The sequence below is a fragment of the Ceratotherium simum genome, chromosome 3, assembly GCF_057802395.1.
Source record: "Ceratotherium simum simum isolate JZ-2026a chromosome 3, ASM5780239v1, whole genome shotgun sequence".
In the NCBI taxonomy this organism is placed as follows: Eukaryota; Metazoa; Chordata; class Mammalia; order Perissodactyla; family Rhinocerotidae; genus Ceratotherium; species Ceratotherium simum.
Genome location: NC_141902.1, coordinates 82,644,998 through 82,717,086, shown reverse-complemented (window position 1 = coordinate 82,717,086; position 72,089 = coordinate 82,644,998). Strand labels below are relative to the sequence as shown.

General features: G+C 42.9%; 1 long non-coding RNA gene across 1 annotated transcript; it reads right to left on the bottom strand.

Annotated features, from left to right (window-relative positions):
- Positions 1-23,513: 23,513 nt before the first annotated feature.
- On the bottom strand, positions 23,514-48,676 carry LOC147917669 (uncharacterized). The gene is made up of 3 exons (XR_015551745.1): positions 48,486-48,676; positions 27,946-28,228; positions 23,514-26,167 (listed from the first exon to the last, which is right to left on the bottom strand). It is a non-coding gene; the product is annotated as an uncharacterized LOC147917669 (long non-coding RNA).
- Positions 48,677-72,089: the final 23,413 nt, after the last annotated feature.

Below are 72,089 nucleotides of genomic sequence, written 5' to 3'. Positions count from 1 at the left end.
AATTTTCATGTCACATTTGGGTTTCAAAGTAATACTGGCCTCATAAAACAAGATAACATATGTTCTCTGTTTTGTTTTGTTTTTTAAATATTCTGGAGAAGTTTATATAGGATTGGTGTTATTTCTTCCCTAAATATCTGGAAGAATTTACCAGTGAAATCACCAGTGCCTGGAGATTTCCCTGTGAGAATTTTTTAAATTTCAAATTCAATTTACTTAAACAATATAGAATTATTTAGATTTTAGAAATTTTCTTCTTGCTTCCATTTTGGTAAGTTGTGTTTTTCTGGGAAATTTCTTATTTCATCTATATTTTAAGATTTATTGAAATAAAGTTGTTCACAATATCCTCTCATTATTTTTTTTAAATGTCTGTAGGATCTGTAGTAATTTCTTTTGCATTCCTGATATTGGTAATTTGTGCCTTCTCTCTCTTAATCATTCTTGCTAAAGGTTTAATTTTTCAAAGAACTGACTTTGAGCTTTGTAATTTTTTCTATTGTACATTTGTTTTATACTTGACTAATTTCTGATATCACGATTATTATTATGTCCTCTCTTCTTTCTTTGGGTTTAACTTGATATTCTTTCAAATTTCCTTCTATGAGTACAATCAAGAGAATCAATAGATTATTAATTTTTACCTTATCTTCTTTTTCGACATATGAACTTATCCTTCTAAGCATACTTTTAACTGTCTCCCACACATTTTCAGGTATCATATTTTCATTTTAATCTAATTAAAATAATTTAAAATTTCCATTATGATTTAATCTTTGTTCATGGATTATTTAGACATACGTTGTTTAATTCCCAAACATTCGGTGGTTTTCTAGTAAACTTTATTATTGATTTCTAGCTTTATTTCACTGTGTAATTTTAATACATGGAATTTTGTTAAGATTTGATTTATCACCCAGTGTATGGTCAGTTTTGCTAAATATTCCATGTACTCCTAAATATAATGTAAATTCTGAAGTTGGTTGTACAGTTGATAAATGTTGCTCTAGTTTTACCTATCTTTAATGATTTGTTTTTATTTGCTTGTTCCATCAGTTATGGAAAACGTGTTAAAATCAGCCAATATGGTTGTGAATTTATCTATTTTTTCTTTTAAATCTGCAATTTTTGTTTTATATATTTTGATCCTATATTATTGGGTGCATACAAATTGAGAAGTATTAAATCTTTCTGGTGGTTTGATCTTTTATCATTTTAAAATGCCCCTGTTTATCTCCAGGAATGCCTCTTGCCTCAAAATCTCTTTTGTCTCATGTAATTATGCCATGTTCCCTTTTATTATTGTTTGAACTTTCAGTTCTTTTGTGTCCTTATATGCAAGGTATTTCTTTGTTTTATTTATTCAGTTTGAGAGGTTTTGTTTTTTAATTCATTTAGTCAATTTACATTTCATATCATTGCTGATATATTTCAGGTTTTATGTATCTGTTACTTGTCACACCTGTTCTGCATTCCTTTATATACCTTTCTTGCAATTTTTTGAATTGATAAAGCATTTTAAAATTATTTTCCAGGTCCTTCTCTCTTACTTTGGTAGTTATATCTTTTATTTTCCTTTAATTGTTACACAGTAATTACAACAAACATCCTTGGTTTACTAGAGTCTAAAATAAATCAGTATTTGGATCACTTCCTAGGTAACACTAGAACTTGACCAATTTTAATTCCATTACTTCACTCCTATCTTTTGTGTGCTGTTTCATCTATTTATTCCTTATGTATTTTAAATCATTATTGTTCCGTGTAATCATTTAGATTTACCTACATATTTACATTTTCCACTTCTCTTTATTTCTTCTTACATTTGCTTGTTTCCATCTGAGGTAACTCTCTTTCTTAGGAATTGCTTTAGTTCTTTCAGTGTGTGCCTGAAGGCAACAAATTGTTTCAGTTTTGGTTTTTCTGAAAATGTCTTTATTTTTCCTTCACTTTTAAAGAATGTTTTTCCTGGATAGAATTCTAGGCTGACAGTTATATTCAGAAAATCTATTTTTATCTGAGACTGAAAATTTATCCAAAACTTGCTTTGACCAAGTAATTCCACATTTAGGAAATCAACAGAAATAAGTTAAAATGAAAATAAAGCAGAATGTGAAAAGAAATGAATAACAACATTATTCATAAAAGTGAAAAGTTGGAAACAAACATAAAATCTGAAATTAAGGTTACGGTTAAGTAAATTATGGCAAATCCATACAAGGCAATATTGTGAAAACACTAAGAATGAAGAATTTTTAGTAAGGAAAAACATTTATATTCTTTTTGTATATGGAGAAAACAGGATGCAAATTTTGATTTTTGTGTGATTTTCGCTAAAAAAAAAAACTGTATGCATAGAAAAAGCATAAGAGGAAATACATAACTCAGTTAACTCTTTTTTTTATCTCTAGGTATAAGGATGGATTATGGGTGGTTATTTTTCTGTAATTGAAATAAATAATATCCATATGTGACTATAGTAGACTCACTCTTTTTTCCTTTTCCATTGAAAATTACAAATAGAACAAATGATAAAAATTATAGTTAAGAGATATTTAATTTAAGGGGTTAAAGTTGTCACAATTGTCTTCCACACACAGAATTTGCCATGAAAGGAAAACATGGAAATATACCAAAGAGACCCATTTACACTGTCATGAATTGTTCCAAGTCTCAAATCACTGAAAAAATCTACCCCACACAAGTTTCCATAAACACCTGATCCCTAAGCATAAATCTTTGTGTTGAAAATTGCATCCCACACACATTTCATTTAGAGTTAAAAAATAGTATCCGCCTTCCTTCATATACAGTACTAGTCACTTCCTAAACCACATTAGGGGTGGTAATAATGCTTCCCCAACAGGAATTAATTTTATGCTAATCATATATGTCAGTGACTCTCACAGCTGCTTCACAGAAGCAAGGGTTTTGCAAATTAGTTGCTTTCTTATTTGGGGAAGGTGTGGGATGAGCCAGAAGCAAAGGCATCATTGGAACTCGCATAATGTTTTTAGACTTGTTAATTAGCCTAGGAGTCTCATTTTATCATTTCATCAGAAGACGGTTTGGGGCATAAGCAGTCCCAGGGTCATCAATTCTGACTTGCCTGATTAACACTGGGCTTGTCACATAATTGGAAAGGTCAGAAAAACAGTGTCTCGTCTTTCTCCCAAAGCAAAAATTATTGTCAGAAAAATTTCTGAGAGATATTCCAGCCCTTGTGGGAAGGAGCTTAGGAATTAGGCAGATCTGAATTTAAATCCTCGGTGCCTACTTTCTTGCTGTGTGGCCTTGGAAAAAGAGCTTATCTTTGTGAATCTAGGTTTCCTTCTCTGTGAAAATCGAAATAAAAATGCCTCTCCCATAGGGAAGGACAAGATAACATACACGAAACAGAATGTCCAACACACAGCAGGGGTACAATAAATTTTCATTTACTCAAATCTTCCTTCAGTTCTTACTGGAAAACATTGCCTATTTGGAAGGACCAAGGTTCAAATGTTTAAACTGACTGGACATTTTTCACCCCGCAGGGAATGCTGGTTAGGCTGCTTTTAGTTTAAATGTGGCATGTGATACAGACACAGGGGTCAGGTGTGGTGAGAATGATAGAGGGAGTCAGGTAGACTCAACAGATATTCAGGATTCAGGCAAAGCACAAAAGCCTGAGAAGAGGTCCAATGAAGAGATGGTTAAACTTGGTTTTATTTATTCAAGTAACTAACATTTATTGAGCACTCTTTACATTATGGGCACAGAGTTTGATGCAGAGGATACACTGGGGGACAAGATAAGCCCCCCTTTTTTCTTCAGAGAGTTTACACTCTACTGGGGGCAACAGGTTTGGAGACAGGATGGTAAGGGCTGTGGTGTAAGATGAGCTGGTGGCAGTGGTGACATAGGGAAGTTCCTGAAGCTCCCCACTCCAGGATAGCCCTGAGCCATTCTACCTTCTTTCCACCAGCAGTGATTCTGCTCACAGGGTGTGGAGCCACCTGGCAATGGGGGAAAGGCTGGCTTGGCTCGGGAGCAGCAGAATGGCATTGAACAGGGCAGACATACTACATATTTTATTCTGTCTTAATCCCAGTCTTTGGGGGACATTGCTCCCTTTCCCCAAGACACAGGCAATCATCACACAAGTACACAACGACAATGAATCACCCCACACTTACTAATCACTGAAGAGTCATTGAGGTAAGCAGCTTCTTTTGGGGAAGACCCCTTCCCTAGAGAAGGCTAGCTTGTCCATATGTCGGACATCCTTTCCCTGAGTGCATCTTCTCTTGCCTCCACCATCCTCCCCCTGGAACTCTAATATGGCCATGCCCACATGGTCACGTACCTTCTTATTGCTTCTTTTTCTAAATTCTTGAGATGAGAGCTTAGATTATTGGTTTGAAATTTCTCCTCTTTTCTGATACTTGCACTTAGTGCTATAAATTTTCCTTTCCTTTATCTGTGTCCCACAAATTTTAGTATGCTGTGTTTTAATTTTCCTTCTATTCAAAGAATTTTCGATTTTGCTTGAGACTTCCTCTTTGCCCCATAGGTTATTTAGAAGTGTGTTGTTGGGCCGGCCCCGTGGCTTAGCGGTTAAGTGCACGCGCTGCGCTGCTGGCGGCCCAGGTTCGGATCCCGGGCGTGCACCGACGCACCGATTCTCTGGCCATGCTGAGGCCGCGTCCCACATACAGCAACTAGAAGGATGTGCAGCTATGACATACAACTATCTACTGGGGCTTTGGGGGGAAAATAAATAAATAAATAAAATCTTTAAAAAAAAAAGAAGTGTGTTGTTTAGTATCCAATTGTTTGACATTTTCCTATTATATTTCTATCATTGATATCTACTTTGATTCCATTGCAATCAGAGAATACACTTTGTATGATTTCAATTCCTCTAAATTTGTTGAAGTTTGTTCTATGGCCCAGGATACAGTCAAACTTGGAACATGTTCTGTGGGCTTTTGAAAATTTGTCAGGTTCTTTATCAGCTTTTGTTTACATATTTTGTAGCTCTGTTTTTTGGTACATAACACATTTAAGATTGCTGTGTCTTCTTAGTGGATTAACCCTTTTATCATTCTACAATGTTCTTCTCTGTCTCTGGTAATTTTCTTTTCTCTGAGGTCTACTTTATCTGACATTAATATAGCCAGTTCTTTGCTTCGATTATTGTTTGCATGACATATCTTTTTCCATCCTTTTACTTTCAATCTGCCTATGTCATCATATTTGAAGTGAATTTCTTATCAACAGCATAAAGTTAGGTCCGGTTTTCTAATCCGTTTTGCCAATGTCTGCCTTTCAGTTGATATATTTACACCATTTGTATATAATGTAATTACTTAATTCTGCCAGTTTATTTTTTTGTTTTGTTTGTTCTCTCTGATTTTCGTATTTTCTCAATTGTTGTGAGTTACTTAAACTCACATTTTTTAAGAATTCAATTTTGATATATCTGTAGTGGTTTTGAGTGTATCTCTTTTTACAGCTTTTTTAATGGTTGCTCTAGATATTCCATTTTATATATATATATACTATATATTACAGTATATATCATAACCATATGTATCATACACTGTATTACTATATCGTATTTATCATATATATACTGTAATATAAAATGTAATATATAATGTAATCACAGTCATTCCACCAGTTTCAGAGAAGTACAGAAAACTTACATCCATTTATTTCTTTTTAACCTCTTCCATTTATTACATAATAGTATTAAACATCTTTCTACACAAATTTAGAACCATTTCAAACAGTGTATAATTTTTGTTTCAGTCATCAAACATAATTTAGAAAGCTCAAGAGAAGAAAGAAAGCTTATGGTATTTACCATATTTTTGTTTACTGTGTTTTTATTCATTCTCGATGTTCCAAGTTCTTTTTTTTATCATTCCCACTCTGTCCAGAAAACTTTTCAGTCATTCCTTTAGAGTAGATCTTCTGGTGATGAATTGTCTTAGTTTTCTTCTTCTGAGAACATCTTAATTTTCCCATCATTCCTGAAGGATGTTTCAACCAGCTGTAGGATTATGAGTTGACAATTCTTTTCTTTCACACCTGTATTGTGCCACTTCTTTCTGGCCTCCATGGTTTCTGGTGAGTAATCCACTGTCATGCTAATCGTTTTTCCACTATAGATAATGTGTTGTTTTTCTTTGGCTGCTTTCAAGATTTTTCTTTGCCTTCAGCCTTCATATGTTTAATTACAAAGCGTCAGTGTGGATTTCTTTGGACTTATCCTGTTCTTGTTCTTTTTTCAGTTTCTTGGATCTGTAGGTTTATGTCTTTTGGCAAATTTGGAGAGTTTTCAGCCAATATTTTTTTAGAGTACCTTTTCAGTCTCACTTTCTCTTCTCCTTCCTGGAATTCCATAACACAATGTTTGATCTTTTGTTATAAACCCACAGATCCCAGAGGCTCTGTTCATTTTTTTAAAGTTTATTTTATCTCTGTTGCTCAGATTGGATAATTTCTATTGTTTTATCTCCCAGTTCACTGATTCTTCTGTTCCTCCATTCTACTGTTGAATCCATCCACTGAGATTTTTATTTCAATTATTGTATTTTTCAGCCTTATAATTTCCATTTTGTTCTTCTTTATATCTTCTATTTCACTGCTGAGACTATTTCTTTGCTTAGGCTTTCCTTTTTTTTTTTTTTTCATTTGCTTCAAGTATGTTCATTATTGCTCACTGAAATCATCATCCCCTAAAAACTTTGTCAAATAATTCTAACATCTGTGTTGTCTCAGCATTGGCATCTAGTGATTGCCTTTTTTTAAATTCAATTTGAGATATTTCTGGTTCTTGGTATGACAAGTGATTTTCTACTGAAATCTGGGCATTTTGTATTATGTTCTGAGACTCTGGATTTTATTTAAACCTTCCACTTTAGCTGACTTTCTCTGACACCACTCTGGCAAGAGAAGGATTAGTGTTACCTTGTTACTGCCAGGTGAGAGAAGAAGTCCAGGTTTTCCACTTGGCCTCCACGGCACACAAGGTGGGGAGGGCCCATCACTACTGCCAGGGAGGCAGGAGGAAGTTTAAGCTCCCCACATGGTCTCCACTGACCCTGTGCTGGGGTGGGAGAGCATTACCAGAGAGGATGAAAGTCCTGGCTCTCTACTTGGCCTTTTCTGACACCCCGTGAAGGGGCTGTTAGGATACCTTGTTACAGCCTTGTGAGAGTGAAAGTCTTAGCTCCCCATCCAGCCTTTGCTGGTGTAGTTAAGGGTGGAGCTGTAGATTTTTTCTATGGTGTTTGGGTGGAGTAGAATGATTATTGTCTAAAAGCTTTCTGTCTTTCTAAGCTGCCCATTTCCTGGTCCTTTGGCTAAAGAGAGCAGGCTTTTCTCAAGGGTGTTTTTGTCTGTGCCATTGACATTTCCAGGTTACTGGGTTCTTCAGCTCCAGGAATGGGCTATATAAGGCAAAAAGGAAACCCAGGGAACTCACCACTGTGTCCTTCCTCAGGTCTCAAAGTCCTTAGCTGGTCTGCCTTTTTCTCCACCTTTCAGAATCTTGCATGTTTGTTTTATATATAATGTCCAAAGTGTTTAGCACACTTAGGGAAGGAACAGAAAAAGCACATTTACTCTGTCTTCCCCTGTATCATGTTCTTTTGACTGAAAATTCATTGAAAGGGAGACCCAAGGGGCTTTTGACATCTATATGAACTCACTTTGTTTTACACATGAAGAAATGATCTACAGAGGTTAAAGGTTTATCCCAGTGTCACTGCTGTTCAGTTCTGGACACACAACTAGAAGCCAGGTGACCTGATATACAGTCAGGCTTCTGTATTAATTACACTTTTAATTAATCATACCCTGAGAGGTCCCTTTACTACCAGACGTGTCTATGAGATGACAAAAACCTCTGTACCGGCCTCAGCAATTCCTGTGGAAGCAAGACCAAGGTGGCTTGACCCCCCTGGGACAAGGTCCAAGCAGCCAAGCCAAGCAGCTTCCTACTGGCCGCTCAGCCTTGAGTGTTCCCTGGGAAGGTCTTGGTCTGGAAGAACTTTGGAGAAAAAAAGAATGAATCAACTGTTTCTTTCTCTAGGACAAGAGAAAATTAGCTTCAACTTGCCCTGTGTCTTCTCCTCAATGCTAAGGCTGGCAACTAATAGTTGCTTTAGTTGTCATGGGTGGTAAAAGCAAAAAGTTAGAGAGACCTTTCTGGCCCTATGCAGAGATTAGAGATTTTTCTCATTCAATTTTTTTTCCTCTGCTGTAGTCAGAGTTTTTAATATTTTAGTGAAATCCTCTTGGCTATTTTTAGGCTAACCACAAGCAGAAGGTGTGGGAAATGTTGCAGTGGTGTATTTCTCAATAGTCTTTCCTAAAATTACCGTGACATTTGGTTGAAATGTGCATTTAAAATCCTTTCTGCATTAATCCATACAAAATGGCAATACCAAAACTTCTGAAGATGCAAAGCTGCTATCCTCAAAGTAGAGGTTTCGGAGGGCCAAAGTAGGGATGCAACGATCAGTTGTCCCTTCTATACAGATTCAGAGAATCACAGAATTGAGAGCATTTCAGGGAGTCTTTTAACTGCTGTTCCAGGGATGAAGGGGGGGCGGAAGCACTTATCTTTATTATGTGTGCAATGACTCTTCACACTTATGTGAAGGTGAGTGAGGTTACAGTGAAGTGTTAATTATGATGAGGTGTTAATTTCATCTTGCCCTTCTTGTCCCTCCAGTGGTCCAGCAGATAACCAGCCCGTGCTCACAGCTCCCAGGGAGGAACTGGGCAGGGCAAAGGCAAAGCCCTCCTATGTAGCCTCCTGGCATTTGTTCCCCAAGGGAGCCTGGGGAGAGATTCTGAAATAGGAGTATCTTGACCAGAAACATAAAAGCCTAAACAGAGAATTTTCTAGAAACTGGTGGTGGTGGAGTATGCAGAGAGCTCCTTTTGTTCTCTAAACAGCACAGGGAAGAGAAAGAGTGACTGATGATTCATCTGGGCACACAGGGCCCAGGCACATTGAAGTTCTAGCGTTTCAAGGATGGCTTGGAATGGCGGAGGCTCTGGGCCAGAAGGCGCTCTGCAGACCTAGGTGGCGCACAGCTCCGTGTTATGCCCGGATTCCAGAGTCCTGGTGCAACTTGGGAAGGGAAAGCCCTGTAAGGGGTGCTTGGATGAGGGATTAGCATAGAAATTGTTAACTTAGAAAATGCAGTAATATTTGTTGCTCCTTCTCTGGGTTTGTGGCCTGTGGTTCACTGGGGACTACTGGGGACCTCGAGGGGTATTCCCATTGATCCTGACAGCAGCTTGTGATGAAGTCACATGACCAGGAGGCAGAAGATTAAACTCTGCAGTCACGTGGGACTCCAAACTCACACATGTCACTTCACCACAGTAGATGGCTCTTATTTTCTGCTCAGATGAATCTTTAATAAAACACTTCTTGAAGGCTCCATGAAAGCAGAAATATGTTCAAGGGATGTGAGCAAAAAAACTCATTAGGTTTCTACCTTTCCTCCTTCAAGAAACTGCTGCTTCTCTCAAGGCCCTTGGTCCTTTGTATTGGAAGAGAAGGAGGCTGATGTCTCTTTAACAGTCTGCTCATCGCCTCTACTCATTTCAACTCGTATGCATTTGCATGTGAAAATTACCTTCCTCAGCTCCCAAATTGATGTTTGCATGTGCAAGGAGAGAGGCCCCTCTCTTTGAAGCTCAAGAAGACATTGCTATAAAAAATAATTATTATTTCCACCCTGATGCTCACTCTGTGGGCTGCCGTGCCTCACACAGCAGAGTGTACCGACAAGAAACCACACACACCAGCAAGCATTCGTGTTAGTTTGAGCCTGGGCCCTAAGAGAGAAGCAGGTCTTGCTTACCTCTGATTTAGTCTGACAAAACCTGTATCCTGCCACTTAGTTTCTCATGTTTTCCTGTTTCATGTCACTTTCTCTTATCAGCTATAATTTGATTTCATAGTTTACAGAATATTTTTCAGGCACTGGGATTCCTCTCTTTCTCTGTAGATTGAAATAAGAATACAGGCACAAGGTGCAGGAATAACTTTGCCAAAGTTAACCACAGAGTGGTCTGCTGAGTTACACAGGTGCAGAAGGCCCCTTCCTCTGGGACCCAGAACATCTGTTCAGGAGAAGCTCCTCTGGACTTCACAGGCTCCTCAGAGGTCTCACCCCTCTGCCTCCCCCACAGCAGGACCCCTGGCCCCATCCCTTGGCTGAAAAGCATTGCGAAACTTTGTTTCCTCCTGGTGACTAGTCAGCTACCAGCAACTTCCACTCCAAGGGCTGCCTCTCAGAACCTGGCTCCCTTGACCTGTAAATAGCTCTGGATTTCACCCAGGCAGACAGAAAAGCAGGGCTACTTCCCTCACACCTCCTGCCTCTGACTAAGATGATGACGCTGATGAATCATGTTAACCAGGCCCTTACTTTAAAGTTTACAAAAATGGCTTTCAATTTCATCTGCACTCATTCTCATATTTAATTCTGACAAGCTCACTGGGTAGATATGCCTATCCAAATTTGAAATATGGGAAACTAAAGATCAAAGAGTAATTTTCTCAAGATTCACAGCCAGTAAGGCGTGATGACACACTCTTGGCCAACTCCCCCCGAGTGACGTGACCCAGGGAAGCAAAGTGTGTACATGCATTCACTCCGTACACCACCTCTCCCCAAGGCAGCCCCGCGGGCACCGAAGGCCCCACTCCATCTGCCCTTCTGCCAGAGCGTGCGAAAATGACAGGGTACCAAAGAAAGGAGAATGAGCACCTCTAGACATGCAGACAGCACAAGGCTAAACAGAGGGTAGTCCATTTATCACATCCCATGTGAATTCATCATTTTTCTTTAACTCCTCCTTTGCTTCACAAAGGAGAGGCTGGGACCCATGGTCCCTTGGACAAGGCTCGCACCCAGACCATGCAGCCAACAGCCCCTCAGCCACCAAGCAGAATTTGGAAAGAATCAGGCTCCACAAGGCAGCAGCACTCTCTCCAACTGACACGCAGCAGAGCGACTGCACCTGTCAGGCTGAAGCCCCGTGAGCTGTGTGGGATTCCAGAAATCAGGAACCACACAGAATGTGAGTAATGCTGTAGACTCCCCTACAAGGCAATTTTATGGTGGGAGTTTTGTTTGACTCTAAAATGCCCCTGAGAAGTGTGTTGATCAGAAACAATTATCCCCGATGAAGACATGAGAAAACTAAGACTCGGAGAGTTTACATAAATGAGGAGGTAGTTATCATTCATTCCCTATTCCCTACGAGATGGACATTATGTATATCCATTTTCATGGATAATCTTCTAAACCCCACAATGACCCCATGATGTCCACCTAAAAGAGGAAAAACATGGAGGCCTGGAAATGTTACATGCCCAAGGTCATTAAGCCAGGTGGTGGAAGGACTGGGTCCCACACTCAGATCTTTTGGTATCAAGTTCAGAGCTGTGTCTACCATTCACCAAACGCTGAAACCTCACCCCCTTCAGCCTTCTGGGGACCACTGGATAGGCACTGACACAGACATACCCTTTATAGGCTTGTCAGACCCCCAAATAGACAAGGTGACACAAAATGTTAAGTAGGGTGTTTCAGAGGAGGAAAATATAAGTCTGGATGTTATTTCCAGTAAATGTGTTTAGGGCTGGGATAGCAAGGATTTTCAAGATTGGATAATGTATGGAAATATGCAGATATGAGAGAATCTGCAGAGGTGGGAATGTCAGACTTCCCACTGAGCTAAATGTTTTCTTGAATTTTTCTGTTCAATTTATGCTAAGCTCTGTTTTACAGACAAGGCCTTCTGAAGTTGATTTCAATCTCTTTCTCATAATCTTTAGGTAGAGCATGCAGTAGCAAACGTTTATAAACTGCAGAGTGCAGATGATAGCTGTAATATGACCATTTCATTAGGCATAATAGGAAATAAAGTGAAATGGGTGATTGGGGCAGATACAGCACAGAGTAAGTACCAAGCATTACTCACGTTCTTCAAATGATCAAAATTACACAGGTCTCCTGTCTAGGGGTAAAATAATCCAGGAAAGAAAAGCTGCTGAATGTGAAGTTGGTGGGAGTGGTTTACAGGAGGGAAATGGGGATTCATTACACTCCACATCTTAAAGATACAAACCCACTTGACCAAGGGAGGTCTGTGCATCAGCTCCAGTGCACCTGCAAGGGAGGACCCCAGAACCCCTCTAGGACTGTACACCACGCTCTCAACTCAGCCAGCGGAATATGAGGCTGGTTCAGATCTCTGTTCTGGACAATGGAGCCTGCACCCAGAGTGGAATGCAGCTCATCCTACAGACACCAGTGAGAACATCCATGGAGCATCAGACTTCTTTTCTCTTCAGCCTGAGAGGGAGAATCACTGAGTAACATAAATGAGAAGTCTTGGAAGATGCACCATCTGCTTTGCACGTGGCAGGTGTGAAGGTGTGGATTTCCCTGACCCACACAATGCCTCTCGTTTCTCACACAGAAGTCACAGCCTCAGCCCGAGACTGCCTGTGAGCACTGCCCTCATGCATTCACTCCAAAGGCAGCACCACTGCCCTCTGGTCAAGCAAGGGCTCTGCATGGAGACAAATGCTGTATAGCATCTCCCTTCTCACAAGGGCAGCCTCTGAATTCCCAGCAGTCCTAAAGGGCAGGCCAGAAGATCTCAAAGGTCCCTGTGGTTCAAGACTAACGCCACACAAATGGCAGATCTTCCCTGCTCCGTAGCCTAAGCTCTAGGCCTGTCCCCAGAAGTCTCACCCCTTGTAAGCTTTACCTGGAGCCTAAACTACAGGATATTTCAGGCTTCCTGGATGGAGATCAACAGAGCATGCCAAAGAGGATGCCATTTCTCTAAACCAAAGCTGTGAAGACAGACCTGGGATAAACGGCTTCATCTTCTGCTGGGGAAATACGCTCAAGGGGAGGAAACCAATCACCAGCCAAGTTCAGGGCCTTCAGAAGCCATCTACCACCTTGGGTACCCAAGCACATTCAATCAAGTACCAACCCCAAGAGATGTTCCCCATCCAAAAGCCTCCATCGTTCAATACATTTGAGATGCCCTCCTGGCTCCAACCTCCTCCTGGAGATTCACAGTGCATACAAGCATATTAAAGGCTCTGAGAAGTCACAGAATAAATACATCCACTGCTTTGGATGTCTTTCGATGTGAGCATCCCTTCACCTGTGGAGGACAAAGAGAGAATTTCTTGAGAATGACATACATTCCTGTGGCTATGGAAAGGTCAAGTAAAAGAGGGCTATGCCCTCCATCCTAGGACTTTGTGTTAGAGACATGGGACTTTCCTTGTGCCTAAGGTCAAGTTCAAATATTTTTGTCTTTAAAAAAATTAATTGATCCAAGAAGTAGAAGGGGCTGTGGGGTTTGGAGGAGAGAGGGCTGAAGCAGCCAGCCCTGGGGAAAAGAGATTTTCCAAACAGGAAAAGGCCCATGATTTAGAGTTTCTGTACCGAGGAGGGGCAGGACCCCAGTGAGGGAACGGCAGACATACAGGGATGGGCCTTGTGCTTCTGCAGCTAAACCTCCGGCTAGAGTCAAATGGCCAAGTCTGGCTGGAAACAGAAAGCTGCCCACCACCACCACACCACCACGGGGGCCATGCCTGCTTGGAAACCGAGAACACCAATGAGACTTACTGTGTACGGGCCCCAGAGAGCCTTCCGCAAGGGTTCTGATACGTGTGAGTTTCCTGAAACCTATGCTTGGCAGGTGAGAAAGAGGAGAATGCCTCTAAAATAAGTGTGCTTAAATTTCTCACCTCATAGGTGCATGGGGGTTCAGGGTCACATTTAATTAGATTTGGGGAAATAGAGTAATAAAATTTTCCTTACACTTGAGTCTCACGGTGATTACAAATTCAAGCTGCACTCCACAAGTAACACCTACCAACGCCCTGTGGAACTTGTCTTCTGTAGAATACTCATGAGGAAATGCTCATGTGGGTAGACTTTGTACTTTTCCTAAGTTCTTTACCTCCTTTCCTTCCCATTATAAATAAGGTGTTGTCTTAGTAACCAAATAAATATGACCTCAAATAGAGCTGAATATCAGCATCCTGGCAAACATCTGGATGAAAAGTGAAAGCTTTATTTGGGTCCCTTCATTTGGCCTCACACAGCTGGAATTTTCTCTCATTAATTTCTTCACTGCTTTGACCTGAAGTAAAAATTTTATAATCCACTCATCTCAGTTTTATGATGGTAAATTACCACACGAATTGAGTTTTAGAAAATAATCTTAAGATTGTTAAATGTCCTGGGAAAACGTTTACGATATATTGATAAGCAAAATGCAATTCACCAAACTGAATGTTCCACATATGCAGTTGAGTCTCATTACCCATGGTAGTTATGTTCTGTAAACTTGCCACAAACGTTGAATTAGCAAATATCGAACCATTGTTCCAAAGGAAAATAAAAGGTTAGGTTCCTGCAAGTCTCTGGTCACATATTTTCGTCAACCAATCAATACATAACCTTGTTTTATGTGTGTTTGTGTTTAAAGACACCTTGTGTAACATACATAGTTGACTCATTAACATTGAACTCATGACCAACGGCTCTATACTTCTTGCCTGAATGAAGTTTATCTAATACATGTATTTTCTCTGTAAGGCACATCACAGCCTTCTTGCACTGAGGGACACTAGACAGCACCTCAGCGCTACAAGCGGGTGCTGTTTTAAACAGCAAAATCACCAACAAGAAGTACAAAAATGTGAAAAATGGGACTAAATAGACCTCAAAAGGAACCTATTTACAGTATGAGAGCTGAAACAAGAAGGCTGAGCATCACGTTGTTCCACTTTAGCTGGGAACGTGTGCATCGGGCAACTCAAATTTTTGCCACACTGTGCATGTCCATGAATGGATGTGACAATGCCACAAATATTAATTTCGGGTCACAAATATTAGTAAGCAGGTGATGTCACAAATACAGAATCTGCAAATAATGAGGGTCAATAGTCTTACTTTTATAATCATGAAAAAATATTATTGAACTTAAAAAAATCTTAGCTAAGCCAACATGAGATGAGAAGGGTAACGACTGTTATAGATCTAGCATGTACTGAGCATTCCATGTGATCTGGGTGGCAGAATCAAAACTTCTCTCCTGAATTAGGCACTGTTGCTCCATTTCACTGATTGTAGATAACGAACATCGTTGGGATTTTTCTTCTGATTCTACTCCTCTCTATAGAGCCTGTAAATGTTACAAAAAAAATAATATGCTCCATTTTTATTGTAAGTTACACTGTAAATTCCTGAGTATAAGGGGACCCCCCCATTTTCCTAATATGATTTTAATATAACATTCTTAATTAATGCAAATAAACTTGCAATATTTTGCATTGCATAGTCAAATAATTTAGTGGTACGTAAATAATGTAAATCTCACATGTAACAGAATAAGATATTATTTTTAAAAGATTGCTTTTTTTTTGCTCTCTAAATACGCATAACATAGCTCAAATGTTTCAATATCCATTTCTCCAGCATTCCTGGAACCTGTTTTTGAGTCATCACCATTTTCCAGAGATGTCAACATCTATCTAAGTTGTTCAAGATATGAACATTTCTAAATCTATAAACGATACAATCGCTCTAATTTTTATCCCAAGCTACAAGTACCCGGTGGCAGAACCTCAGGACAGTGTTTTCCCCCAGTTCTTCTGTAGTGATCTGACAAAATATTTCTTTTTAAAGGATCTTTCAAAAGTTAGCTTGCGATTAATGACACTTGGAAAAGTGAGGTCTTTTCCCTAAGGATAATTACTATTCCTGTATTAATATTCTTTCCCTCTCCCTGCTTCTCTCTCACTAATTCTTTCTGGTGACCTCTACTGGCATCCCAAACTAGAATTGATTGAGATGAGTTAAAACTACTGTGGCGGGCCGGCCCCGTGGCTTGGCGGTTAAGTGCACGCGCTCCACTACTGGTGGCCTGGGTTCGGATCCCGGACGAGCACCAATGCATCACTTCTCCAGCCATGCTGAGGCCGCGTCCCACATACAGCAACTAGAAGGATGTGCAGCTATGACATACATCTAGCTACTGGTGCTTTGGGGGAAAAATAAATAAATAAAATTATATTAAAAAAAAAAACAAAAAAAACCCTCTGTGTCTTCCCTACACAATACCTATTGTTCAAAACACAGTAGTTAAGAGCATGCCCCATCATAGAAGAGAATTTGTAAGGATTTGAATAGAGGGCAATTCCCTTCTTCCTGAAGGACGATTTTGGGGAGAGTGGAGGGAACTTCTCCTCACATTCTGGCATATATTGTAATTTACTTCCAAGAAACTTTGACAAAGCCTCTCTATGGGCCACAGTCCCATTCTAGAAAATCTGACCTCCTATTTCCTAAAGCTTGATGAGCTATGCCTTTACCTGTATTTGGTCCTAAGAAAAAGCCAGCAGGGACTTCGTAACCAGAACAATGTGACTGCCTTTTGCCACGTGTCAGGGGCTATGGCCACCTTGTCAGCTGGCAAGGTACATGCTGATTTACAAGCTATGCTGACTGTATTCAAAGCATTTGGAAACATTCAGAGTCTGGGGCCTATTTAGAACCAAATCTGGTGCATCCAGGAGAGGTAAATAATTTGGGTAACAGGATTTGATGAAAAACAATTTGCAATGAAATCTAAGGAAGGGAGGCTGATTTTCCATAACTGGCTTTGAAGGCAGTTCTTAAAAATGATGGCCGTGTCTACATGCTGAAGTTCTCTCTCTGGCTTTCTGCTCTTGGAAAGACACTCAACTGACTGAATCCTCCCCACAACACCAGAACCCATTCTGCTCCCAACAGGAGGCCTCTCCTCACACCCACTGGGCCAGGAGACCTCTCCCCCCACCAACATCTGAAACTCTGGGGTCTGCTGTGGGCTGTAGTCCACACTCGCCGCCTCCAATTGCTCCTAGAGGGCAGGCCTTGCTTGCTTGTGCCTCTCCTACAGTGACTTACTCAGTGCCTGTGCTTCACTGAGACGAAGCCAAGAGTTCTCGAGCTTTTTCAGTAAAAGCACACACGATGGATGATGCTCCCATGCACCAAACACTCCAACATGCGGAACTGCAAGCCTCGTGGACTAGCTGGATGCCATTCTGTTCTCAATCCAGTTTTCTCGCTTTCAGGGAAGCACAGCCCTGAGAATAAATCACTCCATACATGATCTTTAATCTCCTCAAATGTTCAAACAGTAAATCCCGCGTGTTTACCATGGGTTCACCCACTCTGTTACGGATAACACCTTACTTCTGACATGTGCTCAGTAGATAGAGACACACCAGTGTCTGAGATTACTCTACTTCTCTTTAGTGATCTTTTCTGATCACTTTACTCTATCACTTCATATTCTTCAGCCAAGATTTTAAAAATAAACATTTTGTTCAAAGAAAAAAAGACTATAAATGGAGTCACCAGAAAAGCAACTCAGAATACATTTTTTCAATTCATAACATAAAGCACTAATTTCCTTAATCTGCAAAGAATTCTAAATCAATAAGGAAAAGAGTAAAAACACAATATAAAATGGGCAAAAGATGCAAATAGCTCACAAACAAGGAACTACAGTGGATATTGATATCTCGTTGATAATAAGACAAATGTAATTAAAAACTAAAACATATCCGTTTTCACTATAAGCTTGGCAAAAACAAAATAATTTAAGATGTATGGTAGAAAGGATGTGGCGAGATAGGCATTCTCATGTATCACTGGTGGGAGTTCACATTGGTTCAACCCCAACGATGGAAGTTAAACAACTTCCAGCATTAAAAATGTGTACATCCTATAATTCAATAATTCCATTGACAGCTATTACTGTACAAAGACATTTATTGTTGCATTGTTTCTAATAACAAAAGATTAGAAACCAATAAGGGGCAAATTACATAAATTACGGCACTGGCACGTGATGGAAAACTACCCAGACATTAACAAGAATGCGATATCTCTGTGTGCAAGGATATGGCAAGACCACTAAGATGAACTTGTTTTCACTAAATGAAAACAACAAGACAGAACAGTGTGGATCATACACTATCATGTACTGAGGCAAAAAAAGACTATATCTGCACATTTTTGTAATTGCGGAAAATATTTTCTAGAGAATACCCTATTCCCTTCCCTCCCTCCAAAAACTCTGGAACAGCGATTGCTCCCGGGAGGAGGAATTGATTTGCTGGGATCCATGGGAAGGAGACTTATTTTTCACTGTGTATTCTCTCAAACTATTTGAACTATGGGCATACATTACTAGTTGAAAACAATGAAATTAAAATAATCTAAGATATATATCGAACAGGGCACAGACAGAGAAAATGTTCACAAAATATATATCTGATAAAGGACTCACATCCAAAATATATAAAGACCTCTTAAAACTCAATAATAGGAAAGTAAAACAAAAACAATTTTTAAATGGCCAGAAAAATACTATGTAAACAGACATTCCAAAGAGGAGATAAGTTTGGCAAATAAGCATAAAAAGATGTTGGACATAATCAGGGAAATGCAAATTAAAACCACAATGAGATACCATCACACACTTATTAGGATGGTTATTTGTTCTTTTTTTTCAATGACAATACCTAGAGCTGGTGACTATATAGGGCAACTGGAAATCTCCTGGACAATACCCGATGCTGACAGGGATGCAAAATGGCAGAGCTACTTTAGAAAACATGTTTTCCTATAAAAGTAAACATACACCCACCATATGACCTAGCCATCTCACTTCTAGGTATTTACTCTAGAGAAATGGAAACAGACATCCACACAAAGACCTGTGTGCTGATGTCCATAGAAGCTTGATTTGGAATTGCCAAAATTAGAAATGACCCAAATGTCCCTCAACTGGTAAACGGATAAACAAACTGTGGTATATCCGTGCAATAAAATGCTATTCAAAAAGGAACAAAAAAGAACTAATGATACTGAAACAACACGGATGAGTCTCAAGAACATTATGCTAAGTAAAAGTAGCCAGTTATAAAAGGCTACATCCATATGACACCATTTATACAGCATTCTGGGAAAGGCAAAACTATAGGGACAGAATACACGTTGGTGATAACCAGAGGATGGGGAGGGAAGAAAGGAATTGAGTTCAAAGGGGCAGGAGGGGCCTTTTAGGGAGATGTGGTGATTGTTACACAACTGTATACATTTGTCAGAATGTGTGGAACTGAACACCATGAAAGTGAATTTTACAGTATGTAAGTTACTCCTCAATAAACGTGATATCTCAAGTTTACTGTGGGCAGCATGGCTGGCTAGCTAAACTCTGTTTTCTGAAGAGAGTAGAAAGGGTAATGAAAAACTCAGGCAACTCTGTCACTGACTCCTGGCAACATCTCTGGCCATCTCTCTCCAAAGATGCTAAAGTCTCTACGAATTCAGATGCGGCCCTGGTCCAACTATGTTGCCTATGGGGAAAAGCATTTAATATCATTATCCACCCTAAACGCTGAGTGACAATGTTATCTTTCCCCACTGGGAAGAGAGACTTCAAGTATGAACGTGATCTTAATTAGATGCTCCTTTCTCCAACTCAGTTATGAAGACAATTGCACCAAGGTCAGAAGGACATGGCAGAATTTTATTAAAGTCAGTCACTGGGAAAATAGCATTAGCGTAGATGCAGAACCTAAAAAGGATATGACAGGTACGCTTTTTATAACCTTGTCCATTGCGTTGACAATTATACTCTCAATGGGCATTTCTATTTTGACTTTCCAGTACATTCATAACATATTACAAAAACAATCATTTTAAACAATTCATTTAAATGCTGTTCAATTTTAAAATATGAGCTTGAAAAAATACACAAACCTATTCAGAAGCCCTGCTAAGTTGCTTTGTCTTCAATAATCCTGAATTACTAGCACCTCTTGGCTATTGTTTCCATTACTCGGACAGCTGAAATAACATGCTCATGGCTTGTGTCAGTCTTGCATGTTTGGGGCTAGTAAAAGAATGGGCAGATGATGCACGATATTTTCTAAATTAACTCGAGCTCTGCGTTTGTCTATAGCCCTCGAAGGTTCAGTCGTAGGCACGGCACCTGAGGATGTGGAAGGCACAAGCAGAAGGTTCCACTCAACTGGGTGCCATTGTCATGAGAAGTCAGGTGTGGCCCCTTGTAATGTAAAGGAATAAAATAATTTAACCTTTTAAGACAGCTTCAATGAATGCATTCTACCCTGAAAGAGAGAAACTCGTACATAAAGCACAAAAAAGAACCCCATTGATAAGCGTGTTATATCTGCCTCATGACTATGAAAACAGAGAGCAAATGTAACACTGATTATTAACATGCTCAAGTTTAAAGCTGTGAAAAAAAAATAGAAGAAGTAGAAGTAGCTGGTGGTGGTGTTAAAAACCACACTATTTCAGAAATGCTTCCTGAGAACCCAGCAATCTTCCTGGGAAGGACACAGGGAGAGGCTGTGCCTGCCTGACTAGAAACAGTAACACTGCCAAGGGGCCTCATGGTGTATTCCCTCCTAAACCTCAGCAAACAGAGCTCAGTCTCCCGGATGATCCAGGTAACTGTGACAAGAGATTTTCACATATTGGTGTATATGGGGTAGTTATTCTAGTTTAAAACTAATTTGGCTTGAATTAAAAAGCCTGGCCTATGAAACACACATTGTACATCTGCTTTAACCCTTAAAGTAAAGAATGCATTAAACACTATTTCAAGTAAAAGAATGCACTCTTTGAAGACAAGATGCATACTTCCCCTCCTACAGTGCAGTAACACCCGTGTAGTACTCCTGAAGATAAGTTCCCTTTCCCAGACATCAGGGTCATGCTGACCTGCTAATTTGCAACTGAATACCTCCTGGAAACTTTGATGAATATGTATCCTGGCCATGTTTAATGTGTGTTCTTTGTTCTGAAAAGGTATGAGACTGTACTGAAAACCACGCTTCTCCGGAACACTTTCTTCCTCTGTGGAGACTGCCTTCCTGGATTATAGTCCTCAGCCTGGCTCAAGTAAAGGTCACCTAACTCTCTTATCTAGGGAACGGTTATTGGTTATTTTGCAATGACAACTGGAACTCTTTTCCTTTACTCTACTTATAAAGAAAAAGCAGATTCCAATAAAACAAGTTACTCTGAGCTCGTGGGATTGGTGGATTGAACCTGGAGGACTGACTTCTCAAAATGCCACTAAAATGGCAAAAAAGGAATTTTTAAGGTCCGACGACAGGACAAAGAGAAGGAGAGGGAGCAACAGTGGAGAAGAGAGCACTGTTGCCCTCTCTTGGAAGCTGGAAGTTTGGATGGAGGGGGGCATCTGGCCCAGAAGAGCCCTGGGACCTTGGACAGAAGTACGGCCCCCAAGTTGGGGAGGGGGCAGGCAGAAGCACAGCAGTTCTCCTCTCTGACCCTGAAATCAAGGAGCTGTGGACCCCAGGACCTCATCCAACTCCACCCAGTGACTGCCACTCTCCAAATCCTACAGAGCCTGAGAGATCATTCTGGAAAAATGGAAGCAAAGAAACTCTGGGCTCAGGAAAATGGTCACAGCAGTGTAAGACAGAGGACTGGAAACAGGGATCAGGGAAAAGTCTGCCCCCGAATGTTGGGGAGACCTCCTTTCCACCCCTGAGAGTTGCAGTGCCCCACCTACTCCATTGTGCATGTACAGCCAGGTCAGGGAAAAGACTGACATGTAGGATTCCCCCCTCCAAAAGCTTTTCTCAGCATTTAACTTTTTTTTCTGATTTGGTTAATATTCATGAGAAATATCATTATGTGTCAGGAGCAGAGTGCACGTTGGGCACAGCTGTTCAGAGTATGCAATGTTGCTTGGCAGTATATACACAGCTACAAAGTGTATCGGAGTTGCGAAGCGTGATCATGAAATGAGTACTCCTGATTCCACCACCCAACTTCAGAAAATACCATGACCAATATAGGTGACGTCCCATGTGTCCCCCATCCCCATCGCTCTGCCTCTGCCCCAGTGGGAGCCACTATTCCTAAGTTCATTTTACCCTTCTCTTGCTTTTATTAAAAAATAATTTTAGGGCCAGCCCTGTGGCTTAGTGGTTAAGTGCACGTGCTCCGCTGCTGGCGGCCTGGGTTCGGAACCCGGGCGCGCACCGACGCACCGCTTCTCCGGCCATGCTGAGGCCACGTCCCACATACAGAAACTAGAAGGATGTGCAGCTATGACATACAACTATCTACTGGGGCTTTGGGGGAAAAATAAATAAATAAAATTTTTAAAAAATGCTTAAAAAAAATAATAATTTTACCAGACGTGTATTCTTAAACAATATATTGTTTAGCTTTGCTCAATTTTTAGTTTGATAAAAGTGATATCATCTCATATTACTGACTCTGCAGCTCTAAGAAATTCATTTTTCACTCATCATTGCATGTTGGTGGGCAGCATTAGGCCATTCATTTTCACAACTGTATAATATTCCACTGCATGAATATACTCTATTTTTATTTATATACTTTCCTATAGTTTAGTTAGACATTTAGTTTGTTCTCATTTTGGCTACTACAAAAGCTGCTAGAGACATTCTTTTTTTTTTTTTTAATTTTTTGTTTATTGCAGTAACATTGGTTTACAACATTGTATAAATTTCAGGTGTACCTCATTATACTTCTATTTCTGCATAGATTACATCATGTTCACCACCCAAATACTAATTACAACCCATCACCACACACTTGTGCAGAATTACCCCTTTTGCCCTCCTCCCTCCCCCCTTCCTCTCTGGTAACCACCTTGTACATGCTTTTTTAGCACCCAAAGACAAGAGTTTCTCCAAGGCATGTAGATAATTGATGGGTCATAGCATTAACTTACGTTCAAGTTTATGATAATGTTTTTCAAAGTATTTATATCACTTTACGCTCATACCGACAATGTACATGTTCCTGTTCTTTAAATTTCAAATACTTGATCTTATCAAATTTTTTAATTTTTGTAAATCAATGGGCATAAAAAAAATCCCATGGTAGCTTTAATTTTCATTTTCTTTACTCCCCATAAGATTGAACTTAACCTCATAGATTTATTGACTATGTGTGAAATACCTTTTTATATAAAAATACCTTTTTATATCTCTGGTCATTTTTCTATTGGGCTGATTGTCTTTCTGGATTTATAGTAGTCCTTTCTATATGCTGAATACTAATCCTTTTCCAGGGGTGTGTGTTACAATGACGTCTATGAGTTCTGAATTCATCTTTTATTCTTTTTTTTTATAGTGTCTTCTAAAGAACACCTAAATTACTGAAGAAATAATCTGTATTCAAGGATAGAAAGTCTCAATATTATAAAAATATCAGTTCTATCCAAAGCAGTCTACAGATTTAGTTCACTTGCAGTCAAAATCCCAGCTGTTTGTTTTTTTTTTTGTGGGGAAGACTGGCTCTGAGCTAACATCCATTGCCAATCCTCCTCTTTTTGCTGAGGAAGATTAGCTTTGAGCTAACATCTGTGCCCATCTTCCACTATTTTTGTATATGGGAGGCTGCCACAGCACGGCTTGATGAGCCGTGCGTCAGTCCATGCCCGGGATTCGAACCTGCGAACCCTGGGCCGCCCAAGTGGAGTGTGCAAACTTAACCACTACACCACTGGGACTGCCCCAGCCCCTGCTGGTTTTTTGAGGAACTTGACAAGGTGGGTTACCTTTTAATTCATTTTCCTATTTAAGTCAATGATTATTTTGTGCAAAAAATGAACATGGGATGGAATCAGCAGCCTTTTCCACCCCTGCAATGGTGCCGAGGATGTGGGCTGGGAGTCACCTGGACAAAAGTTTGAGTCCTGGCTCTGGGCTCACCAACTCTGCACTTGAGCAAATTACTTCCCTGAGTGTCCACTTTCTCGTTTGTATTGGGGATTGAATATCTAATGGGTATGCAACTGGAGATAAAAATACCTAATTATAACTTTGCTAAACAAGATAACATTTAAAGCCCCTGTAGAGTCTGTGTCTGGCACACAGTAGCCACTCAATAAATGCAGGCTGCCTTCCTCCCTTTTCCCTCACTGTCATCCCCAGAAGCACAGGGCCATAGAGACTTCCTGAGCCCAGTGGCCCAGCCTCTGTTAGAAAGAGAGGCCCCGCCCTTGGCTAGATGGCCCACAGGTCTCCTGCGGGAGTGGGCTGCATACACCTGGGCACCTGAACATGGGGGATGTTAATAGGCAGACAGGGCCAACAGTCCCATGCCATCTCACTCGAATCCACAGTCTCGGAGACCTATTTAATAATATAGTAACACAATGAGTAATAATAAATATATAATAATAAAGCTACCCATTGTAAAAGCACATGGCAAAGTTAAAGTAGCCCCTGGTTATCATTAGTACCACCTTCTGTTGTTATTGTTACATGCCAGTTGCTTTACAGAGAATATTTCATTTAATCCTCATAACCACCCTAGGAGCTTAGTCTGCATCATCTCTCCCATTTGACATCCAAAGGAGCAGAGGCTTAGAGAGGCCCAGGGGCTTCCTGTGCAGGGTGAGCCTCCCGAGCCTGCACCCTCCTCTGAGGTTCCACCGCCACTGTTGTCCCTTGCTGGGCCACTCCTGTCATTACGCCTGTCTCGTTGCCAGTACCTTTTCTCCCATGTCATGGACAGTCCTGCCCATGGGACATTGCCCACTGGTTTCTCCACCCTGACCAGACTCCCATGGGCCTCTGCCCTGTGGGGTCCCATGGACATGAACCTGTGCTTCCTATTCAGACCTGAACCTTTCCCTTCAGGGTGAACACATTCCAGGTTCTGGCCTTGGATCCCCCTTCAGAACACCCCATGGGAACAGATTCCCTTTCCCACTCCTGGCCAGGGTGCCCTAAGACCGTACTGCCCACCAGCCCAGTCTTACCACCCACAGCCCTCATCCGGGCTCGCACGGCCCATCCTCAGCCTAGCTCAAGCAGACCAGAGCTTTGGCTTCTCATCTGCAGGTGCAATCGCGGCCAACGGGGGCCCTTCCTAAGCTGTATGGTATTGTGGTTCAGCTCTGGGCACTGCATCCCACAAACTAGAGAAAATAGCAGTAATGATTAATCGAGATAGGAGTATATAAAGCATTCAGCACAACATTTTACAATAAACCTTCAATATACAGTAGCTGAATGCCACTGGTGCTTCTAGACACCTGAATCTCTACTCATTCTGTGCCTTAATCCACGATGACTTGTGAGGGGGTTTTAATCGCTGTGGTTTACGTGAAAGCAGAGTGTACTAGATGAAGAGTCTTGGCTGTTGGCCTCATCTCTGTCGTGCACTGTCACCTTCAGCCAGTCATTCCTGTTCCCTGGACCTCATTTTTTATATCTGTGAAATAAGCGATCAATGATTGCCAAGGGCCCCTCCAGATCAAGTATATCTCCTTCCTTTAGCTTTCAAATTATTCATCCAGTTCAATCAATGAAGAAACGTTGATTAAATGATGTTCCAGGGGCTGCCAAAGGTAGGAATGCTTTTCATCTTTGTGTTAGAGCATGATTTTAATCTATTTTTTATTACATGAGCTGGAAAATACCGACCACTAAGACACAGAGAGCAGTCCAAAGGCCTTGACTGTCTCTTTATTCCCTTTGAACTTGATGAAACGCAATACCCGCCTCTCCCTGAGCCCAGCGGTGGAGCTGCCAGGAGGCTGATGAAATGGAAGCTTCAGGGCTTCTCATGTGCACAAACCCCTTCCGACGCCCTCGGAGGGGCTCTGGCAGAATTTGTACATGGCTGTATGGTTTTGTCAAATTTTCAAAAGTAAGACATTTTAACTTCAATCAGTTAAGGCTGGGGCTCTTTCTACTGATGTCCCCTTTACCAGGCTTCCCATCATGTCAGGTGGCAGAGGAGTGGTCATGAGTACTTTTGGGGTCCAGCTATGGGGAAGTTGAGTTGAAGATACATTTAGCTTGGCTTCAGTGGGATATGTGCCTCTGATTCACAGTCACTTGCTTGTAGACCTGAGTTAGTGAGGACTGTCCTGGGGGAGGACTGGCTTCCACGGATACTTCTGCCATCCATCAGGTGGACTCACTCAATGTCACGATGCCAAGGTGCGGGGCCAGAGGTCCTAATATGGCCCTGTGCTACTGTGTTCAATACGAGAAGCATGTGTTTAGTGGAGTAGAAAAAAATACACAGATCCAGAAGCTAGTCTGTGGAATATTCTTCCAAATCTCACAGCTCGTATATTTATACAAAAGGAACTTGATAGAGAAATTCCAAAATTTGACAATAATCTTAAACATTTACATGACATCTCCAGTGACTTTTATCTGTGTTCCTAAGAGTAGCAGATTGGAAAGCTAAAAGTAACTTTTCAAACTATTAATAATACCAAAAAAAATGTAATTAACCATGCCAGAGTAAAGATTAAATTATCTTGCTATTCTATTTAAAAAAATCACAAAATTACCATTAAAGAGGATATAGCCAAAAGATCTAGGGAAAAAAATATTACTGGGTATGCCAGGCAGATAATTAACAAAAAATTATGTTATTTTGTGTCATTTGCAGTATTTGACAACTTTAAAATTTTGTAGCTTGTGATTTATTTTCTATTCTACATATTCTTTTTCATGCCTAATTTTATTAATTCATAATTTTCTAGTTTTATTCTCAAAGAGGACCCCCCAAATGCATAAGATTCAGGCTCCACAGGACTGGAATCTGCCCCCTGCTTTACCCGAGATGAGACTCTTCAGTTTTCTGAACAGCCTTGGGTCCCGAGTGGACGTCACTCACGGGGCAGTGGAGGGACCACAGAGGGACGCCCACGCATAGTCAATCCTAGGAGACATGCAAGCCGCATGGGGTGGGGTGGGTCTGCTCTGACCACTTCTATCGCTTTCAGGAGGGCAGATATGGTGAACCCAGGAGACGCCTGGTCACGCCTCCCGTGCTTCATTTGGGGCGAGGAATGGACACAACACCACATACGCACACACACGCACACACCCCCCCCCCCAAGCCAGCAGGGTCCATCAGAAAGGCCTTGGGCAGGAGATCTGCAGACGGTCCTCCCCTCCTCTCCAGCTTTGTAGCCCACAGGCATCCAGAGGCTTCTGGTCTCGGTCCTTAAGCTCAGCCCAGGAGAGTCTGGGGCTCCCACTTGCTTCCAGTGAGAAAGGAGTCTAATGGAATAGATAGAATATATCCCCCCTGGAATTAGGAGGACAAAATGAGATAGGAAACACGAGAGCAGAGCATCTGTCCGGCAGTCAGTAAGTGCCGTAAAGTCCAAACAAAAGATATCATCAAAGTTTAGGCCCTGCAGGTGAGTTCTGTGGACGAGCAGAGTTTTTATCTTTCCGTCTGGGCAAGCTCCATTTCTGCGAGGAGTCATCACTCTCTATCCTTGACCCTGGGCCACTTGAGCGTTCACGGTACCGGCCAGGCTCTGAAAGCATCTGGAATTGGAACTGGGCCGCTTGAGTCGTCAAGGACTTGATGTCACCCTGTCCTTACGGCTGGGCTTCCCCCACCCTGAGGAGGCTCTCAGATCTTTTGCTTTGGTTTCCTGGACCCTCTGCCCTAAGGTGGCCCCACAGGCTGCCCTGCAGGCCCTGTGGAAGCTAAACTGGAGGCTCCAGTGGTAGGCTGAGCTGGAGGCTTGCAGCCAGCATACCTCCAAACAGTATCCCTCAACCCTGCTCCCATTCACGCCTAGGAGAAAGCACAACGGAGTTGATCAGGGATTTCTGAGGAGGGCCTTCAGCTCAGTAAGCAGCTCCCTGCAGGACAACTGTGCCTGATGGGAGGATAAACAACTCAGTTAGAAAAGCCTGCCCATCCATTCTAGCTTACCAGGAAAACAACTGTCAAGGGCTCACTTCTGATAAAATATCGATTTCTGTACATTACTTACCATTCAGTGGTACCTTGTCTCTCCCAATGCCCCAAACCATCAGTCTTCCTTACAGAAGAGATTCTAGACAAAGGGACAGTGAAAATTAGAACTGCCCTGGGCATCTCTGATTCACTGGTGCTGTTATCACTTGCAACGTGCAGTGTGTGCTCCGGTCCTCACAGGGCCTGTGTCTACAGGTTCCTCCCGTCCTTCCCGGGCCTGTGGAACTCGGCCTGCCTCTATTTTCCACTAAATCCTTCCACGCGCAGGTCTTTAGCCTCACCCCAGCGAATGCTGAACACTGTAAAAAAAAAACGCAACGTCAAAAACGCCAGCCTGTATCGTCACTGATAGGCAAGCCCACCTCTGGCACCACGAACAAAGATTAATAGTAAATCTCAGTTCCTGGTTCCTCTCATCTTTCCTGATTCTTGGAAAAGTTAGTGAGGGGAAAAAAAGCAGAGATGGACAGGAAGTTGCTTTGGGTCTTCTGCTGAAAACATATTAGTTGAATACATGTAAATTTTTTAAAGCCTTTCTTTTCTTACATATATTGAGCACCTCGTATGTGCCAGGCTGTGTGCTAAGCATTCTGCACACAATATCTTCTTCAAACCTTGTGCTCATCCTGAAATAAGAAGTGAGCTAGTAAGAGGCAGAACAGGCCAGGGACTCAGCTTTCTCAGATTCCAATTCAGCGCTGTTTTGGTGGCTAAGTTTAAGAATTGTGGGGACCTTTCCCACAAGAGCTCCCTAGGGGTTTCAGGCCTCAGAAACAGGCCCTGAAAAGGTCCAGGTGGGGGCAGAGCCAGTGGTCAGATGTGGGGAGAGGCAAGACATTTAGTAGTTTCCCGCTCCTCTCTGCAGGGATGATAAGAAAAGAAAATTGGAATAGAAAAAAAAATAGTCCCAGGTTAAGAAAAGAGAAGAAAACACAAAGTACATTAATATTAATCGGAAGATATATAAATGTATCTCTAAATCTGGGGTGCTTAGCTCAAGCTTGTCCCTGAAAAAATCTGGCCAAGTTGAAGTTCTATCTCTTGAGAAAAAAGTCTTTCATTGTTTAAAACTACAACACACACACACACACACAAAGTACAGAGGATAACATAGTAACCGTGCATGTACTCTCCATCCAAAAATGAACAAGTATTGGTCCTCTAAAAATAACAAATTTACTAAATTCTCCTAGGTAATTGGAGAAAGGGGCCTTTTAAGAAATGTTTTCGATGGTGCCACCTGGCGGATTCATCCTAAAAGCGCTATCTGCTCTCACAAATAAATTTACTTGAGAGGACAGATTCTAGTACATAAGGAGACATTTGGTCCCCTAATTTTTCCCCGTGACTTTCCATTATTTTCTCTCTGGACATCCTCAGCCTCCTTTCCATTTCACTACAATACACTGATCCTTGACGTTCCCCATTTCATTTCATAGCCTTTCAGCTGCATTAGAGCTATTTTATGGCAAGATTTACAGCAACGTCAGGAATAAGAAAACTGCTGTAAAATAATCATGGAAAACATTATAAACTGGCAATAAAATTGGCCATAATGCACAGCTGGTATTTATGTGGGCCACCTGTTCCCTTTTTATCCACTCCTAATCAACTGCTTCTACCCCTTTCACCATGCTTTGCAAGACCTTTCACTTGCCTCTTTCTCCTCCAAAGGTCTTCAGAACTGACAGTAATTTCCAGAATGTGCTGAGCCCTCACATCAAGCTAACCTTGCTTCCCATGTAGCCATAACTATGCCTAGAGGCCCATCATGGCTGTTCCTTGTTCCTGAGTCTTCCAGCTCTGCCAAAACCCAGATGTCAGAAGAAAAGTTTACCAAAACTCTCATGCCAGCTACAAGACACGCTTGAATCCAAACACCCATATTCATATCAAAAAATTAAATGAAATATTCAAGGAGCTATGTACTGTGCACCAACTATGGAAAAGGTACTGGAGCCATAACTTGTAGCAGCAGTTTCCATTTAATGAGCACCTACTCAGTACAAGCTGAAAATTTTACATGTATTACCTCTAATTCTTGCCACAACTCTGGAAGTTTGGTTGAATCAATCACTTCTTACCTCTGTGACTTCAGTAAATAATTCTATCAGCCTCAGTTTAGAAGTTGGCCTATCAATAGTGCAAGAATGTAGTGAGAATTCAAAGGAACAGTAGTAATAGCTAAGATCCATAATATCCTTATTATGTGCTAAGTATCCTTATGCAAACTCTCTGCATATTAACTCATTTTATATAGTCACAACCTACCTATTAAGGGAGTACTATTAATATACTCAGTTCATAAAAGAATGCTGAGACCCAAGAGGTTAGGTAACTTGCCAAAGGCCACAAGCTAGTAAGGGGCAAAGCCAGGATGTGGGCCCAAAAAGTCATATTCAACAGCACAAGGTTCTTTTGACAACTAATTGTGACTATTGCTTTAATGATTAATTTTTTAAAAATTGATGAGTGAAGTCAGCCTAAATGTTAGAGTCAAGACTACCAAAAATTCTCTTCTCCATAGAGCTAATGGGAAAGTTGACAAAAATTGCCAGTATCAACGTTTTTCAGAACTCCAGAAATTAACCACTCTTGCAGCAACTGGGAAAGCATGTATTTAAAAAACAGCTGAATCTCCCTAACAACAGTGAGCTTTGTGGTTTTTAACTTACCTTAGTGCCAACCCTCACTCTCCAGCTCTGCAGTAGCCCCAAAAAATAACAACCTGCATTCCCAGTGCAGCCTTGGAGCCACCAGAGGGAGCAAAATGGAACAGGAGCTCTTTCAAAACCTCATTCCCAAAGAATTGACGTTATCTGCCCTGTCTAGTCAGACCCGCCTGGTAGGCCCCTGGAACACACTTGCAAGGCTGTCTGTATGGGACCTGATTTGGGGATTCACTGGTTTCAGACATTTAAGGGAATCTGCCCAGTCATTAGCTGACCACTAAGCAAACCAAGCAGAGACTTCAGTGGCCATAAGCGATAAAGAATACAGACTTTATTGAACTAGTTCAGAAAAGTTACTAAATAAAAACAACTATAAAAAGCAGCAACAACAATACACTCTGTGGAGGGGAGAGAATCTGATTTCCATTTATATTGTTTTAAATGGCCAGTTTTCAACTGAAATTACAATGTATGCCAAGAAAGAAGAAAGTATGGCTCTTTTAAGGGAAATAAAGTGATCAATAGAAACTGTCCCAAGGAAGTACAGACATGGACTTACTAGCAAAAGGCTTTAAATCAGCCATTTTAAATATGCTCCAAAAGCTAAAGGAAATCATGTCTAAAGACATAAAGGAAAGTATGAAAACAATATCTCACCAAATAAAGAATATTCATAAAGGAATAGAAATTATATATGCAAAAAATAGAAATTCTGGAGTTGAAAAATACATTAACTGAAATGAAAAATACACTATAGGGGAACAGTATCAAATTTAAACAAGTAGAAGAAAGTATTGCATATTTGAAAATAGGTCAATTGATATTATCCAGTCTGAAGAACAGAAAGAAAGTAAAATAAAGAAAATGAGCACAGCCTCAGAGGCCTATGGGACATCAAGCAAACCAACATATGCAACATATGTAACAGAAGGAGAGGAGAGAGAGAAAAGGACAGAAAGAATACTTGAAGAAATATGGCTGAAAATTTCCCAAACTGGATGGAAAACATTAATCTACACATGCAGGAAGCCCAACAAAGTCCAAGTAGGATAAATAAACTCAAAGAGATATACAGCCAGACACATCCTAATCAAACTGTTGAAAGACAAAGACAAAAAATGAATCTTAAAGGCACAAAAGAGAGGCGAATCATCAGGTACAGGGGTCCTCAATAGGAATAACAGCTGGTTTCTCATCAGAAACCATGAATGCCAGAAGACATTGGATGACAGATTCGAAGTGCTGATAGAAAACCAAAAAAATGTCAACAAAGAATTCTATATCCAGCAAAATTGTCCTTCAAAAATGAAGAGGAAATTAGGACATTCCCACGTGGACAAAAACTGAAAGAATTTATCACTAGACCTGCCCTAAAAGGAGTCCTTCAGAATGAAATGAAAGGACATTAGAAAAAAACTCAAATCCAGATGAAGAAATAAAGAGCACTAGGAAAGATAACTACATAGGTAAATATAAAATACAGTACAAATGTATTTTTGTTTATAACTCTTTGTTTCTCTTATCTGATTTAAAAGAAAACTGTATAGTCATAATTATAAATCTACATTGATTGACATACAATGTATAAAGATGTAATTTCTATGGTAATAAAAGCACAAAGGATGAGGGAGGGAGTGTAGCTATATAGGAGCAAAGTCTTTGTATACTATTGTAACTAAATTGGTATTAATACAAACTAGATTCTAATAAGTTAAGATATTAATTATAATCCCCAGGGCAATCACAAAGAAAATAAATTAAAAATATATAGTACAAGAAACATTAAAGAAATTAAAATAAAACACTAGAAAATATCTATATAACACGTCAGTAAAGGAAACAAAAGACAGGATAAATATAACAGAAATAGCAAAATGGAAGATATAAATCCTACATATCAGTTATAGATGTGAAATAGACTCTCTAATTAAAAGGCAGAGCATGGTGGAATGGATTCTAAAAAATACATGCTCTAACACAATAACCTAAACTTCTACTTTAAGATATAAGAAAATGAAGAGCAAACTAAACCCAAGGCAAGCAGAGGAAAGAAATAATAAGTATTGGGGCAGAAAAAAAAAGAGAATGGAAAAACAGTAAAGAAAATCAACAATGCCAAAACTTCGTTTTTGGAAAAGATCCACAAAATTGGCAATATTCTAGTTAGACTGACCAAGATAAAATAAAGAAAGATTCAAATTACTAAAATCAAGAAAGAGAGGATGTTACTACCAACTTCTAGAAATAAAAAGGATTACAGGGAATGCCAAGAACAATTGTATGCCAACAAATTGGACAACCTAGATGAAATGGACAAAAAAAACTTCCCGTGAAGAAAAGCTCAGGCCCAGATGACTTCATTGGTGAATTCTACCAAATATTTTACAAAGAATTAATACCATTCTTTCATGAACTTCCAAAAAGGAGAAGAAAAAGGAATATTTCCCGACTCATTCTATGAGTCCAGTATTACCTTGATGCCAAAAGCTAACAAAGACATTCACAAGAAAAGAAAACTACAGACCAATATCTCTTATGAATATGGTTGCAACAATTTTCAACAAAATGCTAGCAAACCAAATCCAGCAACATATAAAACATATTATATACACTATGAACAAGTGGAGTTTAACCTAGGAATGCAAGGGTGGTTGAATGTATGAAAATCAATCAATGTGATATACCACATTAATAGAACAAAGAACAAATACATGATAATCTCAATAAATGCAGGGAAAAAATTGACAAAAGACAATACCCTTTCATGGGAAAAATATTCAATAAACTAGGAACAGATGAGAACTTCCTCAATCTGATAAAGTGCATATATGAAAAAGCCATACTAATAATATTTTACTTAATGGCAAAAGACTAAGAGTCTTTCCTCTAAGATCAGGAACAAGACAAGGATGTCTGCTCTTACCACTTCTATCCAACATTGTACTAAAGATTCTAGCTAGAGAAATTTAGGAGAGAAAAAGAAATAAAAGGAATCCAGATTAGAATGGAAGATGAAAAACTAACTCTATTAACAGATGACATGATCTTGAATATAGAAAATCCTAAGGAATCCACAAAAAAAAACGATTAGAGTTAATAAACACATTCAGCAAAGTTGCAAGATACAAGATAAAAATACAAATCAATTGTATTTTTATAACTAGCAATGAACAATCCTAAATGAAATTAAGAAAACAATTCTATATCAACAAGAACAAAATACTTAGAAATAAATTGAACAGAAGAAGTGCAACACTTGGACTGAAAGTGCAAGACTTTGTATACTGAAAACTACAAAACATTGTTGAAAGAAATTAAAGAGAAGACCTAAACAATGGAAAGACAGCCCATATTCATTGATTGTAAGACTAGATATTGTTAGGATGGCAATACTCCCCAAGTTGATCTACAGATTAAATGCAATCCCTATCAAAATTCCAACTTCCTTTTTTGCATCAATTGACAAGATTATCCTAATATCCATATGGAAATGAAAGGGACCCAGGATAGGCAAAACAATCTTGAAAAAGAAAACAAAGTTGGAGGACTCACACTCCCCAATTTCAAAACCTACTGCAAAGCTACAGTAATCAAGATAGTGTAGTACAGGCATAAGGATAGACGTGTAGATCAATGGACAGAACTGAAAGTCTATAAATAAACCCATACATCTATGGTCAACGGTTTTTTGACAAGGATGTCAAGATAATTCAATGGGGAAGGAATAGTGCTTGGGCAAGTGGATATCCATTTTCAAAAGAATGAAGTTGCACACTGTGTACAAGAACTAACTCAAAATCAAGGATCAAAAGTCTAAATGTAACAGCTAAAACTATAAAAATCTTACAAGAAAACAGGAGTAAATGTTCATGACCTTGGATCAGGCAATAGAAAAATTGGACTTTATCAAAATGTAAAACTTTTTGAGTCAAAGGAGATTTTTTTACTATTGAGAAAGTGAAAAGACAACCCTCAAAATGGGAGAAGATATTTGCAAATTATATATCTGATAAAAATCTAGTATCCAGGATATATATATCTATTTTAAAAACTCTTATAACTCATCAATAACAAGACAAATAGTCCAATTTAAAATGGGCAAAGGATTTGAATCGACATTTCTCCAAAGAAGATATGCAAATAATTAATCAGCACATGAAAAGATGCTCAATATCATTGATAATTAGGGTAATACAAATCAAAACCACAAGGAGATACCAATTCACACTTACTAAGATGTCTATTATAAGTTTTTAAATAACAAACGACAATAGCTAGTGTTGGCCAGGCTATAGAGAAATTTGAACCCTCACACATTTCTGTGGGAATATAAAATGGGTAGCCACTTTGGAAAACACTCTGGTGTTCCTCAAAATATTAAACATAGAGCTACCATATGACCCAGCAATTTCACTCCTGGGTATGTACCAAAGAGAATGAAAACAACTTGTGTCATGAAACATAACACAAAAATATAACTTGTGTTATAAAAGCATAACACAAAAACTTGCATATGAATGTTTATAGCAGCATTATTCATAATACTCAAGAGGTGGAAACAACCTGATAGCCATCAACTGATAAGTGGATAAACAAAATGTGGTATATCCATATAGTGGAATATTATTCAAGCATAAAAAGGAATAATGTTCTATATATGCTACAACATGAGTAAACCTTGAAAACATTATGCTTGTGGAAGATGTCAGACACAAACGGTCACATAGTGTATGATTCCATTTATACGGAATGTCCAGAATAGGAAAATGCATAGAGACAGAAAGTAGATTAGTGTTTGCCACGGGCTGGAGGGAGGAGCAAGTGGGGAGTGCCTGCTAATGGGTACCAGGTTTCTTTTTGGGATAATGAAAATGTTCTGGAATTAGTAGTCATGGTTGCACAAACTAGTGAATATACTAAATACCACTGAATTGTACTTTAAATGGTGAATTTTATCTCAACTTTTAAAATCGATTCCTAAAATCAAATAAATCTTTTACATTGATGTAGTCGTCTACAACTTCCAAAGTTCTGTTTCATACCATTTCTGATCTGATCTTCAAATTCTTGTCCTACTTGCAAGGTGGGTATTATGACCGCCGTGGTCATTTGGGTCCAGATTCTTTCCTTTTTACCTCTGCCAAGCCCTAGGGCATTGCCCTTGTCTGAAGGATCAAAACTCAGTCATGATCAAGGCCTAGAGTAGTATAGAACAATTCTGCTCACATTCCACTGGACAGACGTTTATCAAATGGCACATCCACTTTGGAAGGAAGCTCAGAAATAGAGTCTAGCCATGTGCCTAGTGTCAGAGAGAGTAGATTTTGGTCAACAAGAAACTCTCTTTGCCACAGACTTCCATATTGAATTTTCTAGGCAAAACACCTCAGAGGACCAGCCTCTGAGTCACTAGCCATTCTGTAGGAACACATCTGGAGATGACCACCCATCCTAAGAAATCAACTCCTTGGTCTACCTTCAAAAACCTCCATAATCGAGCTCCAATTCACTCAGACTGCTCTGTATTCCCTAAACCTCACCACATTACACTGCTCTGGTTCAGCTGGTTCCGTGAGCACATGCTGATCATTCCAGACCCCCAGGTTGTTCAGGATGTTTGCCTCTCTCCCTTCATTCCATCTAAAACCTACCCTCCCTCCAGTCGGTTTCAAGTGTAGCCTGTTCTGTAAAGCCATCTTTGACAAGTAGCCTACACATGGCTGTGTGTTTTCCCTGAGCTCTTATCACACGTGGAGCTTTCTCTTGCATTGTGTTGGTCACTAGGTATCCAGAAGAATGGACTGCAGCACCCTACGCAAAGAGTACCCTGGTCAACTGAATTTACAGTGTATCTACTGAAGCATAGTAAGATGAAAAGGCTGCTCTCAATTATTTCATTTTCTAGTAGGGGAGATAATACAACTATCCATAGAAGACACTCGGATAAATTGCCCCAGGAGTTCACTTGTGGAAGAGCTTTCTCCGGAAGAAGTAATGGGAAGGTTGACTAGAGAAGGAAACGTTGGGTTCAGGCCAAGAAGGTATGTGACAGGTATGTGATAGTGTCCTTTTCACCTATCTTAGTCCCCCTCTCATGCATCCTTCCCATTAGCTACCAAAGTGATCTCTCTAAAATCTGACCAGGCTACTCTGCTGCTGAAAACCCTTCGTGGCTCCATATGGCCCACAGCAGCATTTCCCATAACGTGTCACAACACCAACCATTCCACGAACAATGAGCTCTTGGCCAGCGCTGCATTAAACAACCCTTGGAGGCTCAGAGGGCACATCAACATAGTAAAGGCTCTGAGCCTTCTACAGTAAAAAAGCCTGCTGTCTTCTTAATTCCCACTTTTCTCAAGTGTATTTGACCCCAGGATACTTTCTTTCATCAGATATATTTTGTCCACCCCAAGGTGTTGATGTGGTCCACACCAGGAATGGCTGATCTGCCACATAATGCCCAAGGTGCTTTGCATGGTACCCAACCCCTCCTAGAAGCTGGTTCTGTGTAGTTACACAGCATCATCTCCCACTCACCTGCATCTTGCCCTGAGCTTCAGCCACACTGAAGGCACCACACAGCTTCCTGCTCCCATGGTTGTGCACTTGCCTTCCTCTCAACAAGCCCCTCTTTTCTCCTAGATGAACCTCAGCTTGAAACAATGCTACCCAGACAAAACACCCCACTCTCTGGTCACTCCCAACACTGGGTATGGTGGAAAACTAAGTTCTAATCAACAAGATGAAAACGGAGGTGTTCTGTGCAATTTCCAGGAAGCCTTCTCACGAGAAAAGCACATGCCCTCCTTTCTCTCCTTCCATCATCTTGCTGTCTGGTACTGGAATGTGATGGCTGGAGCCCTAGGAGCCATCTTGGGCCATGAGGTTGAGGCCAGCAAAGCTGGAAGCAGCCTGGGAGGCTGATGACTTCACGCACCTGCCATACCCGCCCAGGAACACATACTTCTGCACCGTTGCAGGAGAGGGAAGCATTTGCATTGTGTTTAAGCCCTTTTGATTTAGGGGTTTTGTTCACTTAGGTGCCAGCAAACCTAATTTGAACTGATACGTAAGTTTTGCCTCCTCCTGTAGAATTCTTTAGCACATATAAAGCCCTATAATATCTACCGTCTTGTTTGATCCCCACAACAACCTTGAGAGATATGCACGTAAAATCCTGTGTTTAAACACAGACGAAAAGACTGTAAGGCCCCCAGCTGGCAGGAGGCCAGAGGTATTGGTGAGGACTAGGACTTCTGGCCCAGAGCCCAAGCTTGATCTCTGCATCCAAGAGCCCCAAAGAGTTGGTGAGGCTCCTCCTTGACCTGACTGCTCCCCAGCCCCTGAGTCAACTCACTGAGGAAAGCCCCCACCGCCGCCAGCGTCTACATTCTCCAGCAGCATCTTAGATTTCCTTGGCAGAGAACTCTGTACAATATTAGATGAAGCAACCTCCACCCCAACACACACACAGACACGTGCGTGCTCACACACCCAGGCCTTCCCTTAGTCACAATTTAAAGCCGTGCTTTCTGCTTTCATTCAATGTTAGAATAAGAAAATGACAAGTGAGGTCTTGCATCATTTGCTTTTTACAAATCCACAGCAGCCAGTTCCAAACCAGCCACGGAGGTCCTGGAGACTGCTGGCTTCTGCTGCCTGGGCTGGTAACACGTCATTCCTGCAGCAGTGCTTCAGGGTGTGTGAGGGATGAGGCTGCCAGCTGGTGTGGGTCAAGGTCAGCCCAATGGCTGCACAGCCTGGACAGAGCGAGAAACCCCTACCATCCTCCGTGCTGCGTCTTCAGGCCACCACACCAAGCATGGAAATTTCTTGAGCATTTCTGCTGCTGAGCTTCATGGAGCAATGAGGAGTTTGCAGATTGTTAAGGGAGACTAAATTCCCGGCAAATCCTTAAAATATATTTTATTTTATTTTACCCAAAGCAGATGAATACAACACAAGGTAGTCTGACAAGCAGCAAAAGGCAAACCAAGGAGGTCTGAGCTCTGGCGTGGTAGGCCGTGAGCAGCGCCGCGGGGCGTGGAGAACCCTGGTCTGAATGCAAGGGAGCCTCCTGGATGCAACTTGAAAGGCTGGGATGAGTTAGCAGCACAGGCAGCGGCCAGGAATTAATCCTTCTAATGGACTCCATATTGTTCCCCTCCTCATTAGCGTTCTTTACCCAGTTTGTGGCCTCTGCATTTTAAGAGAGATGTCAAGACCTGGAGATGGTCCAGGGAAAAGCAATAAAAATGATTAAAGGGCAGGGAAATGGGTCTTAGAAAAGGTGAGTGGAAAATCAGAGACTGGAGGAGACACGGCCACAAGTGGCTCTAACCACGGCCTTTGTCTGAACAAAAGGTCAGAAGCATCCGAAGCCCAGAAAACTCCCTCCACACCCTGGCTGCATCCAGTGGAACCACATGTCTAGGTATTTGGAAACAGCTTCTTGTAAAGCTTTATTTTTTCATTTTCATTCAGCTGGTGTCACGTTAACCCAGCCTGAGTCTAAATCAAGCACAGACACTTGCCTCCTGAAAGTTATCTCCACCATGTGTTGGCCCCTGGTTTGGGGTTTCATCAATTGAAATGAGCACAGGGATTTGTTGAGCCTAAAGTTTTAAATAAAAGGAGGATGAGAGGGTCATCAGAATCCCCAGACTGGGGAGACAACAGGTTTCAGAGGGGACACAAGAGAAAAGTGAGGAGAGAAACATTTTGCTTGTCAACTATGGTCAATGATCTGTCTTAGGTGGGCACGGCCACCATGGATGAGTAAGCTGTGGTGCCTGCCTGCAAGGTGTCCCAAGGGAGCTCGCCAATGTGCTGTGAGTGGTGTCCAGATGGGGCAGAGGCCAGGAGCTATGGGCTCACAGATGAGGAGCACCTAACTCCCTCTGGGCAAAGATTCCCTCTCGTTTAATCCGAGTATTTGCCTCCTGACCCTGAGTTCTTTGAAGTCTTTTTTGCCCAAGGTTGCATAGTCAGTGAGGAGGGAGTGAAATGCCAGCTCCAGGGCCAGGTGTCATAGCTACACAGCCAGGATGAATGTGAGAAAGCAGTCCTAAAAATATCCCATGTTATCCATTTTAAGAATCATCTCCTACTAGCTACCTAAAGAGAAACTAACAGTAATCAGCCAACAAGTATTTACTGAGGACCACCTGTATGTGAGATTTTGTAGAGGCTCATGGAGAAACCAAAGCATCTGACCCCAAGTGATTAGGATCCGCTTGAGAGGTGTCAGACATGGATGGTCATGGATGCTCAAGGTTCCGAGACATACAGATTCCACGTCGCCCATCTCCTCACCTCCACCCTGATTTCCTGGGGGCCCAGAGAGGCAAAATGACCTGGCCCATAGCAGACTATCAAGGGTAGAGCCTGAGTCCAGCTTAGTCTTTTGACTCTAAGGCCAGGGGTCTCTGAGCAGCCAGTGTACCAGGCTACAAATGATAGAAACCCAGTAAGGATGCCAGTCATGAGGGTCTGTGACTTCAGATAGGGGAGGGCCACTTCTCCCTGGGGAAGGTAGGGAGGCTCTGGGGAGAGTTAAAACCAGAGGCAGAGAAGAAAATTTATTGCACTGATCTGGGGAATGCCATATGCAAGGAGGCAGGACAATCTCATCCATGAAAATCTTTCCCTCCTGTCCCATACGTATTAATCAATATAAGCCTTTTAGTAATAAGCCATGATGAAAACCACTATGAAACTGATAAAACACCTACAAACACATGCACACGTAGCTGCAATCTCTCAGGCGTGCTGTCACTACTAAGAGATGATAAGAACCCAATTGTGAAATGTCCAGTGTTAAATGATGATATTAACGCACTAACACAACATTGTGAATGATGCAATATTCACTTTGGAAGCGGAGTCAGGAAGTTTGGAAGCAGGAGAAAAGGAGGGGAAACCTACTCCATAAAATAATTACCATCCATTCTTAGAACATCCTGTGAGTGCCTCTGTGACAGACCCTGGTGTTTGTCTGCATTGCTCCTTGCTAACAGATACCTGGATTTGTATTGAAGCCATGCACTCTACTAAGGTCGTGAGTCAGTGACCCAGCCTAAGATGGCAGTACCATTCCTCTTTGTAAGACAACCAAGCTCTCAACCTCCACTGTAATTAGGGGTGCCTATGTGACCTAGTTCTTACCAACGAGACTTATGGGAAAATCCTCTAATTGAGAGGGCAGCTTCAGGGGTACCACATAAGACTTGCCCACTGGATGGATTTCCCTCACCACTGTCTTGCAGGGTCAGCCCTGAGTGGGGTATAGTACAGAAGTAGTCCATTTTCATCTGGTACCCACATAGCAAAGCAACCCATCTGAGAACTGAGCTTAGCATTCTGCCTCTCCTGGTGGCTGGTCCTGAGAAATCTCTACGTAGCCATAGGTGTGAGCTGATGGAGATGCAGAGGTGTGACAATGGCAGTAGATGTGGGAAACTGGGCCACCTGCTGGTGCAGCTTCCTTGTGCTCTCTGGACTTGCTTGTGCCCCATCCCAGATGTAGCTCTTCCACCTTATGACTCAGTGAGTCAGACAGAACCCAGCTCATGTGGGACGTTCTGGCCACATAGTGACTTGATGTCCAGTAGTAGCTGCTCCATCTCTACTAGGGCCAATTGCACATCAGGAAATGTTTCAAATGATTGATAATTCGTGATGCAGATGCCATGGCCTTGCTCTACAATCCTAGGTGTCTACATTATGGTTCTCCCACTGGGGCTGCGAAAACTCTACATGGTAGCTCTTCCCCCCACAGTTACCACAGGGGCTGTTCAGTGGCTTGAACCACAGCCTCAACATGCTCTTGCCTGCTCTGGGCTCCACTCAAAGCTAACATCCTTCCGAGTCACCCAGTAACCATTTAGAGCAGTATTTCCAAGTGCAAGATATGCTGCACCCAGAACCCAAAGAGGCCTACCAGGCATTGTGCTCCTTTCTTGCTGGTGGGAAGTGTGAGATGCAATGATCGGTTCTTTACTTTGGAGGAGCTATCACAGTAGGCCTAGGACCACTGGACCCCTACAAACTTTACTGATTCCATAGGCTCTTGAATTTGTGTGGGTTTGCTCTTACTCTGTGGAGTTCTTGTGTCTCATCAAGGCCTCCAGTGCACCTTCTTGCTCATCAGGTCCAATTAACATGGTCATTGACATTGCGGACCAAGGTGACACTCTGTGGTAGGTGCAAATGGTTAAGGTCCTTTCTTAACATATTATGACAGAGAGTGGGGGAGTTAACATAGCTCTAAGGCAGGACTGTTGTTCTGGGCCGCTTCTGATCCTCCTTCCTGATAGGAATGGAAAAGAATCCATTCACCAGATCAATAGCTTTATACCATGTACTTGAGAGCATATTCATCTGCTTTAGCAAAGAAACCATATCTGGCACAGCAGCTGCAACCAGGGCTATCATTTTATTGAGTCTGTGGGAATCCACAGAATCATAAGGGCCAGAGTGGTGAATTACATGGGTATGTGGTAGCAGACCGCCACCCCTGCAGAGCTCTAATTTCTGCCACTCCCCCTGAAATGTGGGTGTTGTCTTTGATTTACTATGTTGACAGGCTTCCCCTTGTCCCCCACGTAATAGCTCTTACTCCACAGCCCAGGAACCAGTGTGGGGGTTCCTCTCACTATCAAGTATGTCCATTTCAATTATACATTCAGAGACTGGGGCAATAACCACCTGGTGTGTCTGGGGGTGCAGTGGACCCACTGTGAGCCAGATATGGTCCAGAGTGTATTTATTATGGGGGTACCATGTACCCCCACTTGAGCATGAATTCAAGACGACACCTCAGGATCCCAGGATCAGTTAGATGCTGTGTCTAACAGTCCCTGGAATGTCTGGGTATTTCCCTTTTGTCAGTGTCTAGTTCCTAAGTGGCTGTAGATCCCTTTGGGGAGCTCTGGGAATCATCACCTTCTGCACCTGCTGTGCTGTTACAGGATCCTTGGTGCTGGGGACACCGCCTTTCCTACAGTTACTAAGGTTCCCATCAGATAACTGTCTCGAGTCTGGAAAATAAGTAAGGCACCCTGAGTTTTTATTGGGGCAGGTGCCCTCAGTCTCCTGGTTTATCATTTCTTTTTGTTGTATAGATTGAGCAAGGCCCTTGCACGCTGTCCCTCTGGCCTGCCTTATGGGACTGCATATCCTATTAATCACCTTCTCAGCTCTATGAGTGTTCAGCCATCCTTGACTGCTACTCTGATCTTGCTGGTCATTAGAATACTTGAGGTCACCTTGTTCTGATGGTCAGGCACCACCACCTGGCCCACTGCTGTCAGGAAGCCCACTTCTGGAACAGCCTCTACCATCAGCCAGACCTATAGACAGCAGCTACTATTGAGCTTCTCAACAATGCTGCTGCCCTCTCCCCAGGACACTCCTTAGTGCTTTGGTAGGTGGAGTGTCCTCCAGGCCCTCCTTTGGAACATGGTCAGAGGGTGGGCCTTCTGGTCTGTATTCTATACACATAGTATATCCACTCTAGTATGCCTACTTCTCTGAGCCTACGGATCCCTTCTGTCATCACCTGACATGACTGTTCTAGGATTTCTACTTCACTTAGTGTATACCTGTGCTTTCTCCCAGCTTCTAAGAACCATGCTAGCTGAGTATTATACATCTTCATCTCCCAGATTTCTAGCAAGAATGCTAATCCTGTATCATGTGAGAGTGCTCCCCTATCAGTAAACTATTCCTTACCCAATTTTATGTCCCACCACTATCCCCCTCAACCCAGCAGCTGAGGATCCCGTCCCATGCGTACTCTCTGGAGTCCTGATGATACAAGTTGACCAGGTCCTGCAGCTCCCTCGTGGTCTAGTCCCTCTCCTCCCTTCACAAGCCCAGACTGTAGCTGGCCGGCTCAGGTTGTGGCTGAACCCTAGTTATTGGTCTGGAGGGCAGGACAGAAGGTGGAGGTAGATCCTGATTGGGGGAGGGAGCATTTTGTCTTACAAGGCAGAGGCCTCTGCATTGCCTTTAAGTAAAGGAGGAGTGCTAGACTTTAACAGGGAAGAGTTGGCCCATTGTGCAGGCCCAGAGGGTTCAGGGGAATCTGGAAATATAGGATTTTTGAGTACATCATCCCAGACATCCCCATCCCAAGTGTCAGGGTCCCACCCCTAATCTGATGAGGACCCTGAGATTTGCATAGCAGACCCATCAGGGTTGAGAATTCCATCTTCTAGATGGCTTCCCTACTCTTATAAGTGAGTCCCAGGTCAAATCCTCAGCTTTTTCTGCCCTCCAGCTGGAGGAAATCAGTCTCTATAAAAACCGTCAAGGAGGCCCTCTTGTTTTCACACTTAGCCTTACATTGGTGATTAATCACCCTGGCCTTTCATTGTCTTTCTCCAATGCATTGATAGCCACATCAATAGCCTTATAATTTCTAACTCTTAAAGTTTTCCAAACTTCTAAATGCCTTAGATATTATAACCTCCATGCCCACCTTCCTCTGGCGTCCCAGTCCAGCCCTCCACCTATGAAATTTCCACCAATACCACACTGTCCATGCCAGGGGCATTCAGTACTCCACCTACCATGGGGATGGGGGTTTCACTGCCAGCTGGCTAGTAGTGACCCAGCTCCAAAATTTTGAATCTGCTTCCTCAGATCACTGCTGGCACAGATTTTGATGGCTCTGAAGCTGAGTTGTCCCCAATTGAGGCAAGGTTGCCAGGCCTTTAGGCCCCTCCATTGACTAGTCCTTGGGTGCAAATTGCCGCCGAGGAAGGGGTGTGGCCTTGGATGGACAGCTCCCATCTGACACAGAGAGGACAACTCCTGGAAAGGGCCATGGCTGTGAGCAGTCAGCAGGCAGCACCCCGGCAGTCAGCGGACTGAGGGCCTTGGTCTTGAAGGGAGATTCGGGCACCATACCTCGGCATCTACTACAGCATCCTAGTCTAAAAGAATTGGACAAGCTTACAAAAACCCATCCCACAGATGAGCATAAGTAAAGAGAGATACCAGAGCTACAGGGAGGTGAGGAAAGAGAAATAAAATAAAATCACATTTAGCACACAAAATTTACCCCGGAGGTACAACACATCTATTCAACATAAGCCACAGACTTGATTCTAAGCTTCCCAGTGACCAGCGATAAGAGAAAATGTGATCATCTCTAAGATTCACAGAATCCACAGGATAAAAACCTCCTACACCTTCAAGAGCATGACTGCTTTTCTCGATGCTCCTCCGGGTCCTGACAGTGTGGGCCTCCTGAAGTGGACAGGCACACCCACATCACCCCTCTGGTCAGCGTAACAGCAAGTGCTTCACAGCAGCTTCTCAGAGCCCACCTAGAAGCTCGCCTCAGGCTCAGTAGCCAAGAGCAGCAGGGTGAGAAGTTGCAAGTCTGTACCTTTCTTTGAACAGCCCAACTGTACGTGAAACTCTGCCCAGGCAATTTCGTCTCTACTTCCACCTTCACAGAGAGAAATGTATGAAAACATTCTCGGAACACCTGTCTATCCGTTGGTAAATTTTTTAAAGAGTAGGTACAATAATTGCAATAACCTATTGCATTTTTAAAACATTTGTTCAGCAAACAGTCTTTAAAAAATCAAATCATTTTCATTTGGTTGAAAGGCTGGTAATAAATTAAGCCTTTCATGCCCATAGAAAATGTTTTTTTGTTTTATTTCCAAATCTCCCCCTGTCGACATTCAGAGAGAAGTATTTATGGGGAAAGCAAAACAGACGATCTGGCTGTGCTGCTGGAGGAGGGCCACATCTGTCTCCAAGTGCCGCACTGCTTACCCGGGATAAATCTTCCTCTCCCGTGAACGCTGGAGCGCCGGCCTTCTGGGCCTCCTCCCCCGATGGCCTGTGTTTCCAGCTTCCTCTCCCACACAGAGACACTCACCACAGTCCCAGCCATCCCCTGGCCCCCAGCATCTTGGGACCCCTGCCCCACTTTTCCCTGGAGGTTCACCCCCACCCCCCCGCTCTTCCCTTAGGTCATCAATACGCCTACAGTTCTTTCCAACTTGGGGAGGTCAAGCGTTATTCTCCCAATACTTTGCTGCATTCCAAGTCCCTTTTTTCCCTTTTGAAGGACTCTGACCCATCTCATGAGTCAAAGCATAAATGGTGAAATTTGAAACGTTTTCTGCTCATTCCAGCCTTAATGGTCCACAAAAAGAGCACTCCAGAGAGAAGCCAGGCCTTGTCGTTCCCGCCCTGCTCTCTCTGCAAGGCAAGACCAGGGTCTTCTTGCTCCATTTACCTGGACAGAAAAGCACTCCCCACCTAAAGTCCTGTAGTGGCCAGCTACAAGTTATGAATTCAAATGGAGCAGAACACGCTGCTGAATGAGGCAGCCCAGGATCAGCGCAGGCTTTCCGGGGGAGCGAGGGGCCATGTGGGAAGGACGTGGGGCTGGGATTTCTACAAAACCCAGTGCAAAGTCTCCCTCACCTTTATCTTTCTGGGCGTCTCTGCTAACCTCTTAACAAGGGTAGTAAAGCCTACCCTCCAAATCTGTTGTGAGGATGGAAGGTCAGCCTGTCTTCGTGGTTTGGGTTCCTACTTGAGCAGAGCCTGAGACAAAAAAAATCCAAGTGCCAGTAGTTTATTTGGAGATAAATCCATGTTAGTTTTCTAGGGCTGCCATAACAAATTCCCACAGACTGGGTTGTTTATACATAGAAATGTATCAGCTCACAGTTCTGGAGTCCAGAAGTCCAAAATCGAGGTGTCGGCAAGGTTGGCTCCTTCTGAGGGCCGTGAGGGAAGGATCTGGTCCAGGCCTCTCTCCTTGGCTTGTACATGGCCATCTTCTCCCTGTCTTCACATTTCTTCCTTCTGTGCATATCCCTGTCCTAATCTCCTCTCACAAGGACATCAGTCGTACCAGATTAGGGCCCACCCTCATGACCTCATTTTAATTTATGAAGGGGAGCAGAATGTGCCAACTTAAAATACGCCTCTGTGGCATGAGGATTATTTTGAGTTGATTATTTTTAGAAACTGCAGACACAAGAAAAGCTCTGAAAATAGAGAAGTTAACCTTTTGTAAGGGAAATTCATATTAGTAAAGGAAACTTACATTAGAAAGGGGGCCTGTACCAGGAAGAGAGCTATTACCAAAGGTCACTTTTTACCTGAGAGACTTCTCTGCGAGGCAGGGCATCCTGTGTTCACCCAACATTTCCTCTTCTCACCTTCCAGTGAATTGCGTTCCCCTCTTTGAAGCCCCAGACCCCTGTCCTTCCCTTAGCTCACGATGGTATATAAGCCTCAACCGTCTGGCCACCTCTTGCGTCTCATATCTTTGTGGGGCTCCCATATGTACATCATTAAAAAGGTTTTTTTTTTTCCTCTTATTCCTCTGTCTTTTATTACAGAATGATCTCAGCAAGAACGCAGAAGGGTAGAAGAAATTTTTTTTCCTTCCTTACAGTTTAGTACCTCTTTAAAGACCCTATCTCCAAACCCAATCACATTCTGGGGACCTGGGGGTTAGGGCTTCATATGATTTCTGGGGAGGACACAATTCAGCCCACACCAGCTCCTCAATCCCCTCAAAAGAACAGTCACAGGGAGAGTTGCAAGTGGACAGGGAAGGGGAGGAAGCCAGTAAGGGCTGTGCTATCAAGTCAGTGGCTGCTCTCGGCACCTGGAACTCAGTCCCACCAGGAGTTCTCAGAGACAGCAAGTCCCTAACACACGTGAGAATGACCCCAGCCCAGGGCACGGAACACTGGTACTTACGCACCAAGCCCATGTGAGAATTCCTTCCTGGAATTTTAAATATCCTAAACCCAAAATGCCAAAAAAATCATGTGACGATTCAGGAAAATGGGAAAAAGCATTATAAATTTTAACAGTCAACATAGAGACATCACTGGTTCAAACAAAGCCACTGAGTCAGGTTGGAAGCAGGAGCAGGAGAGGCTGGCAGGTAGAGTGGAAGGTTAAGGTCGACGTTTCTAGGAACCAGGCAGGAGCACGTAGCAGAGACACGTCGCAATCTCATCAGTCTTGCTCCTTTCGTGAACATGTGACAAGACTGTGTTCCTGGTCCTGTCCGCTGCTAATGTCATTCTTGCAAATACAATGAATATTAATAAGTTTATATGCGCAGTGTACGTTATACAAATCCTATGAGTGCTGTTGATGTTCCAGGAAATAACAAGTTTAGCAAGCAATTAAGTCAGTCCTTAAATTTGCCATTTCAACACATGGCTGTGTAGTGCTATTAAGCCTGCTAAGATACTGAATGTTACATTATTCAAATTCTATTTCTTAATGTTCACTGGTGTTTTCCAGCATTTGAGCATTTACTTTAGGCTACAATTCTTTGTAAATACCACTAAAATACTTCTTAAACTACTACAAAAATACTAAATGTGACTTTCCCTTTGTAAATACAACTACAATACAGAATAATTTATGATTTTAGGAATTCCCAGGAATTCTGATTTCTCATCCCCAAATCCCAAAGATAAATATCTGTCAGGAATTTAAAAGCACTAGTTGAGGGGTGCCCCCAGGGCCATGAGCCCTCTGACATACAGCTCTCCCTGTGGACAAGTCTGGCCCTGCTCCAGGAGACAGAGCCAAGTCTGCTGACAGGGGCTCGGGGGTCACAGGAGGCCGCCCAGGAGGGGAAGCAGGGACCTCAGAGGGGATGCAGCAGAGCACCAGCAGCATCGACAAGTGCCTAAGGCAGTGCCAGTACTCCGGACAGTGATCCGTCACAGCTGGCTGTCCCCACCAGGGCCATTGTCACATCCTTCCCCTGAGAGGTCTCTCATGTTGTTCCGAGGCCTGTACCTATGTGGATGAGTTCACATTTCCTACACCCATGCCACCCCTGTCAGACAATCCTGCTAACCTGCTTCAGGTCAATCATTCCGCTTCCTCTGGGCGCCCCGCATCCTTAAATTGCATGTAAACACGCTTGGCCTTCACCCGCTCAGGGGCAGTCCTGCAGGCCAGGCCAGAAATGGCCATTCCTCCTCATTTTTTTTGCTTCCAAAATAAATCTTTCCTCACTCAGTCCCTAAATAGTGTTCACAGCAGGCTCTTGAACCCCTGGCATAGGCCCCTCCCGTCTTTGTGAAATCACATTCCCTGGGCCCAACTGACATCTCAGAACCTTCTCCAGGTGCTGCCTCCTCCCTCCAGGTGCCGCCTCCTCCCTCTAAAGGGCCTTAGATGGAGACATTCCCCGCAGCAGGGGGCCACATGTTTTTCCTGTGCTTAAAGATCCCCTTAGGAGGGTTTTTAAATGAAGATTCCTAGGGCACGCCCCCAGGAATGCTGATTTAGAAGGTTTAGAGCATTCTTTAGCATTTTTATCCAACTGCGCTGGCAGTTCCCAGGCAGGTCACCAGAAAGCCACATTTAGAGAAATACCCCCCATGTGGCCCACCTCGGCAATGCCTTTGTTTGTCCCCCAGCTCTCCCTCTCCCCTCCCATTGCCGGCTCAGTCAACACAGCTACTGTTTCCTCTGCCTCCTTCTAAGGGACTTCCACTTCAGGCAACAGGCCTTTCCCCATCACATGGATAATTGTGCCATCGACTTAAATGGTCCAAGTCTTATCCCAGGTATCTCAACTCTGAAACTCAATGCGTCAGTCTGGATCCAATCAGGAGACAGAAACCTGGTGAGAGATGGCAAGATGGTAAAAGAAAGCGCCTGCCCCAGTAAGGATGAGAAGTTTAACATAAACAATTGTTAAGCTCTGATATGACAGTAACTACAAACATGTAGTGAGAACTCTAAAGGAACCAGAAGGAAACCCAAGGAAGGACACACCCCCCCAAGGCTGGGGTTCAGAGCTCACTGGAGAAGGTGTGGTTGCAGACAACTGGATGACGGAGAAGGTCCCCTGGATGCCCGGGCCAGAGCTGGTCCTCAGACAGAGGGCATGCGGGAAGGAGCCTTCCAGGGCGCAGGCTGATGGCTGGCACAGCAGGGTCACGATGCCTGGAGTCCATTTACAGGTGAGGTGTTGCCAGGCCTGGGTGTGTCTGCATTGGGAGGGCCCCAGGAAGGTGGCCAACAGGCTGGGCTGGGCAGTGAGGTTGTCAGGGTTGTGGGCGCTCTGGGTGTGGGGCTGGGCAGAGAACCACCAGACGTCCCCCCACAGCCGCATCCCTGACTATCCACTCAGCGGGAGCCAGACAGAAAGCAAAAACCCAGCAACTGGAACCAAGAAGAGAAGCCCCTTCCTCCTGCGCTGCCCTCCAGCACCCTCTACTGACAAAGCTTAACATCACACGCAGTGTAAAGCTGACACACCCATCGTGGCCAATCAGGGCCTGACAAGTGAACGTGGAGTTGAGGGAAATAAACTGATAATCGGCAAAGTCAAGAAAACATTAGAGGAATCCGCGCCACGGCACCGTGAAAGCTAACCAACCCTAAAATGTTGAATTTCCACCATAAGAAGTCCACAACACAGATCTATTGTACAGGGAAAATAGGGGATGGAAACGGACACCTCTTCAGAGCAGGCACTGGGTTAAAACGGGTTTTCAGCAGCTGGGACAAGTTTAGGAGATTATGCTCTGTGCTCCGAGTCGCAAAGAAAAAGTAGGAAAACATAATTTTTCTCTCTCAGGTAGAGAATATCCTCTCTCCCACACCCCTCTCTCTTGCTCTCTCCCTCTCTCTGTCTCTCTCTCATGCACACACACACACACACACACACATGCACACACGCACACGTCACAGGTAGATCAGGAAAGGAGACCTGGGCTTAAAATTGGGAAATCCACTACCCTCTCAGGGGAGCCAGCAGCAAATCCAGGAGACCCTGAGTTACATTGTTCTTCCATTTGAAAGGCAGGCCAGGCTTCAAATGCTGGATAGTTGGACCCTGTGTTCATACACGTTAGGCATTCTTTGGTTTCAAGTAGTAGAATACTTGACTAAGAATGACTTAAAAACCAGAAGTCTAAAGGCAGGCTGCTGCAGGACTGATTCTGTGACTCAGCAATGTCAGGGCCCTGAGTGAACATCTCTGGTATTTTCTTGCCTTTCTCCTCATGGTCACAAAACGGCTGCAGAAACTCAAAGCACCAGATCCTCGCATAATATCACTTAAAACAGATAGGATAGGAACAAAGAGTGCCTTCTCTTTGTGCTGTTCTCTTTCTTTATGAGGGAGGATTTTACCTAGAAAACCTCAGCTCATGCCTCATTAGCCAGCACTGAGAGGTAACACACTCACCTACCTCTATACCAATCACTGGCCAAGGGACCGGCATTGTCATGACTGGCTGACACTAATCATGATTGATGCCCAGGACATGGGCACATTTACTCCAAACAAAAATGGAGATCAATTACAAATTGGCTGACAGGAAGCAGCCAAAAAGGCACGGTGAACATTTTGTTACACCCTCTCCTCGCTAGATTGCAAACATGTTAAAAGAACAATTATGTGTGGAAAGTAAACGCTATATTTTAAAAGTAAACACAGGAGAGACCAAAATAAATAAGCTCATGAGGTGTTCTCTTGCCTCTTTCTACATTGTCCTTTCTGTGCAGTTCCTTAATTCCTCTGAGACGAGAGTCCCTGTCATCGCCTGTCTGGCTGGTGAAGAAAAGGCTCAGGAGACCCGGGTCCTTGCTTTCCTCTGTTTGAACACTGGCTTATAGCATGTCTTCATCCTTCCTGGAGGAGATTGCAGCCCCTCCCTCTCCCCCCACGGACTTCATTCCTCAACTTCCTTCCCTTAAAGAACTCCCTCCTTCTCCCCTTGTTTCCTCTTTCTCATTAGCATCGGCCGTTAGCGTTTTCCCTTCAGTTCTGAAACACTGCTGTCTCCCCTGAAGCCCCAGGCCCCCTGCAGCATGAGCGATGACACTGGTGTCCCTTTGATCCAGCAGGACATTGGCACTGGCCCTTCTCACTGTCCTGCCCTGGCACCTGTGGGGTGTCATCTCATAATCCTCTTGCAGCTACCTATTTACATGATGACCCAGGGCCCTGCTCATAATTAGGAACCCTGTGGCCATCACACACAGGATGCTGGCAGAGGCAAAGCAATATAGTAAAAAAAGCAAGCATTTTGAAGTCAAGCAAATCTGGGCTCCAAGTCCTGTTCTGCCTCTTACTAAATATAGGTGTGGTAGATGAGAGACAGTTGAAATTCTTTGCTGTTCCTCCCGTTGAGAGATGGGATCCAATTCCCCTCTCCTTAAATTTAGGCTGGCTTTAGTGATTTGCTTGATCAACAAAATATGGGACTTCTGAGGCCAGATCTGAAGAAGTCTTGCAGACTTTTGTAACTTCTGCCCTGGGGGAAGGCAGCTGCCCCGCAAGAAGTCCAACAACCAAGAGGCCACGATGCTGTGGGGAAGCCCAAGCTAGCCACATAAATAAAAAAGCTTTAAGGAGACAGCGATGTTGGGCCAGCCCAGGGACATGTGAGTGAGAAAAGTGAACTTGGACTTTCCAGCCACAGAAGTCGTGATATGAAGAAGAACCAAGGAATCTAGCAGACAGCAAGAACCAAGCCACCGGACAAGTTGTCTCAGCCACCTCCAGTCATCTGAGCCAAACTAGCTGGAGACTCCCCACCTTGGAGCAGAGGGTAGCCGCCCCGCTGTGCTCTAACTCCTGACCCACAAACTCCTGAAGATGACAGAACGGCGTTGTTTTACGCAGCTAAGTTTGGGTCATAGATTTTGCTGCAATACATAGTACCAGAACAAGAGGTACTTGGCAAATTATCAACCTTTCTGAGCCTCTATTTCCTCATCTATAAAATGAGGCCAAGGGTAGCACCTATTTTACCTATATTACCTATCCCACATGGATTAAAGAAAATGATGGTCTTCAAAGAGCAGCCCAGTGCCTAGTACAGGGTAGGCAATGATTTAACATTGATTCCTTTGACATAAGATAAAAATATATTCTAGGAAGCCCCCTGTTAAGCTTCTAATTAGGAGCTGTTAATCCATGGCTGACAAAGCCTCTTATATTGTTGGGAGCTGAGTGCAAATCAAGAGAGTTGTTCATGAGTATCTCTTAGGTGCCAAGCAAAGCCCACAGAACCAGTCCCAGCTTATGCTTCCCAGGAGGATGGCTCAGCTTATAAATGTTGTCTGTGCTGAACTCAAAAATGAGAGTAACTGTGTGATTTAGGGCTGTGGCAACAATTCTGAAGATGCAGGAGGTGTGGAGGATGAGAACATGTTGGAAGTGTCATCATCTATGACTTCAAGCCCCATCATCTTGGTTATTGTGATGGTTAATTTTATGTGTCAACTTGGCTAGGCCACAGTGCCTAGATATTTGGTCAAATATTATCCTGGATGTTTCTGTGAAGGTGTTTGTGGCATGAGATTAATATTTAAATCAGTGGACTCTGAGTAAAGCAGATTGCCCTCCCTAATGTGAGTGGGCCTCATCCAATCAGTTGAAGGCCTGAATAGAACAAAGATTGACTTACCCAAGCAAGAGGGAATTCTTACAGCAGACGGCCTTTGGACTTGAACTGCAACACTGGCCCTTCCCTGGGTCTCCAGCCTGCCAGCCCACCCTGCAGAGTTTGGACTTACCAGTCTACATAATCATGTGAACCAATTCTTTAAAAAAATCTCTCAGGGTCCAGCCCAGTGGCATAGTGGTTAAGTTCATGCACTCCACTTCAGCAGCCAGGGGTCGTACATTCGGATGCCGGGCACGGACATATGCACCACTCATCAAGCCATGTTGTGGCGGCGTCCCACATACAAAATAGAAGAAGATGGACACAGATGTTAGCTCAGAGCTAATTTTCCTCAGCAAAAAGAGGAGGATTGGCAATGGATTTCAGCTCAGAGCCAGACTTCCTCACACACACACAAAAAAACTCTCTCTATATATAATATATATCTCAATTATATACATATATAATATATATGTACATCCTATTGGTTCTGTTTCTCTGGAGGACTCTGACTAATACAGTTACCAATCCTAGACATCCGATTGCACAGTGGAGCTTGTCTCATTGTAGGTGAACTGTATGAACTCGTGAACGTCTCCTTGATTTCAAGTTAGCTCCCAAACTACAGAATTCAAGAGGTCTTTAGAGATCCTTGAGCCTTGAGCCCAACCTTGCCATTTTCTCATTATTGGTAGAAAAATTAGGGATAATCATCATTTCTTTTTGACAGGATTCTAAGCTTGTTGCATAATAGATTGAGCACGATTTGTTTTGGGGGGAAGAGAGGTCTTTAATCCACCCATTCATTCTACAAAGGTTGAAAGTACCTACTATGTGCCCAGCAGTATGCTAGACACTGGAAATATGGAGGTAATGAAGCAAGCACCCCTACCCTCTTGGAACTTACTCTGGAGAAAACGGGGACCGGATGCAGGGCAAACAGGGGCATTCATCACCAGATGAACAGCTACACCCAGCCAGGAATGACGGACTCCACGGCATTTCAAAGGGGCTTTCTGGTAAGCCACCGTGGGGCTTCCAGGATATTTTAATTTTTACTCTTATTTATATTACTTCATTTATTTTATTTTACACTTGTGACATATGCTTTTCATATGTGTAGATGACTGAAGCTGGGAGGAATTGGGGGGTGGAGGGTGGCTAACCACTGACAGATCCCCCGCACACATTGACAAGCTAAAACAATAGAGCAGGCCTCTTCAGATGAAATTTGTAAGAAGAAATACTGCACATAAGGACACCTGCCCCAAGAAAATAATCACAGGAGTATTAAAAAGGAGACGAGCGGCTTACCAACAGCCTATACACAATAATTTATAGGATAGTCAAAAATAAGCTTAATAGTGGAATGTGGCCACCAAAATTATCCTCATGTTGGGATTCATTGCTAGAGGAATATTCTCTTTGGGGACTGGGGTCCTGGGGCATTGTACTACCTTCTGGGTTTCATTTTACCTCTCTGATGGTGAGGGGAGGGCTCTTTTTTCTTTGCCTTTGTTCCGTTTCTTCAAAGTTCTGTCCTAGGCCCGATTCTCCTTCTCTCTCGCATGCTCACCCAACACTGCTTCAGCTACTCCCAGCTGGTGATGGTCCCCATACCCCAGGGCACACCCACCCCGGAGCTCCAGCTCCCCAATGCACTTGGCTGTCCCATGGCCAGATCAAAATTAACAACTCAACAAATCGACAAGTATTGAATACTAGAAAGTTGCTAATGCAGTAGATTTCAGGCACTCTCAGCACAAAAAAAAGAAAAAAATAATGGCAACTATGTAGCAGATATCCGGATATGTTAATTAGCTTGATGGTGGTAATCATTTCACTATATATATGTATATCAAAGCAACTTATTGTACATCTTAAATATACACAATTTTTATTTGAAAAATTTTTGAGAAACCAAATCGACAAGTTCAAAACTGAACTTCTGGTCTTTGCCTGAAACCTGTTCCGCCTTCTCTCCCGTATTTCTCATGTCAGCAGTTGCACCATCATCACCAGTCACCAGCTGAGAAAACTGGTGTTTGTCCTTTTCATCACCTTTCCCCTCGCCTCCCACAACCAACCAGTTCTTCACTGGGTGATAATTGCCCCTCCTGCCGCATCCGTTCCCTCCTGTCCTTCCCCACTGTGGCTGCCCTGGTTCAGCCCCTCATCATCTGCCACCAAGTTCATGGCCACAAAATCCTAACTGGTCTGCTCGATTCTAATCTAACTTCCCTCTAATCCAGCCTCCCTTTTCCAGAAGAGAAATGTTTAAAAAACACAAGTCTGACCATTTTACTCTGTTGTGAAAATCCTTCATGCAAACTTCATGATAAATCCCATACTTGGCATAACTGACAAGGTGCTCTGGGATTCGGTCTCTGCTGCCTTTTCCAAATTTACCTCCTCCCCAGTCCACTCACACCCTTCGTTTTAGCCAAGCTGACCTATCACAGTGTACCTGACTGTGATGGCCCTTTAGGTAAAGTCTATGCTTTGGATATCTTTATGTTCACAATACCTCTGTCAGCACCTGATACCACATTGGAGTGCAGTACACTGTAGAATGAGTGAGTGAATGAATGAATGAATGAATAATATGCTGAAGATCCAAAGGCAAGAGTAGCAATTCAATCTGAGGAGGTCAGAAAAACCTTTGCCAAGTACATGACGTTTGAATGAATCTGAAATCATAGGTGGAAAAAGCACTTCAGGCAGCAAGAAAAGCATATGGAAAGGCTTGGAGGCATAAGAAAGCACAGGATATTCTAGAACTTTCTCTACTCTAACGGGCACATGAGAATGGCAAAGACAATGCAGGAAAAGAAGGCAGGTACTACATGCCTGTTTATGGCAGGTAGGGATTGCAATCTCAAATGCTAATAGGGGTCAGGCAAGCAACACAGACGTATGCAGAAAATAGAAAAGAGTGGTGAGGGCTGTAGCCTCATTAAAGTTCCTGTCCCAATGAAAACACTTCTAAAATTACTCTCACAAATGAATATTGACCTGGTGAAATAAAAGACGTCTGCCGGTCAGATTCTAGCTGCAGGCCACCAGTTTAGGCAATGGGAAGTGCTGGGAGAGTTTTAAACAATGGAATCACACGATCACTTGGGGTTTGGGGAAGACCACTCTGGCTGGAGTTTCTAGGATGGAGACAGAAGAGGGTGGGGTTAAAAGTAGGAAGAAATGGATGAAGAAGGGGGCTATTGAGACATCCAGGTAAGAGGTGATAGAGTTTGAACAGGAGCAGCGGTGATGGGCATGGAGACAAGAGACAGATTCTACAGCTACCTAGACTTAGAATCAATGACAGTGGAAGATGGATTGAGGTGACCGTCACAAAGCAAAGACATCCATCATGACCTGATATGTGGTGTACCCTTTCAAGGAGTCATGGTCTGTGTATGTGCCCAAAGCATGAAGACATGTAGCCATTTCTGCAACTCAGGCTGAATAAAACATGTTGGCTTTAAAGGCCCAATCTGACAGAAAAAAGAAAAATCCTATCTTCTGTTGAATTGTATCAGTTTCCAGCTTTCCTAAACTAATCACCATTTTGCGGGTTTAGACATCTCTATTAAACCACCCATTTCTCAGTCTGAAGATGCAAGAGGCAGGTTGTAATCATGGCTGCATAACTGAGGAGTGCACTGACAGAATGGAAAGAGGGGTTCCATCAGCGGGGTCACCTCGCTGGCATTCATCACAGTCAACAAGATCGTGCTCCTCATCTCCTATCTATTAATGGGTTAATCTAATCACAACAGCCTGTAGGCATCTTTGTTTGGTAGTTTTTCACGAGACACAGTTAGCTCATTTTCATCATTTCACAAAAGTTATGCCAGTAGCAATAAAACCCTTTTGCTGACAGAGTCTTCATGTTCCTTTAAGTCAGTGAGCATTGGCAGACTCGTAAGGCTGAAGTTCTAGGTCCAGTGCAGATCTGGGCAGGACAGGATCTAGGCTGGGCAGAGTGGTCCAGGCTCATCTCCAGTAGGACAGCCAACCTGTCATGGATGAGCCTCAAATGGAGGCTATATTCATCTGCCATCCCAGGTGACCTTATCGTTCTGAGGTGCAGGCTTACTACCACACCTTCTCCATTATCTCCTCTCAGAAGAAAAACTCAAGGGAGCTGCAGCATATACTAGAGGTATCCATCTATATGCCCTTAGCCCTCTCCCTCTAGTAGACGCCCAGGGATTCTCACTGTGAGCACCTTCAATCCTCTGCTTTAGGCTTCCTCTGTTTGCAGGAGCTTGCTACCTGATTGCTCTCAATCTTACTCTTACTAATAGAACCTGTTTTGGGGGGGAGAAATGTGTCCAGCTCTAGGGAAGGACAGAAATGCCAGAGAGTTAATGTCTGTGCCTGTGAGCAGCTCTCAACAATGATGGATGGGAATTGGAGGATAAACACCCCAGCTCTCACCGCCTGAGTGAGACAACTCTGAGGCATGTTCTACACAGTCTCCCAGAGGACCACAGTATGATGCACCCCAGTTTCCCATAGTGGCAATTTTCTCATTAAGCTATCCCTTATTGGCTTCTTTCCCTTCCCTGCCTTACTTATTGTTAGGAGGACTTAGAGTTCCTGCCCCAGGGAAACACCTGTGCTTCCTGAGATCTCTTCCTAAATCAACAACTTACATCCAAATCCTTTCTCAAGGTTCTTCTAGGGGAGCACAAACTAGGGCTATGAAGAATTTCTCATTGACTTTAGATCATTCCCAGCCCTACAATCTTTGCTTCCTAAATATCTCACAAATATGTCACCTTCTCTATCAATACACTATTTCTGTCTGAGTTCAAAGCCTCATCCTTTCTCGGTGTGACACAGCAATAACCCCTTAACTCATCTTCCTCTCCTTTTCTATGGCTCCTTCCCATTTATCTGCCCCACTGTTGCAGAGTTATCTCTCTAAACTTCAAATCGTCATTGAAGTTGTGTATTTAGAGATTAACTATATGCCGGGTATTCTTCTATGTGCTGAGAATAAAAAGATAATTAAGAAGGAGGAGGGAAGGCTCTAGGGGAGATAATAATCTAGTAAACAATCAGACACCATAGTTCTGTGGGAACACAGAAATGTTGTCTTAAAGGATCAATAAAAGTTTGCCAAACAGACGGAATAGCATATGCAAAGGTGCAGAGGCCAGTTATCGTCATTGTCATCTCACTTGTTTAATCCTTCAAAATTTTCCCATCAACTACAGGAAGACTTTCAGACTCCATAGCCCAACCTATAAGACCCTCCTTGATTTGGCCACATTTTCCGTGTTTAGCCCATCATATTCCTATACACAGTTTGGAGTCCACTGAACCCTTTATTTTTCCCCTGTTGATGCTTCTTCATGATCCCTCTGGTCTTTATCCATTAAGAGCCAGCTGGGAACATACTGTCCTCCTACATTGTTTTAGAAAGCTTTGTCTTTCTCCTAGTTGTCATGTAGGTTTTATGGAATGTTGAGCATTTGTTTGATCTTTTGGTGCCAAACGTAGGGGAGGATTCAGCTCCAAAATGTCCAGCTGAATGATGCAAGATGCTGACAGTTCCCATGGAGAATATCAGAAAGGACATCATGAGATAAGCATTTCTCAACAGAGGGCAAAGTTCATAGCAGCAGGCTGTCAAGATTCACCGCTGATAATGTCTAAAGTGGTCAGAGTAGTAGGAGAAATCTGACCTTGGGTGAGAGTTGTAAAAAGCTTCCATGGGTGAGAGGTTTTTTTCCTATGATTTCTTTAAAAACGTGGTAGGAAGGATCTATTCCCTGCTCTCAGAATGTGGCAGACTACATAATACCAACAAAAATATTCTGAGACTTTATAGTCAGCCAAACCTTGTCTCTTGTTGTTACCTCAGAACCTAAGAACCATGGTTTCTGAACAAAGAGTCCTGATAGTAGATTTTGCATGCACATGTGCACACACACACACACAAGCATATTTCTGTTCATTGAATCATCTCAATAACTCATTGAGGTACTTACCTCAGTTTTCTTGTCTTTAAAATAGGAGAAATAATAGTACCTACCTCATTAGGGCATTTTGAAGATAAAATGAGTTAATACGTGTAAAACACTTAGAACAATACCAGGCATATAACGGCTATAACTTACCTTTTTTTATCATTACCGTTGCCATCATCATCAGTATCCCAGGCTTAAAAAGAAGGAAATGAGAATTCAATAATTTGCCCAAGATCACAAAGCTTGGAAGTGTCAGAACAGGAATCAATACCCACACTCACACCTGTATGCTGCATGGCCTCTCTAACCGTAACTGAACTTGAGGCTTCCCCAAGTGCAATGGCCTCCCTGGCCTCTGCACTTTTGCATATGCTATTCCGTCTGTCTGGCAAACTTTTATCCATCCTTTAAGACTCAACATTTCTGTGTTCCCACAGAACTATGGTATCTGATTCGTTACTAAATTTTGAACTCTCCTTGAGCCTTCCCTGCTCCTTCTTAATTATCTTTCTATTCCTAGCACATAGAAGAGTACCTAGCATGTAGTTAATCTCTAAATACACATTGAATAAATGTGTACATGAATATATAAATATACGAAGATGTTGGCTTCGCCCAAGAAAATGAGACAAAAATTTGTTTCATTTAGGAACCTTGGTTGATACTTCCAAGAGCCTTGGGATTAAATTACTCACACTCCCACAGTTTACCTCATGACTGAGCTCTAGAGTGTTCAGAGGTAGGAGTGAAGTGTGTTGATGGGAATGGAGGAAGGGATTTAGGGCCAGTCCTTCTGGAAGGCTCAATAATATGTGTTTTCTATAGAAGAAAAGCAGTCATATTTCATTCATACGTCCATTCGTTCATTCATTCATTCATACGTTTATTCAATAAATATTTAAATATCCTTTATTCAACAAATAGTCAATATAATATTTATATATTTAAGTCCCCCTGGAATATCTCTTTCTTTTCTATTTGTAGAAAAGTTTCAGTGCAAAAACGAAAGAGATGGATTTGGAGTCATTTAGGATGCAGGATCAAGTCCGGTCATTGGTTAAATTATCTAACCTCTCTAAACCTGAGCTTCTGAATAACAGATGCTACCTACTGGGGACCAACGATGCACCAGAAATAGTGCCAGGGTCTTTTCACACCAGCTTTTTAATCCTCACAAGCCTTCAAGCCTACTCATCCCTCAGAGGATGTTTGCATGAGTATTAGAGATAATGAACTGTGGGCACTTAGAACCAATCTGGCAGGTAGTGGGTATTAGTCTGCTATAATTCAGAAGGGACGTCAATAAGTGAACATGCCATGTTCCCAGCCCGTCACCAGCTGGCCCCCTAGAGCTGGCCTGAGCCACGCAGGCCTGAGACCCAAACTCCCCTATGGAGAGTTGTAAGCAGAATTGGACTGGCCTGCACAACTGCTCCACAGAACCATCACTGGCCCTCTTCTAGGCTGCACTTCTGTAGGGCCTTCGGCACATTTCGTTAAAATCCATGTTTCTCCTCAACTCAGTTGGACAGAGAAGAGGATCTCAACATTTCACAAGCTCAGGGTTGCTTGAGGTCCGAGTCCATAATAAAGGTACCCATTGGGGGAACTCAGCAGGAGGAGACTTTAGGCAGCAGAAATTCTCACAAACCCAAGTTAGACAACCCCACAGTGCTCATGGTCCTGGGCAAAGAGGAGCCCCAGGCAGGGACTTCAGATATGGGGTCCAGGACCCATCCCTGCCCCTTGCGCACAAGTCTAAGACGCCCAGAGAGAGGTGTTCGATATGCCACAAGGAAAAGCAACTAAGCTTTGAGCACTGATTCTGCATCAGGCACTAGGCAAGGTACAGTCCATACATTACTTCTCATTCTCCTTAACAACTCTATGAGCCAGAGTCTATCATCTTACAGGAGAGGACCCTGAAGTTCAGAGAAGCAAGGAACTTGCCTAAGTCACACAGCTAATGAGTGACAGTGTGGGAAGGTGAACCCAGGTCTGTGTGAAAGCACGTGATTTCCACTGCACGATGTTGTCTCCCAAAGAAGCTGGTAGTTTTGGGGACAGGACTTCATTCCACACAGGACATTTACTGACTGTTGACCAGAATATGGTGGACATTCAGTAAATGATAGCTGCCATTATTATTACTATTGTTTTCATATAATGATAATAACAATTACTATTTTATTACCAGTCACATCAATGCAAAGTACTCAATCTCCCACTTGCACCAGAACTTAATTAAAACTCATTTTCCACCCGTGAAGTCTAAGATAAGAGGAGAAATGATCTTAACCCAAACAGCTGGCTGAGGGCTGAGCCCTGTTGGAACATCTCCTCTCACGCAAAGATACACAATATTGTTTTTTACAAGCAAAACAGCAAGCCATTATCCTGTAGTTACAGGACCACATGCACATGTGAGTGAACACTCTTGTAGATCTCAGCTTTAGTTAAGGATCTACAGATTACAGAACATTATAGGCCCCTAGAGGCTCTGGTTTCCAGCCTCTCCTTGACTGCAGACAAGCCGCAGGCTAACTGGATGAAGATGATTTATCTCACAGCATCTAGAGGCAGCCCTGCATTGCCTTGAGGTTGAGATGGAGCTACATAAGCCAGTGATGTCTTGGCAGGCATTTTCAGTGCTGACTTCTCTGGGGAACATCTACGTCTTTGAGAATGTGAAGTTCAGGCCAACCTGACTGTCTTGTTTACTTCTCTGCTCCTAGCATGGAGCCTGACCCATGACGGACACTCAGTGAATATTGGTGGAATAAATGAATGAATGATGGGACCTGTTATTGAGTGGCCCGACAGACTGAAGCACCAGGGAGTGAGACGAAAAACAGGCCCAGCCCTATTCTCCCAGGGCGCCCAGCTGGGGGATAAGCAGACAATGCTGCTGCTGTCATATCAGAACTATGAGGAAAAGGAATCCCAGGGGGCAGCTTTGAAAGAACAGAGGAGGGACTCCACAGGCCCAGGATGTCAAAGAAGTTCCCTGGAGGAGGTGGGGCCCACCATGGAGGGTAAGTATGAGTTAATCAGGCCAAGAAGCAGGAGCAGACATTCCAGGCAGCCACCGAGGACAAAAACAGATCACAGAAAGCACAGAAAAATGTGAGTGGCTCCAATGCGCTGGAGCAGAGTGTGCGAAAGGGAGAGGCCAGGGGTGAGGCTAGAAACACAGAAGGCAGGTCATGACTTCCTACAGAGGAAGTCCTTTCGTACTTAAAGCAGCACTTTGCAGTGCATTCTCTGGAAGAGAAGTTTTTTGAGATGCTTGGCAAGGAAAGGGCTCCGTGGTCAAACAGATTTGGCAAACACTTTTCTAACCCTCTCTCCATGATGCACATTATACACCAGAGGTCCTGAGGAGGCCTGTGGTATAGACTCCTGCATAGTGTTGTTTATACCAGCATATTCCAAACTCGTAGGAAGAAGCATCTGACAACATAAACTTTATATTTTCCCTGCAACCCTTATAGAGGGACCCAGAGTAGATGTTGGAAAATGCTCCCCAAAGGTATTCAGGAGTGATCGAAATGTCTGAAGCAAAGGAGTGAGATGGTTTTTCATAATTTATATTTTAGAGATGATAATTGGCAACAACAGAGAAGAATGAATTGGAGGGGTATCTTTTTTGGATAACAGAGGACTACATAATCCGGAGCAACCCTCTCTCTGAGGATAAATAGAAAAAGCTGGACAAAATAAAATAGCAAAAACAAAATATCTCCTTGAAGATGTCAGAGAGCTATCAAGGTAGTGAAGAATTATGGGGCCAAGATGGAAATCCAGATGGGTGGGGTCAGCATTTGGAAGCATTTTCCCTGGGGCTGGGGGAGGTGGGCAAGGAGATATCTACTGATTTCAGATGAAGCTGAGAGGCTGCAAATTGGCTATTCATGTGGGGAAAAAAAAAAAACCAAAAAAGTTGACCCCCTACTTCACAATGTATACAAAAATTCCAAGTGAATTATAGATCTAAATGTGAAAAGCAATGGAGTAATTAATCTTAACAACTTCAGGGTAGGGAAACATTTCTTAAAAAGACATAAAAGGCACTAGCCATTAAGGAGAAGCTCGGGCTGTTGTTTGACTGCAGCAAAATCAAGAACTTGTGTGGCATGCCCTGCTTCAGTGGCCCAGGTTTGGTTCCCGGGTGCAGACCCACACCACTTATCTGTCAGTGGCCATGCTGTGGCGGTGGCTCGCGTAAAGAAAAAAAGAGGGAGATTGGCAACAGATGTTAGCTCAGGGCAAATCTTCCTCGGCAAAAAAAAAAATCAAGAACTTCTGTTCATCAAGGGACTGTTAAGAGGGTGAAAAAGGAAGAGCATGAAAAGATATTCGCAGCACATACAGCTGACAGAGGGCTTGCATCCAAAATATGTAAAGAACTTATGCAAATCAATCCTCAAAAAAGATAGTCAAACCAACAGAAAAATATGCATAACAGGAACTTCAAAAGAAAGGATATACAAATGGACAATAAACAAATGAAAATGTGCTCAACCTCATTAGTAACCAAAACCGCAAATTAAAACTAGAATAAAATATCACATAACTAAAATGACTAAAATTGAAAAGACTGATAATACCAAGTGCTGACAAAGATATGAAGTGATGGGAGCTCTCGTTTGCTGCTGGTGAGATTTTAAATTGGTACAAGAAGTTCGGAAAACTGGAATTAGCTACTAAGGTTGAAGATATGCACACCAAACGAATCGTAAATTCCCATCCAAGAAATAGACTCAACAAAAATATGTGCACGTGTACACCAAGAGATTTGTACCAAAATCTTCATAGCAGCATTATTCACAATGGCCCCAAACCAGAAACAACTTACATATCCATCTACAGAAGAATGGATGAATAAAATTGTGGTATGTTTCAGCAACTAGAAGGATGTGCAGCTACGACATACAACTATCTACTGGGGCTTTGGAGGAAAAAATAAATAAATAAAATTATTTAAAAATTGTGGTATGTTTGTACAGTGGAATGCTAAATCACAATGCATGCGAAACATGGAAAAAGATGATGAACGTGACCTTGAGCAAAACGAGCCAAACACAAAAGAATACATACCATATAATTCCATTTATATGATGTTAATAGAAAGGCAAAACCCAAACATAGTGTTAGAATTCATAAAAGTGGGAAGGGAAGGAGGGCATGATGATTGCGAGGGCATATGCGGATGGGGCTTTGAGGGTGCTGGTAGGTTCTATTTGTAGCCCTGAGTGTTCGCTTGGTGATAACTCCTGGAGCTGTACATTATGCTTTGTGCCCTTTTTTGTACATGCTAAATGTCAAAATAAAATTAAATGTTTAAAAAAAAGAAGGATTGGAGGAGAGGTAAGACTGGAATCAGAAAGAAGTTGCCATTATCTAGACAAAAAATGATAAAGCAAAGGCAATGAGAAGGTGGAGGAAGGTTTGATAACAAGAACTTTTGGCTTTGAGAATTGCAAAGGACTTACCCCATCAAGCATCTTTAAGTCCATGAGTTCACAATGGTTTTAAGGGACAAGTAAATCATCTTCAGAGACTGAAAGGAAACCAGTCCTTTATCTTGAAAATGGTTAGATAAAGGGATAGAATCAAGTGTTTTTCTTGTCTTTTTTACAAGAACTGGACAACTGAGTAACCAAATTGTAGATGAGAAGAAGTATCTCTTTATTAAAAAGTTCCAATGAATAAATGGCAAAGAAATTATAGCATTAGGATATCACTATTTTGCACCCCCCTATTAAGTACAGACTTAGGCACTGCACCTCAATGGCTCCTCACATCATAAAAAAAGACAACCAGAAGTCATGGGCCTCCTGTGAAAGAACATGGTGCCACCAATTCGTCTGGCCAAGGGGTCTAACCTGAGTCTGAGCAAAGTTCCAGGTCCAGCTGCCAATGTGCAGGAAATGCAGAGGAGAGAGGAACCTGTTGAGTTGCACCATGTGTGCACTATCAACAAAACCTTGACTGTGGGAAACTGCAGGTCAAGTGAGCCTGGATCCTCACCAGACAAATCGCAAGGGAGAAAAAAGGTAGATTAAACTACATATCATAACTTTATTTGTTTATGTATTTTTTGGTGAGGAAGATTGTCCCTGAGCTAACATCTTCCTCTATTTTGTGTGTGGGACACCACCACAGCACGGCTTGATGAGTGGTGTGTTGGCCCACGCCTGAGATCCGAACCCATGAACCCCGGGCCACCAAAGTGGAGCATGAGAACTTAACCACTATGCCATTGGGCCGGCCCCCATATCATAACTTTTTAAGGGCGAGACTATATCATAATGTTTGGGAATGCACATTTGGGTAATAAAATAAAAGGGGACACGGGGAAATAATTTTTATAAAAGTCAGGATAGTGGGGAGAGCAGGGTCTGTGATAGGAAGGGGACAAATGGAGAGGGAGGGGACTTCCCAGATGGCAAAGTTCTATGTCTTGCCTGGAGTAGTGGTTACATGATATTCACCGTATGATAATTCATGAAGCCACACAGTGGTGTCGTGTGGTTTTCTGTATCTTTGTTTTCTTTTCGGTAAAAATATCTTTGTATGCTAGCATTAACTTTTCACATGATACAATAATCTACTTAAATAGAAACTTAAATTCTTTGGAGTTCCAGAAGGAATAAATATTAAACACAGAGCATTTAGATAGCACTTTGTAACTTTAGAGAAACTTGCATCTATATTACTTCATGTAATGATTATACCAAACCTTGGTGTCAGGTATTATTATACCCATTACACAGATGACAAATGTGCTAGTCATATTTTGCCCATGTTTCTTTTACTCATGTTTTTACCAACTCCAACTGCTCTAAATTCTTAGAACAGTTATTTGAACATTTTTTGACCATGGATTCTGTGGCTCTTCCATTCCCACCATTACCAATAGAAATTCCAATGGGCAAAAAACTCAATTATAATAATAGAAAAGTAATTTAGTGAGAAAAAAATACTCAGAGAAGAAAATCACATTTCAAAACCCAATAATCTACTCATAGGATTACTACTTAATTGCCTTTAGTCATATGCAAATGTTAAAATATATGCATAATTCTATGGTAGGAACTGAAGAAAGAATGTGCAATTTTGGATCTGTTTCTAGCATGCCAGGAGCATTTCTCATAATAGCAAAGCAACCTAAATGTCAGCAGAATAATGGATATACCTTTTGGTATATTTGTTTAATGTAATATTATTAAAAATGATAAATTAACCTCAAAAACATATTGTGGAAGAAAAGCATCTCCCTCTCCAACACACCTCACCCTCCTGTTCTTTCTGCCTCCTAAATATGTCTCAGTCCACCCCTTTTCTCCCTGCCCGCTAATGGGGCCCACCATCTGCAGCTCTCAGCAGACTGCTGTACAAACCCTCATCTGCTCTCTCTGCTTTAAGCTCTGCCCTGCTCTTCTGCAGAGCCGTCTTTTTAAAGAAAACTCTAATCCAGGGGGACATAGAGAGAAGAGTTTTAACTACCAGGCTTCCACGTCACACACACCTGCAAACAAATCCTTTCTCTATCATCTAGTCGTCATGTGAACTTGGTCAAATCACATACCATCTTTGAGCCTTAGTTTTGTTATCTGTAAAATGGGAATAATCATTGTTCCAACCTAGGGGAACCAGACAATTTATCTTCCAAATCAGAGTCACTGTTCCAACCACATGGTATTTTGAAGACAAGTGGGATAACCACAGTAGAAGTGCCCAGCAAAGAGTCTGGCAGGTTGCAAGCACTCAGCAGAAGTTAACCAGGGCTAACACGTCACTTCCCGGCTGGGCGGGCTCCAACTGCCCTGAGAATCAAGTCTTAGCTGCTAGCATGGCCACGGCCACACGGATTTTCATTCTCTGAATGTCCCCCTTGTCTGTGCCTTTGCACAAGTTCATCACTTTGCCTGGAACATCCCCCACCTCCTTCATCTGGGCAACTTCTTTCCATCCTCCAGGCCTCAGCTGACTTGTGACTTTCTCTGGGTTTTTTCACCCCAGCTCCTGGGCTTCCCAGGTCGCTATGTAATAGTTGACAAGAACCCATCTTTCCCTCCAGACATGTAACTGCCTTGCTAATCATCATATTCCCAGTGCCAGGCACAATGTCTGGGGCGTGGTAGGTCCTCAGCAATCCTTGCTGAATGAATGAATGAATTCACAAAAGTGTTTATGGATAAAAATTGCCTCTCCACACCACCCATGCCTCTACCCTAAGCAAAAGACCTCCTCTCATAAACACCCTTGGTTCCTTGAGAGTGGAGGTGGGGTGAGGGAGGGCTCTCTCCCCTCTGGAATCCCGAAGAATTTTTTATCAGCTTGCCCAGGCTCATTCTATTGTCTGCTTATTCTTGAAGAGTCTTGGTTCTGCTCGTTTCTTGTTCCTAACTTTGGAAATCATCATAAAAGTTATTGACCTTCCCTTATATCCCACCCCCAAAGGTGTTTATAATCTCTTTTAAGAACCCTTGCCCCCGGCCGGCCCCGTGGCTTAGCGGTTAAGTGCGCGTGCTCCGCTACTGGCAGCCCGGGTTCGGATCCCAGGCGTGCACTGACACACGGCTTGTCTGGCCATGCTGAGGCCGTGTCCCACATACAGCAACTAGAAGGATGTGCAACTATGACATACAACTATCTACTGGGGCTTTGGGGAGAAAAAGGGGAAAAAAAAAAGGAGGAGGATTAGCAACAGATGTTGGTTCAGGGTCTTCCTCAGCAAAAAAAAAAAAAAAAAAAGGAGGATTGGCATGGATGTTAGCTCAGGGCTGATCTTCCTCACAAAAAAAATTAAAAAATAATAATAAAAAAAAGAACCCTTGCCCCTTTCTATAATTATAAAAACTCAGTCTCCCACCCCTAAGATCCTCAAATGCCCTTCCTATCCTACCAAGCAAGAAGCTGCAATTTGCACTGATATGAATAACACACAATTCTGCATATATTTTTTTTTCCAAACTGTGCACATGTCCTTGCCCTTCACCAATTCTCCTTGAGAATGCATGTTCCCTCACACCTCCTCACTGCCACCATGAACAATCCCTGCTCTAACCTTTTCCTGTGGTCATTTTGAGCAACCACCCGTTTAGGCCTTTTTCTAGCCCTAGAAAGATTGAAAAAGAATTCAGATAGCAGTGGTCCAAAAAGATGTGATGTCCACCAAAACGGGCTGATTTTACATCTCCTCCTGAAAACATGGCCTCCTCTCGGCCACCCCACCTGTACCTCCACCCTGAGCAAGATCTGGCCAAGTTAGGTGTCTGTGCTAGTGTAGAGCACGTGCATTTATGACTTTCCAGGTCATCAATTCTCCTTTGGTTTGAGATGATTGCTGTAGACTCAAGGCCCTGACTCTTGTGAGGGAATTTTAAGCAGAGATTTGGCCATACTTCTGAAATCAGATCAGCTTCCCAATATGATAGGGCAATGATTACTTCAAAGGCAGCTGTGGTTTCATAAAATAAAGGCTCCTGCTGTAGGCGTTTCTCGTGGCCATATGCCAAGGAGCTCAGGAACATGCCTCTGGGAGACAGCAGACAGCACGGATCTCTCCTACCAGCTCTGGGTGTCAATGTCACAGCCGCAGTCTGCACCTGGGGCAGGACGACTGGAAGCAGCCCAGGAGAAGGGAGGTGGAAGGTCAGTGCGAGAAGGTGCTGGATTTCTGCCTTGGACACTTGTCACTCATTTTTCGTGCAAAAGGCCTGGCCCTGCTTTTTTCCAACCAGCCTTTGCTTCCTGGAGTGGAGATGGGGCCAGTCACTGACCAGACATCCCCCCTACTCCCTTCCTCACCTACTTCTGTTCCCTGGACTTGAGGAGCACGGTCTCTGCCTTTGTCATGCGGGGAAGCCAGCTCTATACCAATAGCGCTAAAATGGGAAATTTTTTAAATAGCCAGGGGAAAGGTACTGTATCCTTTGTGAGTAAGAAAGGGGTAGAGGACCCAGGAGGGAGCACATTTGTACAGGACCTCACTTTCCTGGGCCCCCAACACTGTTCACACCACCCTCCTTGCTTATGTGTCTCTCCCTGATCCTCCTCAACACAGGAAGGTCTTCTGTTAGATTTGGGGTTCTCCCAAAAGCAGACCCCAAGAAAAGAACTCAGGCAAATGGTTTATGTAGGAGGTGACCCCAGGAAGCACTGTGAGGGTGGGAGGTGAGGCAGGGAAGGGAGCAGAGCAGATTGCCACTGCAGGCAACTGGGGCTCAACCCACTCTTCACCACTGGGAGCCAGTGTAGACAGGCCCCTGAATTGTTTCATTGAGGGCTGAGTAAGTACACTGCTTATTCACCAATGGCGATCCTTTGCCAGCTGAGGGTGGCTCCTGCGGCATTAGTTCCCAGCACTGACCCCTCTTCTCCATCAAGCCCAGAGAAAGCCCTCAGGCAAATAGATGCAGAAAGCTACTGTTGGCCCACACAAGAAGTGTCTGCAGTGACCAGGGGTGTTTCAAGGGCTTGTGGGCAGGACATCGAGGTGTCTGTTCCATTCCCTGTGTCTCTGTAGTGTCCCTGCTTTGTGGGGAGCCTGGCACATAGGAGTGATCAATATGTTTATGTTGAAATGAAGTGGAGCCATTGATGCTTCCAAGTTAAATTTAAAAGAAGATGCAGATAACATGAAGCACAGATCCAGGGATGGCGTGGATGCTCAGCAAGGGCTGCTGACTCAAGTGGGGTCCTGTGGGGTTTTTTCGATAATAAGGGAAACTAAAAAGGTGAAACTGACAGAAAGAGACAGAGGAGGTAGACAGAGGCAGAAAAGATAAAGGAAAGGATCTGGAGATAAACGAGAAGAAAGCGAACTAAAGATCAATGACGGGAAGTAGAAAAGAGAAATGAGTAACCCATGAAGAAATTTGTGATCCCACTCAGTGTTTTGTTTGGCCTCTTCAAGCACAGCTGGTTGTAGAAAATCTGGGGTGAGAGGCAGAATAAGCATTCCCCCAACCCCCAACCTCCCACCCCTGCTAAAGATGTCCATGTCCTAATCACCCCAGAACTTGTCAATGTCAATATAGTACCTTACATGGCAAAGGGCACTTGGCAGACGTGATTAAAATTAAGGACCTTGAGATGAGATTTCCCAGAATTCTCCAGGTGGGCCATATCTAACCGCATGAGTCCTTAAAAATGGAGAATCTTTTTCTCAGCTGTGGTCAGAGAGAGACGGCAGCACAAGAAGGATCAGCACCCCCTTTCTGGATCTGAAATGTGGGGCTATGTGCAAGGACCAGACAGACGCCTCTAGAAGCCGGAAAAGGCAAAGAAACAGATTCACCCCTGGAGCCTCCAGAAAGGAAAGCAGCTCTGCAGACTCCTTAATTTTAGCCCAGTGAGATCCCTGCAGGGCTTCTGACCTTCGGACCTGTAAGATAATAAATTTATGTTTTAAGCCATAAAGTTTGTGGTAGTTTGTTATAGCAGCAATAGAAAAGAAATACACTCAGGGACATCAAAAATGGAAAATTATTGAAAATCGCTCTCCAACTCTCTGGTATTCTGCCTGTAATCAGTTTCCCATTTAGACTGGAATTGTTTTTCCTCTCTGCAGAACGGGGGATGGCTGCTCACAGACTCATTAATATGCATAAAGGGTGGCATAATTAGTTGCCACAGGTAACCCCTCTCAGGCTGTGTGAACCGAACTAATGTGCAAATGCATGCTGCACGGTGTGCAGGGCGGTGTGAGCAAAAGTCCCCATTTCATAAAAGGAAATATTTGAATAATATGGAAATGCACTGGATGTTATTAGCAGGATGTCAGGTTTGACAGTCCGTGTTATTGTGAAAATAAATGAGTTTTGACACAAATAACTTAGCTATGCATTGATTTTTTTTTAAGCAAATCTTGGAACAAGATGTTATGTATTGTGCTGTAGGTTTGCAAAGATTTTGACGGCTATTAGGAGAAAATAGTGGTGAAGGATTGTTTATTAATGTGTTCATTAAGCTGCTCTAAGGTGTAACAATCATTACTTTTGCCCAAAATGTATACTGTTCCTCTTGCATATTTGATTGACTCTGGCAACTCGTATTTAAGACAATAAGGAGAGCTGTCAGTAATGTGAAGACAGAAATAAAGAGAAATCAAATCACCATCATTGGTATCAAAAATATTGTGCTTTGTGTTCTAACTCCAGGGAATATTTTCTCTGGACTGTCTTTATCACTAAGCAATCTGCCTAATGAACTTTCTCTGGCCCGTTTCGTTTTCTTTCTATCAGCCTTTGTCCTTTATAATTTTTTTCTTTGGAGGCTCTAGTTGACAGGCAGGATCCAGCATCCAGGTCAGCACTTCCTGGCACTGGCCAGGGGCCTGGGACTCTCCACCCAGACTCTCCCGGCATTTGTTCTTCAGAGACGAAGGAGAGAGGCGTTCAGGAAGCATCCCTGCCTAAGGCTAAACATCTGCTGGAGAAGCTCCTAGGCCCAGGTCAGGGCTTGGCGGAGGCTGCCAGCTGGCCCCATCCATCTATCGCTTCTGGGTCTGGAAGGGAAAAGCTGACAGGTCGTCCCATCAAGGAGCACTCTTCTGACTGAGCTGGGCTAAATTCCAGGTGTTCCCTGTGCAAGAGGGGTGGGGAACTTGCGAGGCCCAGCTCTGGGACAGTTCCTTCCCCACAGGCATAAAGCTCTGTTTGCAGTCAGGCAGCTGGGGGCTCTGGGGCATGGGCTACAACTTTGGGAGTGGGATGCAGACACCAACACCCCAAGGCCCGGATGTGATGGGTTTATGGATATCCACATATCCATTGCATGGAGTATTTGGGCTCTTACCTCCCCTTCTATGCTCTGAGGAAAATGAGAGCAAGCTCCTGGGGTCCAGATGAAAATACAGCCTCACTCACAACAGGAGAGACAAGCTGCTGCTCTCAACCTGTAGAGTCCAGATCATTCACCTGTTCTCACCCAAGGCCTATGGAGAATGAAGCCAGGTAACTTGGAAGCCCCTGGAAAAGTCTGGAGATGCCTCGAGGAAGAAAGCTTAAATGAGATGAGGAATGGCTACAAAAGACCACCAGGGTTGAG